Source organism: Heptranchias perlo, chromosome 22 (genome assembly GCF_035084215.1).
Source record: "Heptranchias perlo isolate sHepPer1 chromosome 22, sHepPer1.hap1, whole genome shotgun sequence".
Classification (NCBI taxonomy): Eukaryota; Metazoa; Chordata; class Chondrichthyes; order Hexanchiformes; family Hexanchidae; genus Heptranchias; species Heptranchias perlo.
In genome coordinates, this window is record NC_090346.1 from 29,793,324 (window position 1) to 29,865,412 (window position 72,089).

General features: G+C 44.4%; 2 protein-coding genes across 2 annotated transcripts in view; one reads left to right on the top strand and one right to left on the bottom strand.

The window, feature by feature from the left end:
• Nucleotides 1-9,470: 9,470 nt before the first annotated feature.
• Nucleotides 9,471-46,092, top strand: dnase1 (deoxyribonuclease I). The gene is made up of 9 exons (XM_068003714.1): nt 9,471-9,491; nt 26,161-26,308; nt 31,258-31,346; nt 37,166-37,249; nt 37,359-37,474; nt 37,958-38,070; nt 38,166-38,323; nt 45,154-45,250; nt 45,968-46,092. Exons 2-9 carry the CDS (start codon nt 26,171-26,173, stop codon nt 46,019-46,021), a joined length of 849 nt encoding a protein of 282 aa, XP_067859815.1. The 5' UTR covers nt 9,471-9,491; nt 26,161-26,170; the 3' UTR covers nt 46,022-46,092.
• Nucleotides 46,093-58,562: 12,470 nt separating this feature from the next.
• Nucleotides 58,563-72,089, bottom strand: part of eci1 (enoyl-CoA delta isomerase 1) — a 21,581-nt gene continuing 8,054 nt past the window's right edge. The window contains exons 4-7 of the mRNA XM_068003178.1: nt 70,636-70,782; nt 62,791-62,912; nt 60,541-60,719; nt 58,563-59,070 (exon numbers count right to left, since the gene is read on the bottom strand). Coding sequence (XP_067859279.1) covers nt 58,904-59,070; nt 60,541-60,719; nt 62,791-62,912; nt 70,636-70,782 — 615 coding nt within the window. The 3' untranslated portion in view covers nt 58,563-58,903. The remainder of the gene's footprint in view (nt 59,071-60,540; nt 60,720-62,790; nt 62,913-70,635; nt 70,783-72,089) is intronic.

A 72,089-nucleotide genomic window follows, 5' to 3' on the forward strand; every position in this document is an offset into this window, starting at 1 on the left:
CTCCCACGTCTCACCTGTTGCCCCCCCCACCCTCCCCGCCCCAACATGCTGCCTCCTCTCCCAATGGCCGTGTCTGTCCCTGCACAAATGGAGCAGTCTTTGTGGGACCCTCACGGGCTCCAACACCCAGAGGCTGTTGGCTGCGAGCATCTCAACAGTCAGGGCAGGGATCAGAGCAGCCTGCCTCTACCTCTGCTGAAGCCACAGGGGTTGCACCATGTAGGAGCGGTAGGCAAAGGAAGAGAAAAGCTTTGTAGTTCACTGAGGGCATGCACATGGGTGTTTGTGAAAATGATGTGTTAGTAAGTTTCAATTATTTATTTATTCACATAAAATTAATTAATTTGCACCACTTTCCCGTGTTCACCATTCTTGCAACCGGAGTGGCAACTCAGGTTTTCAGTTGCTTGGTGATGAATGTGAGGACATGAATTGACGGAACCAATTCGTGCATGTGCAATGGGTGATTGGACAGTTTCGTGTCAGTGGGCGTGGGAGGGGGAGGGGGCGGGGTGTGTGACGGTTACTTTGGTCCAGTCTGAATGACTAATTGAACCTTCGAGCTATTAGGGCATCCCTGGCATCCCGAGCAGCAATGTGTGCAGCTGGTCTGGTGTTGGGTACCATCTTCATCTTCCTCCTCTTCTCCTCCTCCTCTCCATTAGAATCCTCATCAGATGAAGAGTGCTGGGCAGCTTGTTCCTCCTCCACCTCTAACCCTCGCTGCTGCACAATGTTGTGCAGAACGCAGCACACGACGATCATCCTAGAGACCCTCACTGGCGAGTAATGAAGGGCATCTCCAGACCTGTCCAGGCATCTGAAGCGCATCTTGAGCATGCCAATGGCTAGCTCGATGACACATCTGGTTGACATATGGCTGTCCTTGTAGCGCTCTTGGGGTTCATTGGTGGGATTCCTCAGAGATGTCACCAGCCAGATTTGAAGGGGGTAACCTCTGTCGCCGAGCAGCCACCCATTAAGGCTAGTTCCAAATATAAACAGGTCGGGGATGCCGCAGGATGAAAGCATTGTGGCAGCTCCCAGGGAATCTGGCGCAGACCTACATGAACCTTTTCATGTGGTTGCACACCAGTTGAACATTGGTGGAGTGAAATCCCTTGCGGTTGACGAATACTCCAGGTTGATCTGGTGGTGCTCGAATTACCGGATGTGTGCAGTCGATGGCACCCTATACTTGTGGGAAGACAGCCACCGACGCAAATCTGAGTGTCCACTCATTATGGCTATTGTCATCATAGGCAAAGTTTACATACCTCCCAGCCCTGGCAAACAATCCATCAGTCTTATGCATTTATGTGCAGTTGACTGGGAGATCCTTGATATGTCTCCAGTAGTGCCCTGGAAGGAACGAGAGGCAAAAAATTGAGGGCAGTGGTGACTTTCACAACAGCTGGTAATGCATGGCCACCAGGTCCAGCAAGTAGCAGGTCTTCTTCTAGGAGACTGCAGACATCTGCGACCACCTGACATGACAATCTCAGCCTTCGGAAGCATTGTTCCTCCAACAGGTCAAGGAAGCTGAGCCTCTGTCTGTAGACCCTGATTGGTGGGTAGTGCCTCCTGCGACCTCGACCCCTCTGTTGCTCTCTTCTCTGTTGTCCACCTACAGCTCCCTCCACAGCACAACCTTGCCGCTGCTGATGCTCATTTTCTTCCTCATCCGAAGCCCAATCGAAAGCAGCCATGATGCCACCTATCCTGATGTTCTCTGTATCAACATCTCTAACAAGTACTCTCACCCAACCGTTTCCCAGAGGGGACTGAGAAAGCAGCTGTGAACATTGATCCTTTATTCATATCGGGATTTCTGACCCTTAACCATCCCCATGAAATGCCGCTCAATCTTGGTTCCGTTTTACTGCCGAGTTTCCCATGGAAACCCGTGCAGGAGGTGATAATTTCAAATCGCTGCCAAAATCTCTAGAAAGGCTCCTCATTTAAATATTATAATGACGGGCTCGCCTCTCCAGAGCGGGTTACTCAGATGCACCCAAACCCGCCGTGGTTAAACCGGTAGTAGGCATGGTCGGATTTTACATTTTTAACAATTTAGCCACCCCCCCGACCCTCTCCCATGAATCATGGGGGGAGGGGGTTAAAATTCCCCCCACCCCTTGTCTTTTCTTCCCAGTCTTCAGCTGCCCATATTCTATTCCCCAATAAGTCTCACTCACCAATTATTGTTATCCTCTCTGATCGACAATGGCTCCCTGTCCCCCATTATATCTAAATTAAAATTTTTTTCCTCATGTACAAATTCCTTCATCACATGTCCCACCCTATCTCTACAACCTCTTACAGCCTTATGTCCCTCCTGCATTCTTCAGCCATCTAGCTCTGGCCTTTTGTGAACCCCCCTCCCTTTTCCCATTGTCTTCATCTGCCTCGGCCCTACTCTCCGGATTCGTCTCCCTAAACCCCTTCCACCTCTCTCTCCACCTTTAAAAACCTTCTTAAAAACTATGTTTATCAAGCTTTGATCACCTCTCCTTAGCCTTGCACAATGGCTCGGTGTCCATTACTTTATTCCACTTGCTGTATCTTTTTTTCTCTTTTAGTTTAGTGCCTGGGGAGATTTTATATGTTAAAAGTATTTTATAAATGTAAGATATTATTGTCATTTTATGGCAGCCTTGTCACAATTTTATGTCAGCCTTATCATAATTTTCGGAGATACTTTCTGCACATTCCTGCATCTGTTGTGGGTTTTAACATTTTGTTCACTATCTTTCTGCAATTTTAGCATTGGCATTTTACTTCCACGAGTTTGGTGTTATCAGTCTAGAATTCCCTTTTCCCTTTATTCTGTTTATAAGTACTTTCACTGAAGTATGAAGTTCAGGCTCTTTGGGATGTGGATTATACCTCAGCATGGTTTTACACAACATTCTTAGGTAGTGCCAGCAGAAAATAATTAATTGACGAAGGTCAAATGGGTCATTCATAGTTGTCAAATGTTAAATTTGGATAATTACACTTTATAGGTCATAGGATTGCTTAACTTGTCATCAGCACCACAGTGGCCTTCAAAGAGATATTTCGGGTACAGACTAGACACATTCCCACGAGGGGGAAAGGAAGGGCATCCAAACCTACAGCTCACTGGATGACTAAAGATATAGAGATTAAAATGAAACAGAAAAAGGAAGCTTATGATAAATGTTGGGTTCATAATTCAGTGGAGAACGAAGCTGAATACAAAAAGTACAGGGGAGAACTGAAAAAGGAAATAAGAGGGACAAAGAGAGTGTATGAGAATAGATTAGTGGGTAACATAAAAGGGAACACAAAAGTCTTTTATAAACATGTAAATAGTAAAAGGGTAGTCAAAGGAAGGGTGGGGCTAAGGATGGGCTAAAAAATTAATAAAGTGGAGGTACTAGAAAGGCTGGCTGTCCTTAAAGTAGATAAATCACCCAGTCCAGGATGGGATGCATCCTAGATTGAAGGAACTAAGGGTAGAAATTGTAGAGATGCTGGCCATAATCTTCCAATCCTCCTTAGATTATGAGGTGGTGCCAGAGGACTGGAGAATTGCAAATGTTATACCCTTGTTCAAAAAAGGGTGTAAGGATAAACCCAGCAACTACAGGCCAGTCAGTTTAACCTCATTGGTGGGGAAGCTTTTAGAAACAATAGTCCAGGACAAAATTAATAGTCACTTGGACAAGTATGGATTAATAAAGGAAAGCCAGCACAGATTTGTTAAAGGTATATTGTGTTTAACTAACTTGATTGAGTTTTTTGATGATGTAACAGAGAGGGTCAATGAGGGCAATGTGGTTGATATTGTGTGTCTGGACTTTCAAAAGGCATTTGATAAAGTGCTTGCCAGCAAAATTGAAGCCCATGGAGTAAAAGGGATGGTAGCAGCATGGATACGAAATTGGCTAACTGACATGAAAAAGAGAGTATTGGTGAATGGTTGTTTTTTGGACTGGAGGAAGGTGTACATTGGTGTTCCCCAGGGGTTGGTACTAGGACCACTGCTTTTTTTGATATATATTAATGACTTGGACTTGGGTGTACAGGGCACAATTTCAAAATTTGCAGATGACACAAAACTTGGAAGTGTAGTAAATAGTGAGGAGGATAGTGATAGACTTCAAGAGGACATAGACAGGTTGGTGGACTGGGTGGACACATGGCAGGTGAAATTTAACGCAGAGAAGTGCAAAATGATACATTTTGGCAGGAAGAACGAGGAGAGGCAATATAAATTAAATGGTACAATTCTAAAGCGGGTGCAGGAACAGAACGGCCTGGGGGGATATGTGCACAAATCTTTGAAAGTGGCAGGACAGGTTGAGAAAATGGTTTAAAAAGCATACAGGATCCTGGGCTTTATAAATAGAGGCATAGAGTAAAAAAGCAAGGAAGTTATGTTGAACCTTTATAAAACACTGGTTCAACCACAACTGGAGTATTGTGTCCAATTCTGGGCACCACACTTTAGGAAGGATGTGAAGGCCTCAGGGTGCAGAAAAAAATTACTAGAATGGTTCCAGGGATGAGGGACTTCAGTTACGTGGATAGACTGAAAGAACTGAGGTTGTTCTCCTTAGAGCAGAGAAGGTTGAGAGGAGATTTGATAGAAGTGTTCAAAATCAGGAAGGGTTTAGATAAAGTAAATTAACAGAAACTGTTCCCATTGGCGGAAGGGACAAGAACCAGAGAACACAGATTTAAGGTGATTGGCAAAAGAACCAAAGGCAACATGAGGAAAAGCTTTCTTATGCAGCAAATAGTTATGATCTGGAATGCACTGCCTGAAAGGGTGGTGGAAGCAGATTCAATTGTGGCTTTCAAAAAGGAATTGGATAAATACTTGAAGGGAAAGAATTTGCAGGGCGACGGGGAAAGAGCGGAGGAATGGGACTAATTGGATTGCTCTCACAAGGAGCTGGCACGGGCTCAATGGGCCGAATGGCCTCCTTCTGTGGTGTAACCATTCTATGATTCTATGATTAGGATTAAAAAAGGAGATCTTCTTGTGGAGGCAGAGAGCATGGCTGAGGTACTAAATGAATACATTGCATCTGTCTTCACTAAAGAAGAGGATGTTGCCAATGTCACAGTAAAGGAAGAGGTAGTAGAGAAATTGGATAGAATAAAAATAGATGAAGAGGAGGTACTAAAAAGATTGGCAGCGCTCCAAGTAGAAAGTTCACCCGGTCCGAATGGGATGCATCCTAGATTGCTAAGGGAAGGAAGGGTGGAAATTGCGGAGGCTCTAGGCACAAACTTCTGATCCTCCCTAGATATGGGGATGGTGCTGGAGGACTGGAGGATTGCAAATGTTACACCCATGTTCAAAAAAGGGGAGAGGGATAAACCCGGCAACTACAGGCCAGTCAGCCTAATGCCGGTGATGGGGAAACTTTAAGAGACATTAACCCGGGACAAAATGAATTGGCACTTGCAAAAGTATGGACTAATAAATGAAAGTCAGCATGGATTTGTTAAAGGAAAATTGGGTTTGACTAACTTGATTGAGTTCTTTACTGAAGTATCGGAGAAATTTGATGAGGGTAGTGTGGTTGATGTTGTGTATATGGACTTTCAAAAGGTATTTAATGAAGTACCACATAATAGATTTATAAGCAAAATGAAAGCTCACGGGTTAAGGAGACAGTGGCAGCGTGAATACAAAATTGGCTAAGGGGCAGAAAGCAGAGCATAGTGGTGAACAGTTGTTTTTCAGACTGGAGGGAAGTATACAGAGGTGTTCCCCAGGGATCGGTATTAGGACAATTGCTCTTTTTGATATATATTAATGATCTGGACTTGGGTATAGAGGGTATAATTTCAAAGTTTGCAGTTGACATGAAATTCGGAAATGTAAACAATGCGGAGGATTGTAACAGACTTCAAGAGGACATAGGCAGACTGGTGAAATGGGCAGGCACATGGCAGATAAATTTAATGTAAAGAAGTGCAAAGTAATTCATTTTGGTAGGAAGAATCAGAAGAGACAATATAAAATAAATGGTACAATTTTGATGGGGGTGCAGGAACAGAGAGACCTGGGGGTATATGTACACAAGACTTTGAAGGTAGCAAGACAAGTTGAGAAGGCTGCTAAAAAAGCTTACGGAAGCCTTGGCTTTATAAATAGAGGCATAAAGTACAGGCAAAGAAGTTATGGTAAACCTTTATAAAACACTGGTTAAGCCCCAGCTGGAGTATTGTGTCCAATTCTGGGCACCACACTTTAGGAAGGATGTCAAGGCCTTAGAGAGGGTGCAGAGGAGATTTACTAGAATGGTACCAGGGATGAAAGACTTCAGTTATGTGGAGAGACTAGAGAATCTGGGGTTGTTCTCTTTAGAGCAGAGAAGGTTAAGGGATGATTTGATAGAGGTGTTCAAAATCATAAAGGGTTTTGATAGAATAAGTAAGCAGAAACAGTTTCCTGTGGAAGAAGGGTCGGTAACCAGAGGACACAGATTTAAGGTAATTGGCAAAAGAGCCAGAGGCGACATGAGGAAGAAATTTTTTACGCAGCGAGTTGTTATGATCTGGAAAGCACTGCCTGAATGGGTGGTGGAAGCAGATTCAATAATTATTTTCAAAAGGGAATTGGATAAATATTTGAAGTGGGCTATGGGGAAAGAGCACAGAAGTGGGACTAATTGGAAAGCTCTTTCAAAGAGCAGGCACAGGCACGATGATTCCGAATGGCCTCCTCTGTGCTGTATCATTCTATGATTCTATGATTCTAGGTGAAAAAGCAGAAAATGTAATTCTTACAGTTTGGGCAGTAAATATACGTAATTACTTACAGTTTACCAATCAAATACCATCAACATCAGTATGCAGGACAATTCCAGGCCTTTTAAACATTCAACTATCTAAGTTATGTTATTTGTAAATATATTATGTGAAGACAATTGTCTCTGTATTCATAAGAGATCAAAAAAATGTAGTCCGTCACTCACTGGGGGACAGTGTCCTCCATGTTTTATGTCTAATGATATCCTAATCCCATTCTTTTTAAATCTTTCCCCAAACAGAGACTAACAAAATTTATTGGTTGTTATCATATACTCTTGGCAATGTTTTTCAAAAAGAATTATCTCCACTTTCTAAATGATTTTCTTCACTTTATTAGGATTCCCTTCCTCATGGCATATTCCAATCCATGACCAAGAATGCTGGTGTGTAACCAGGCTCTTGCTCAGTCTCAGGCTACAAAGGCGCATGGAAGGGTTACTTCTCCTTATATTTTGCATCCCTTGCTCAGGAAAGGTGCTGCTACAGCTGTGCTCTGTGCCTCCTCTGATAACCTAACTGAGTTTAGAAACATGGAATCATAGAAAATTTACAGCACAGAAGGAGGCCATTCGGCCCATCGTGTCCACGCTGGTTGAAAAAGGGCTACCCAGCCTAATCCCACTTTCCAGCACTTGGTCCGTAGCCTTCTAGGTTACGGCACTTCAGGTGCATATCCAAGTACTTTTTAAATGTGATGAGGGTTTCTGCCTTCACCACCCTTTAAGGTGGCGAGTTCCAGACCGCTACCACCCTCTGGGCGAAAAAAAATTTCTTCTGCTCCCCTCCCCTCTAATCCTTCGACCAATTACTTTAAATCTATGCCCCCTGGTTATTGACCTCTCCGCTAAGGGAAATAGGTTCTTCCTGTCCACTCTATCTAGGCCCCTCATAATTTTATACACCTCAATTAAATCACTCCTCAGCCTCCTCTGTTCCAAAGAAAACAACCCCAGCCTATCCAATCTTTCCTCATAGCTAAAATTCTCCAGTAATGGCAACGTCCTCGTAAATCTTCTCTGTACCCTCTATAGTGCAATCACATCTTTCCTGTGATGTGGTGACCAGAACTGTATGCAGTACTCAAGCTGCGGCCTAACTAGTGTTTTATACAGTTCTAGCATAACCTCCCTGCTCTTATATTTTATGCCTCGGCTAATAAAGGAAAGTATACCGTATGCCTTCTTAACCACCTTGTTTACTGGTCCTGCTACCTTCAGGGATCTGTGGACATGCACTCCAAGGTTCCTCTGTTCCTCTACAACTCTCAATATCCTCCCATTTAGCGTGTATTCCCTTGCCTTGTTTGCCCTCCCCAAATGCATTATCTCACACTTCTCCGGATTGAATTCTATTTGCCACTTTTCTGCCCACCTGACCGGTCCTTTGATCTTTCCTGCAGTCTACAGCTTTCCTCCTCACGATCAACCACATGGCCAATTTTTGTATCATCTGCAAACTTCTTAATCATGTCCCCTACATTTAACTCTAAATCATTAATATATCCCATCCAATATTTCACACTCCTCTTCCTTAACTGCAATCTCTGCATCGTCCTCCTCTTTTGTGAAGACAGGCGCAAAGTATTCATTAAGAACCATACCCACATTTTCTGCCTCCACACATAGGTTACCTTTTTGGTCTCTAATAGACCCTACTCTTTCCTTGCTCTTTATGTATTTATAAAACATTTCCGGGTTTTCCTTAATTTTACTTGCCAGTATTTTTTCATGCCCTCTCTTTGCTTTTCTAATTTCCTTTTTAATTTCACCCCTGCACTTTCTATACTCCTCTAGGCTTTCTGCAGCATTGAGCTCTTGGTGTCTGACATAAGCTTCCCTTTTTTGCCTTATCTTACTCTGCATGCTCCTTGTCATCCAGGGGGCTCTAGATTTGTCAGTCCCACCCTTTTTCTTTGTGGGAACATGTTCACTCTGAACCCCTTGAATCTCCCCCTTGAATGCCTCCCACTGCCCTGACACTGATTTACCTTCAAGTAGTTGTTTCCAGTCCACTTTTTGCTAAATCACTTCTCAGCTTGGTAAAATTGGCCTTTCCCCAATTTAGAACTTTTACTCCTGTTCTAAATTTGTCCTTTTCCATGACTATGCTAAATCTAACCGAATTATGATCACTACCACCAAAATGCTCTCCCACTGCTACTCCTTCCACCTGCCCAGCTTCGTTCCCTAAATCTAAATCCAGACTTGCCCCCTCCCTTGTTGGGCTTGCTACGTAATGGCTAAAAAAGTTCTCCTGAATGTAATTCAGAAAATTATTTTAGAAGTTCATGGTGTGTGAAATTACAGGAGTGAAGCCAGGTCCTATCATTCTGTGACCAATATGTTGTAGCCTCCAAAAACAGACTTTGAAAACCATATACACTGTCACAAAATCCATTTGAGTGGGAAATACATAAATAGTGATAACTGCATGGATAAGGAAATAAATATCCAATATTAAAACAGATGATAAACAAAATCAATGCCATGTTAAACTTTTGTTGGCGCCTGTCACAGCTTTGTTTATATCACGTGTTGAGGTGGTTACTCCTGACTGGCCCTGCCCATTACCCAGTTCCACTTTTTCCAAACCTCGGACAAATACAGATCTCATCATCTCTTTGCTGTGGAGTTCCACACACCTGAGTTTTACAGAAAGAAAATCCTTCAACTTCTTTATAGCTGCCAATGGTAATGTACTAACATTCCCTGCATTGATGTACAGCTAATTTTCCATTTTATCTTTATACAACTGAGACTAATACATTCTGAATAAATTATGTTTAAGTAATTGTTGTCTGGTTAAGCAGAAAATAGTGCTCAGCAAAAATGTTGACAATCTTTTTGTGATTTCTTTACAATAGGCCTCTGTTTAATCTTAGCTTGGTAGAGAGCAAAGACAGATTGTAATCATGAAATATTTGGTGTACATCCTAATTATTACTTCCCTTTGCAATTTCAATTATTTTTTCTAGTTTTGTTTCCTGTTTGGATGAATGCCTGGTTGGGTTTTTTTCTTTTCCAGAGGTTTTTTATTTTTTGCTGCTAAGTTTTTGGTTTCTCTCTGGTTATATTTTGACTGTGGTAACAAATTATAATGTGGAGAGATGGTCTGAGGAACTAAAGAAGTGTAAAGATATGGTAGGTATGTTTAAAGAATATGGTGCAAAGGTAATGGCATCTGGATTGTTTCCAGTACAATCTGTGGGAATGGAATGAGCAGGATTCATGATGAACCTTTATAAGACACTGGTTCGACCACAACTGGAGTATTGTGTCCAGTTCTGGGCACCGCACTTTAGGAAAGATGTGAAGGCCTTAGAGAGGGTGCATAAAAGATTTACGAGAATAATTCCAGGGATGAGGGACTTTAGTTACATGGATAGACTAGAGAAGCTGGGGTTGTTCTCCTTGGAACAGAGAAGGTTGAGAGGAGATTTGATAGAGGTATTTAACGTTATGAAGGGTCTAGACAGAATAGATAGAGAGAAACTGTTCCCATTGGCAGAAGGGTCAAGAACCAGAGAACACAGATTTAAGGTGACTGGCAAAAGAACCAAAGGCGACATGAGGAAAAACTTTTTTATGCAGCGAGTGGTTTGGATCTGGAATGCACTGCCAGGGGAGGGTGGTGGAGGCAGATTCAGTCATGGCTTTCAAAAGGGAACTGGATAAGTACTTGAAAGGAAAGAACTTGCAGGGCCACGGGGATTGGGCAGGGGAGTGGGACCAGGTGGATTGCACTTGCATGGAGCTGGCATGGATTCGATGAGCCAACTGGCCTCCTTCTGTGCTGTAACCTTTCTATCATTCTATGATAATTGACTTTAATGAGTAGTTTTTAAACTGTGTACTGGAGACAATTTGACTTTGGGAGTCTTTCCCAGGTAGAATGAAATTATGCAGGAAAATGGTCTTAATATAACCAGATAGGGATCTAAGATGTGCAAAACACAAACGCATAACTGGGATTCACTTAAACTAGGTTTGGAAAGGGAGGGGCTAATACTGTGATAAACATGATGAGCAAGATATAGTTGGAAATAGTATTGTTAGAGGTAAAAAAAAATGTTCAAAATTGGAATAGGAAGGTGTTGAGAGATAAAATATTCTATTATGCTATATGGAATATGCTAATACAAGTTCGATTCTATATGTTTATTCATGGAAAATTGATATGACTGAATCATTACTAGAAGTAATATTGTGTCATAATTAATTATTCTACTTTTTCTCTGAAGAAAACAACCTTCAATTGATACAGTAAAATTTCACACCAGCTGTCATTAGCAAAAATATGGATGAATGACAGCTTTTGTTTTTAAAATACGGTAACTTAGATGTCAAAAAGGTCATTTTAATAAAGTAGAGTACAAGCCAGCCTCGTTGTAAGAGCTTCAGTTGTATACTATCTGGTATAAGACTTGTAAACAATTTTACAACACCAAGTTATAGTCCAGCAATTTTATTTTAAATTCACAAGCTTTCGGAGATTTTCTCCTTCCTCAGGCAAATGTTTCAAGGCTCTTGAAACATTTGCCTGAGGAAGGAGAAAATCTCCGAAAGCTTGTGAATTTAAAATAAAATTGCTGGACTATAACTTGGTGTTGTAAAATTGTTTACAATTGTCAACCCCAGTCCATCACCGGCATCTCCACACAATGGTATAAGACTGGTAGTCATGATGTGGAGATGCCGGTGATGGACTGGGGTTGACAATTGTAAACAATTTTACAACACAATGTTATAGTCCAGCAATTTTATTTTAAATTCACAAGCTTTCGGAGGCTTCCTCCTTCCTCAGGTGAGGTTTCCAACAACATTCACCTGAGGAAGGAGGAAGCCTCCGAAAGCTTGTGAATTTAAAATAAAATTGCTGGACTATAACTTGGTGTTGTAAAATTGTTTACAATGGTATAAGACTGGTGGACCTTCTCAACTGTCCCATGTTACATGTTTTGCAACTTTATAGGGCATTTACTGCAATACATGAATTGCTTTTGTGCCAAGGACTGTTACAGTGATGTATACTCTCAATTAGCGGAAGGAATACACATATTTGAAAGGAAAGACAAGGGTTTAAATTTTTGAATTCTGTGCTCTTGTTAGGAGCACATATTGGGAATTTGGCCAGAACCCCCGCCCCTGTGAATTTCCACCCATTAAAATCAAACCTTGCAGATTCGGAAATTTCTTGTGCATCTGTCCCATGATCTGTAAACAGTGAAGGAGTATTGATCCTTTTTGCCATCTGCATCAACATCACTTTCTCGACTTTGCTATCTCATGTAGCCTCTCCACTCTCATCGTCTCAATCACAGACTAGGTCATCTCTGATCGCTTCCTTATATCCCTCAACACTCACGCCTCACCCCCTTGCAACAACCACTTCCTTCTGCGTCCGTACTTCAAAAAACAGTACCCCAAGTCACTTACAACTGCACTTTCAAACACCGAACTGTCCAATCTTTGGCTCTCCGTTTGCCACAATACTTCTGCAGCTTTCGATCTGCTCAGTCACTCCCTCACCTCTGCCTTTGATGCCCAGTAAAACACTTACTCTCTCCCACCCTGGTCATTCCCTCTGATATGATCACGACTTTCACTCCCTCAAGCCCAAGGGGTGTAGACTTGAACGTATATGAAGCACAAATGATTTAGACATCTATTGCCAGATCTGGATGGACCAAATCAAGCATTATCGGGTCATGCTCTGCTCTGCCAAAACTGCTCACTACTCCAAGATTATCCCGGAATGCAAAGATAACCTCTGGCTTACATTCTTTACAACGAACCATCTCCTTAATCCACCATCTCCTACCCTCCACCCTCACCTCCAACAACATGTGAGGACCTCATGGACTTCTTTTTCACTAAGATTGAGACCATGGGGGTCATTTTAACCCCCAAGGATGGGTGGGTTGGGGGCAGGTGGGAAGGTAAAACTCGCCTCCAACTCGCCCACTTCTGGTTGTAACGGAGGCGGGTCGAGGTGTGGGTGACCAACCCGCTCTCAGGAGGTGGGTTGGTCAGTAAAATCTTTTAAGGAGGCTGTGGGCCTCCATTTTAATAGGTTTTTTATTTTTAACTCCTGGAGGCTGGAATTCCTGGGCCTTCTGATTCACGCCACGTAAGAGTAGGCGAGAAGGGCCGGATCAGCAGGTAAGTGCCTTTACTGAACGACTTGTGGGACCAGAGGAGCAGGAGTGTTTCTGCCAGGCCCAACAGGCCTACCTGGCATGATCCCAAACATGCGATCAGCATCCACCCATGTCCGATCCCCCCTTGCCCAACCCCTCCGCCACGATCTCCGACCCCCCATGATCTCTGACCCCCCCCCACGATCTCCAACCTCCCCCATGTCCAACCCCCCACGATCTCCAACCCCTCCCCCATGTCCGAACCCCCCCCCACGATCTCCGATCCCCCCAACGATCTCCGATCCCCCCCACAATCTCCAACCCCCCCCGCACAATCTCCAACACCCCCATGACCTCTGATCCCCCCCCACCAATGACCGACCCTCGTACCCCCCCACCAGCACAATGTCCCACTTACCTGACATCCACTCCCCGGCTGCTTTCCCATCTAAACAGGCAGCCAGCTTGTCATAGAAACATAGAAAATAGGAGCAGGAGTAGGCCATTCGGCCCTTTGAGCCTGCTCCGCCATTCAATATGATCATGGCTGATCCTCTATCTCAATACCATATTCCCGCTCTCTCCCCAAACCCTTTGATGCCTTTTGTGTCTAGAAATCTATCTAGCTCCTTCTTAAATATATTCAGTGACTTGGCCTACACAGCCTTCTGTGATAGACAATTCCACAGGTTCACCACCCTCTGAGTGAAGAAATTTCTCCTCATCTCAGTCCTAAATGTCCTACCCTGTATTCTGAGACTGTGGCCCCTCATTCTGGACCCCCCACAGCCAGGGGAAACATCCTCCTTGCATCCAGTCTGTCTAGCCTTGTCAGAATTTTATATGTTTCAATGAGATCCCCTCTCATTCTTCTAAACTCGAGTGAATACAGGCCGAGTCAACCCAATCTCTCCTCATACGACAGTCCTGCCATCCCAGGAATCAGTCTGGTGAACCTTCGCTGCACTCCCTGTATGGCAATTATATCCTTTCTTAGGTAAGGAGACCAAAACTGCACACAATACTCCAGGTGTGGTCTCACCAAGGCTCTGTATAACTGCAGTAAGACATCCTTGCTCCTGTACTCAAATCCTCTTGCAATGAAGGCCAACATAACATTTGCCTTCCTAACTGCTTGCTGCACCTGCATGTTTGCTTTCAGTGACTGGGGTACAAGGACACCCAGGTCCCTTTGTACATCAACATTTCCCAATCTATCACCATTTAAATAATACTCTGCCTTTTTGTTTTTCCTTCCGAAGTGGATAACTTCACATTTATCCACATTATACTGCATCTGCCATGTATTTGCCCACTCACTCAACTTGTCTAAATCGCCTTAAAGCTTCTTTGCATCCTCCTCACAACTCACGATCCCACCTAGTTTTGTGTCGTCAGCAAACTTGGAAATATTACATTTGGTTCCCTCATCCAAATCATTGATATATATTGTGAAGAGCTGGGGCCCAAGCACTGATCCCTGTGGTACCCCACTAGTCATTGCCTGCCACCCCAAAAAAGACCCATTTATTCCTACTCTCTGTTTCCTATCTGTTAACCAATTTTCAATCCATGCCAGTATATTACCACCAATCCCTATCAAAGGCCTTCTGAAAATCCAAATAAATCATATCCACTGGTTCTCCCTGATCTATTCTACCAGTTACATCCTCAAAAAACTCCAGTAGGTTTGTCAAACACGATTTCCCTTTCATAAATCCATGTTGACTTTGTCTAATCCCGTTGATATTTTCTAAGTGTCCTGTTATCACATCCATTATAATAAACTCTTGCATTTTCCCTACTACTGATGTTAGGCTAACTGGTCTGTAGTTCCCTGTTTTCTCTCTCCCTCCTTTTTAAAATAGATTATCAGGCCCTGGGGATTTATCGGCTTTCAGTCCCATTAATTTCTCCAGCACTACTTTTTTTTACTGATACTAATTTCCTTCAATTCTTCCTTCTCGCTAGTCCCTTGGTTCCCTCACATTTCTGGGAAGTTATTTGTGTCCTCTTCCATGAAGACAGAACCAAAGTATTTGTTTAATTGCTCTGCCATTTCCTTGTTCCCCATTATAAATTCTCCCATTTCTGACTGTAAGGGACCTACATTTGTCTTCACTAATCTTTTTCTTTTTACATACTTGTAGAAGCTTTTACAGTCCACTTTCATGTTCCTTGCAAGTTTACTCTCATACTCTATTTTTCCCGTCTTAGTCAACCTCTTGGTCCTTTTTTGCTGAATTCTAAACTGCTCCCAATCGTCAGACTTGCTACTTTTTCTGGCAACTTTATATGACTCCTCTTTGGATCTAATACTATCCTTAATTTCTTTTGTTAGCCATGGTTGGGCTGCTTTTCCTTTTGTGTTTTTGAGCCAGAAAGGAATGTATAATTGTTGCAATTCATGCATTCGCTCCTTAAATGTTAACCATTGCCTATCCACCGTCATGCCTTTTAATGAAGCTTCCCAATCTATCATAGCCTACTCACTCCTCATACCTTCGTAGTTTCCTTTGTTTAGATTTAGGACCCTAGTTTCGGATTGGACTACTTCACTTTCCATCTTAATGAAGAATTCTATCATGTTATGGTCACTCTTCCCTAAAGGACCCTGCACAACAAGATTATTAATTAACCCCTTCTCATTGCACAATACCCAATCTAGAATAGCCTGTTCCCTGGTTGGCTCCTCAATGTACTGGTCTAAAAAACCATCTAGTACACACTCCAGGAATTCATCCTCCACAGTATTATTGCTAATTTGGTTTGGCCAGTCTGTATGTAAATTAAAGTCACCCATGATTACTGTAGTACCCTTATTACATGCATCTCTAATTTCCTGCTTGATGCCATCCCCTACATTACCATTACTGTTTGGAGGCCTATAGACAACTCCCACCAGTGTTTTCTGCCCCTTGGTGCTTCTAACTCCACCTAGACTGATTCTACATCTTGATTTTCTGAGCCAAGATCCTATCTCACTATTGCTCCAATTTCATCCTTTATTAACAACGCCATCCTTTTCCTTTTTGCCTGACCTTCCTAAATATCGAATACCCTTGGATATTCAGCTCCCAACCTTGGTTACCCTGCAGCCATGTCTCTGTAATTGCAATTATATCATATCCATTTACATCTATTTGCGCTGTTAATTCGTCTACCTTATTATGAATGCTTCATGCAATCAGATACAGTGCCATTAGATTTGTCTTTTTAACATTTTTAGACATCTTAACATTTTTTTGTACCATGGCCCTATTTGTCTTATCACCATTTTTTCTTACCTGGACCTATTTGTTAGTGCACTCTTTTGTTTGTACACTCTGAACCTTCCTGACACAATCTGGTTATCCTTACCCCAATTACCTTCCTGCACTGCTTCTTTGTCTTTTCTCTTTAGCATTCTAGATTTCTCTCCACTGGGACCCTCCCACCCCCTTTATTTAGTTTAAAGCCCTATCTACCTCCCTAGTTATTCGATTCGCTAGAACTCTAGTCCCAGCATGGTTCAGGTGTAGTCCGTCCCAACGGAACAGCTCTCTCTTTCCCCAATACTGGTGCCAGTGCCCCACGAATCAAAACCCACTTCTCCCATATCAATCTTTGAGCCAAGCATTCAGCTCTCTGATCTTATTGACCCTATGCCAATTTGCTTGTGGCTTAGGTAATAATCCAGAGATCATTACCTTTGTGGTTCTGCTTTTTAATTTAGTCCCTAGCTGCTCAAACTCTCTCAGAAGAACCTTTTTTTCAGTCCTACCTATGTCGTTGGTACCTACGTGGACCACAACAACTGGATCCTCCCCCTCCCACTCCAAGTTCTTCTCCAGCCCAGAGGAAATGTTCTTAACCCTGGCACCGGGTAGGCAACATTGCCTTCAGGACTCATGCTCCTGGCTGCAGAGAACAGTGTCTATCCCAGTAACTATACTGTCGCCTACTACAACCACCTTCCTTTTTACTCCCCCCACTTGAATGGCTTCCTGTACCACGGTGCCGTGGTCAGTTTGCTCGTCCTCCCCGCAGTCCCCGCACTTGTCCACAAGGGTTGCAAGTACCTCAAATATATTGGACAAGCGCAGGGACTGAGGCTCCTGCAATACTACCTCACTCGCACTCACACCCTCCTGTCCCTGACCGTGTGCCAATTCTAAAGTATTTAATCTAAGGGGTGTGGCTGCCTCCTGGAGCAAAAGGTTCAGGTAGCTTTTTCCCTCGCTGATGTCTCGCAATGTCTGCAACTCAGACTCCAGCTCCTCAACTCGGGGTTCCTCGAGCCGCAGACACTTACTGCAGCAACGCATCTCCTGTTCTCCCATTATTTTGTTTACTTAATTAATTAATTTAGTGTTAATCAAATTATTTACCTCATTTAATTTATTAGATTAATTAAATTAAGTTTAGTTTTTAAAATTTAGTTATATGCTATATGTTAACTTAAAACTTAGCCCACAGTCACTACCAATCACTTACCTGATTCACCTGTGAAGTCACACTGCAGTTTTCTCTTGTTGCAGTCTGTGACTGCTTTTATCTCCGTTCTCGGTCCGCCGCCCCCTGTGGAAAAAGTTAGGAAAAGCAAGGCAAAGCAGCACCTCCTTCCCCCACGTCACCAAACTCCCACACTTACCAAGCTCTGAAGTCGCTCACTCTGTGCCCGCTGCACTCAGTGCCGGTTGCACTCACAGGCCCCTGTGTTTCTACTGTTTGTGACTCAGATGAGTCAGCCCTGCTCTGCTACTGTTTCAGGAACCAGTTTAATCTAGCTAACCAATTAATTAACTACAGCAGCTCTCCAGTAGGAGAGCTTGTTTGTCTCTGCTTCAGCCTGACAGAAACATAAAAATTTAAAGTTTAAAATTGAACTTAAACAGTTGATTTTACTTAAAAGTTAATAGCAATTAACACTAGATTTTAAGAGAGTCTGGGCGCTAAATTGGGCCGTGTAGTGTCCGTTGTTTTGGCGCTACACGGCCTCTCCAACATCCAAGATGGCGTCTTGGATGCACACGCACGTGCGTGACGTGTGCCAGACGCCATCTTGGTATAGGAGTTAGGGCATGTGCAAATACAGGATGCTGGAAGCATGTAAAGTAGGGAGAAAATGCATGCAATCAGTGTGCAACGCTGATTTAAAGTGATACACACCATTTTCGACCTTAACGCTCAACTCAACGCACAGTTTTATCCCCGAACATTTAAACATGTCTTACAGTGCCTGAAGGACCCTCCCCACCAGCGCTATTTAAAGGGGCCCTGCAGGTGTTGCAGGTTAGTTGCTGGATTATTGCTTCTGGCTGCTGGAGGAGTCAGAAGTGTTTTTTGAAGCTCCCTATTCTTATTGAGAGTTCCTACACTACTTTTGAGAATGCTTTGGCAGGTACTGCCTTACGGGTCGGAAAGTTACAACCCTGGTGGAACAACATTCCTGCCAACCTTGGGCGGTCTGCTAGGGCTCCCGCTGGGCATTGAGCATGACTGGGAGCATGCAGAGAGGCCACGCCCAGCAGGTCAAGCTGCGAGGAGACAGAGGATGAGGAGGTGCAGGGCACTGAGCAGGAGGCCCTACCCAATGTGGGCCTTCCGGGATCAAGTCTCTTACCTCAACATGACTGAGGAGGATTGCATCCAACGCCTGAGGTTCACCAAGGAAGCCGTCACCGAGGTCTGTCAACTGGTGCAGCCACAACTGCAGCCTCAGAGCAGGGCAAGGACAGCATTGCCTGTGGCTGAGAGGTCACCTTGGCGCTGAATTTCTATGGCTCAGGAGCATTTCGGGCCTCTGCTGGCGACATGTGCAACATCTCACAGTATGCAGTGCACTGCTGCATAAGGGAGGTCACAGACATACTGTACCACATGAGGAACAGGTTCATCACCTTCCCTCTCAATAGAGACAAGCACAACGAGCGAGCACGGTGGTTCGTCCGCATTGCTGGCTTCTCCATGGTGCAGGGTGCCATTGATTGCACACATATTGCCCTGCGTGCCCCACACATCAACTCGGCTGTCTTCGTCAACCGAAAGAGCTTCCACTCCCTCAACGTGCAGCTGGTGTGCAACCACATGCATCGCATCAAGGAGGTTGATGCCCGCTACCCTAGGAGTAGTCATGATGCCTTCGTCATGCGGCAGTCCAACATGCCAGCTATCTTTCACCCGACTCGGCAAGTCAAAGGCTGGCTACTGGGTGACAAGGGCTATCCCCTCACAACGTGGCTCATGACACCGGCCTGGAACCCACGCACACGTGCACAGCAGGCCTATAATGAGAGCCATGCTGCCACACGCAACATCGTGGAGCACACCATAGGCCTCCTCAAACAACGCTTCCGCTGCCGAGACCAGTCTGGAGGAGCCCACCAGTACTCCTCTGAGCAGGTGGGCAGATTTGTGGTGGTCTACTGCATGCTGCACAACCTCGTCATCATGAAGGACCAGCTTTTGTCACCAATGATTGCAGAAGACCTGAGCCAGAGGTGGAGTAGGAGGAGGCTGAGGAGGAAGAGATGGAGGAGCAGGAGGAGGAAGCGGGGGGGGGGGTGGGGTGGGGGTGGAGCCGGAAGAGGAAGTGGAGGAAGACGCGAGGGTGCAACAGGAACCACACGCCTTGTCTGCAAGGGCTCTGCGTGCTCGCCTGATCCGTGCCCGCTATCAATAATTTGAACTACATCCCCCAACTCACCAACAGTCCTACACTCCCCACCTTTCCGCTCCCACAAGACAATCAAATCGCCCTCCATCTGATTACACATTGGTTTCCCTCTCAGCTCATTGCATAAATGAAAACCACCACCAAATGCAAAATCAAACTCTCATTTATCGATGAATAAATGAAATTATGCAAACATAACAGAACTATTCACCCTTGTGCATTTCCTTAATGCCTATTGTTCATGTGCCTTTATCTATACTAGTGCTCCTACAAGGTGCTTCCCCAGTGGCTGGAGCATGGGTGGTGGAAGGCTGCTGGCCTTCAATGGAGGAGCGTGCAGATGGCCTTGGAGGATGACCTCGAGCAGCTCTGGGCCTGGAGGTGCCCGGCTTCAGACTGCACCATCTCAGAATGGGCTGCAGCAGTCTGGCCTGGCTGGCCGAGAGGCAACAACAGGGGCACTGGCGGAGTGGCAGGGGTAGGGGCAGGAATGCTGTCGTCCTGAGAGGACAGCAGGTCTGACTGCCATGGCGCAACTGCCACTATCCCGGGGCGGCGCCTCAGCAATCCTGGCGATCAGCTGGAGAACGGATTGCTGGAGTGCTGTGACGACCTGGAAGTCCGGTTCCACAGTGGTCCCCAGAGCCCTGATAGCAGCAGTCTGAGCTTCCATTGCAGCAGTCTGAGCTCCAAATGCATCAATCAGACCTTGGATGGCAGATGTTTGTGCTGCAATGGATGCTGTGACATCAGTCATCAGACGCTGCATCATGGTGGGTTCCACAGGTGCGCTGATGGAGGTGACCACCCGTTCCATGTTGGAAAGGATGGGCTCCAAGCTCTGCGTAAAGCCCTGCGCCAAGTTGGAGCTGGACTCCTCCATGCCCCTTCTCGCTGTGCGCAGGCTTTCTGGCAGGCTTTCCAGTGCCCCAAGCATTTGTTGGTGTACGCCCATCAGCCATCTTCTGTAGCCTGGCCCATCAAAGTCCTCATCTGACTCCTCTGCAGCAGAACTAGTGAGCGACCTCACCCTCCAGCGAGCTGGCACCTGTGGTATCCGTTCACTCCGCCCCGGCTCCTGCGCATTTGTGCTCAGTGTCTCACCACTTGCAGATCCTTCCTCTAACCTAGCCTCCAAAGGACATGCCATGTCACTCTCTGAGCTGGTGGAGGCAAGTGTCAGATCGAGTGAAGGTGTGGCTTCAGTGTCCTCCTCCTCCTTCTCCTCGGAGGGTGCCGTCACGTGTTCTTGGGTATCTGCAATGACAAAGGGAAACATTGACCATGCAGCACATGAGTCAGAAAAGATTATGGGAGGAGGGAGATGTGGAAAAGTAAAAGGAGCATTAGATATGCAGAGACCCCCCCCCGCTTGACCGGGACCTTGTGTTGTGACGGCTGCAGCGACGACCCACCCAATAATCCGCAGCACCATCTCCTCTAGGGGGGTTAGGACGTGCAAACGTGCCCGTCCAGCCTCAGGTCCCTCCTGCTGGTGGGTGTTATACGCCACGTTCTCCTGCAAGACAGGACAATGTGTCAGTGAGTGTCCTGCAAGGTGTGTTGGTGATGTGCCTGTCATCGTCGAATAGCTACCAGTTTGTGTGACTTGTGAATGGTGGTTGTGTGGCCTGCAAGTGTGGTACTATGTACGGGTGAGATGCAGCATTGCGTATGGATGGGCAGTGTTTGTTGGTGGGTGGGTGGGTGATGGGAGGTGTCGTGCATGGAGCAGTGGTGCAGTTGGTAGGATGTACCACTTGACACTTGTATTCATTCACCTTGACCACTCGTGTCAAATCATTAAACTTCTTCCGTGCGTGGTGCAATGTTCCTAGCATTCATTTCCTGCGCCACAGCCTGCCAATGCCTGTGCAGCTGTAGTCTGGAGGGTCTCCGGCCAATCTGTGGGTACATGCTGACCCTCCTTTGGTCCACACCTTCCACCAGGGCCTCGAGAGCATCATCGGAGAAGCGTGGAGTCCTTTCTCTTGCTGGTGCAGCTAATCTCATGGCCATTTTCCCTTCTCCTAGTAAGCTGTGTACCTGTCATTTGAAATGTGCCTGCACCTTTATGTAGTGCAGGCTGCTGATGACGTGCGCTGAGCACGCCCCATTTCCAACTTCCTCATTCTCTGTGCAGCCTCTCAGCAGCGAGGGCTGCGCTGGCTGCACGGAGATTTCATGGTATGTAGCAGGCAGCACGAAGATCACGTTCTGCCTGCATAGGGTCCATCAGGCGCGAGGTGGTACCACCGCCCAGAACGGACCCTTATCCAATTTTTCCCCCATTAACCCTTAAACTCCCACACTTACCAAACTCTCAAGTTGTTCACTCTGTCCCCGCTGCACTCTGGTTGCCTGTCGGGTGGGAGACTGCTGAAAAAATGTAAAAGTCGTCCTGACGTCAAAATTGTCAATCAAAATCCTGATGAGTTTCCTGTCCAAAAATCCTCTCCCCGGCTCTCTTCACGGCCCCGAGTATATATTGGGGCCCATCTGTTCAGCTGCCTCTGCTGCATCCCCCCCCCACCATTTTCCTTGCCCACCAAACAAGGTTCCAGCCTGCTCCAGCCCTGAACTCTTCCTCTAGCTTCTCTCCTATCTACATTCATGCCCTCTCCAAGATCATCTTGTCCCTGAGACCGACCTCTTGCTCTCTCAAAACTGCTGACCACCCAATTTCCTTTTCTGGTCCCCATGCTCGCCAGTTTCCTCTCCTCAGGTTCTCTCCTCTCCCCTTCAAAACTGCTGTCATCAACTCCCTCCTCCCAGCCTTGACTGCACTGTCCATGCAAACTACCACACCCCATCTCCAACATCCCTTTCCTCTCCAAGGTCCTTGAACATGTTGTCGCCTCCCAATCTGTGCCCATTTTTCCTGCAATTCCATGTTTGAATCTCTCCAATCAGGTTTCTGCTCCTGCAATGAAATGGCCCTAATCAAAAAGATAAATGATATACTCTATGACTGTGGCCATGGTGCACTATCCTTCCTCATCCTTTTCAATCTTTCTGCAGCCTTTAAGAAGGTGGACCACAACATCCTCCTCCAATGCCTTTCCTCTGTTGTCCAGCTAAGTGGGACTCCCCTTGCTTGGTTCCATGCTTACCTATCCAATTGCAGCCAGAGGACCTCTAGCAATGGCATCTCTTCCTGCCTTTGCACCGTTACCTGTGTGGAGACCCCCAAGGATCTGTCCATGGCTTGCTCTTCTTCCTCATCTACATGCTGTCCCTTGGAGACATCATCCAGAAACATGGCACCAGGTTCCACATGTACACTGACGACACCCAGCTCTATCTCTCCAGCACCTCTCTCAACCCCTCCGCTGCCTCTTACCTGACATCCAAACCTGGATGAGCTGCAATTTCCTCCAGTTAAACATTGGGAAGACTGAAACCATTGTCTCAGCCCCCGTCACAAACTCCGTACCCTTGCCTCTGATTCCATCCCCCTCTCTGGCCACTGTCTCTGGTTGAAGCTGACTATTCGTAACCTCAGCATCCTATTTAAATTCAATCCTTTCCTCCTTTGGTGTTTTTAGTCAGGCTTACCAATCCTCGCTGAGAAAAGAAAAATAAATTTAAAACCGTACTATGAGTAAACACCGATCCCAACTGAACTAAAATATAGCTGCTCTTTCAATCATATTTCTTATTTTCAAAGACCTTCGAGGAATGGCATGATTGCTGGAGCAAAAACATGCTTTGAAATTAGAATGTTGAAAACAAAGATAAGCCTGTCAGGCCCTGTACTGTTATTTATAGACTACAGAACTAATTATTAACAGCTGTTTCTTGGCATCATCACAAATATTGATCTTTGAAACTTTAAAAGAAAGAACAAATGGTCATAGCAGTCAAATGATTACAGAAGCATTGTTATGAGCATGGCAAATACCCCAAAAGAACTTGTTCTTTTGAGTATACATCTTCTATAAACTGCAGTAACCGAATTAGGCATAACAGTGTCTCATGCATTTTTAATTCAAGTTCTTAAATCTAAACTTACCATTTTATCACTGAGATAGAAAGCTTTTCCAAAATTATAAATAGAAGCTGATCCATCAATTACAGTTTTTTTCTCATTTCTGAGCCAACAGCAATGATTCTGGAGGAGGGGGGGGGGGAAATACATCCATTACATTGGGGAAATAAATATCACAAAATGTACTTAATATGCCTGGCCTATTATTGTCGAGAGTTCAAATGAAGCTTTGTTCTACATATTTTAACTGGGTTCTCTATTTCATGCATCTTTTTGCAGAGCTAAATGTGAGTGTGATATGACACTTTGAAAGAAAGAACTTGCATTTATATAGCTCCTTTCATGACCTCAGGAATTAAGTACTTTTGAAGTGTAGTCACTGTTGTAATGTAGAGAAATGAGTCAGCTAATTTGTTCAGAGCAAGGACTCACAAACAACATAACCAGATAATTCACTTCTAAAAAGATACCTATGGCAAAAATTGTCTGACCCTGTAATTTAACAATTTTAGTTGAAGGATAAATATTAGCCGGGACACCGAGAGAACTCCCCTGCTCTTCTTTGAATAGTACAATGGGATCTTTTACGCCCATTTGAGGAGGCAGATAAGTTTAATGTTCACAAACTTCAGCATACAGATGCACAAATCACTAAAAGTAGTGACACAGGTTAATAAGACCATTTTAAAAAAGCAACAAAGCACTAGGGTTCATTTCTGGAGGGATAGAATTGAAAAGCAGAGGAGTTATGTTAAACTTGTATAGAACCTTTGTTAGATCACACTTGGAGTACTGTGCACAGTATTGTGCAATTTCTGGCCCAAGATGTTTTCATGTTACATTTTATTCTTTGTTCCAGGACATAGATGACAGTTCTGGCATCACTACAACAAAATGTTTACTTCTCAACTACCATATTATAATATAGGACACATAGTGTATTTGCATTGTGATTGAATTTGGACACATATGTTTAATTTACACTCTTGTCTATATCCAGATATTGCTCTTTATTTACTCTACTTTTTAAATTTTCCAAAACAAAAAATTGATATTTTATAAGTTTTCTAAATACATACTGGGACATTTGAAAGACAAGGGTCACAATAAAAGGTAGTACATCTGCAGCACTGCAAGCACTATTTTGTTAATGCTACACAGACCTGAAGCTACAGTCAGGTAGATATAAGTTATTTTGAATATTTTACACACAACAACTTGCATTTATATAGCACCTTTAATGTAGTAAAACGTCCTAAGGCGTTTCACAGGAGCACATCAAACAAAATTTGACACCGAGCCACATAAGGCGATATTAGGACAGGTGACCAAAAGCTTAGTCAAAGAGGTAGGTTTTAAGGAGCACCTTAAAGGAGGGGAGAGAGGTACAGAGGCAGAGAGGTTTAGGAAGGGGATTCTGAAGCTTAGGACCTAGGTAGCTGAAGATATGGCCGTCAATGGTGAAACAATGAAAATTGGGGATGCACAAGAGGCCTTGGAAGGTTGTAGGGCTGGAGGAGATTACAGAAATAGGGAGGGACGAGACCAGAGGGATTTGAAAACAAGGATGAGAATTTTAAAATGGGAGAATGGGACTTGGTGCGAGTTATGATGCAGGCAGTAGAGTTTTGGATGAGCTCAAGTTTATGGAGGGTGGAAGATGGGAGGCCAGCCAGGAGAGCGTTGGAATAGTCAAGTCTAGAGGTAACAAAGGCATGGATGAGGGTTTCAGCAGCAGGTGAGCTGAGGCAGGGGCAGAGATGGCGATGTTACGGAGGTGGAAGTAGACGATCTTGGTGACGGAGCGGAAATGTGGTTGGAAGCTCATTTCAGGATCAAAAAGGACGCCAAGGTTGCGAATGGTCTGGCTCAGCCTCAGAAGTAGCCAGGGAGAGGGAAGGAGTTGGTGGCTAGGGAACGGAGCAATTCACATAATAATGAACACAAAGACAAGTTGTGAGAAAATTATACTTATCTCTTCAGATTTGATGCACTGTGGTCAGGCTATAGGTTTCAATAGACTTCAAAAACACATCTGGAATTTTTATGTGATAAAGTTTAAATCCTGTGTCAATCTAATTCATTTTTATTATATAGCAGTATATTACAGGCAGAATGTTTGATATTGTGTCATGTCCACCTATTTACTATTCAAACACAATGACTGGGAACTGGAACAATCAGAGAAAAGGGAAAAAAACAAGAATAGAGGATAATTACACAAGTTGAACAGCTAAAAAACAACAAAGTTGCTAAGTTTGACTAAAAGCAATACTAGCTTCTTTTCTAGTCTGAGATGGCAGTACCTGTAGTTTGTGAGGTACTGTGAAAGAACATTGTCTTTCTAATGTGGTAAAGTAAATGAACCGAATGTGATGTTCTCATGAATTCCTTCTTGTACATCAAAAATGTCAGCAAGTTGGTTTCAATAATTATCATTCTTGTGTAAAGAGTGTTAGTTAAGTGTTAACTGATAGGTCAACAACTAACTACTTTGTGGACAGAGGGTTTAGTGTTTTATGTTGCATGTAAATTGTGCTGAATTTAATTTACAAATCTCTTTCTATGCAGCTTAGCAGCTATGTATCGGTTAATCACTGTATTAACCCTGGCCTGTGTGCTGAATGCAGTCAGCTCAATCCAAATTTGTGCTTTTAACATTAAAACCTTTGGAGACAGCAAAATGTCAAATGCTACCATTGCTAACATCATTGTTAACGTAAGTATCACATTACTAATTTAAAATATTTCAGTGTGGATATCATTGAATATTTAGATCACAGTTAATACCACTGAATACTATTGAAACCCTGTAATAAAGGTTTACAATCTAACTCCCTCACTAGTTGGTCATTGTTAATAGCATTTGAGGAAAAAGTGACAATGGCCTCCACAACGGTCATTTTCCTTTCATGTCAATTCCCTTAGCAATTCTAAACTCTCCGTAAAGCTTAAGTGTGTTTAAGATTTGAATATTGGGCCAGAAATCGCTCAGAGCAGCGAGGCAAAGGTCACCATCGCTCCTGCGAATTAAATTAACAAAATTACTTACTGCAGGCTCTGTGGCGTCAAATTGCTTGAATTCGAACTTTTAAAAAACTGTGCGCTATCAACCCAGCCTCTGAGCAGTGTGAGTTGCTGAGGCTGGAAAAGTCTGTGAGAGGAGAAGACACGCCCACAAAATCTATCAGGAACAGACGTCACGCCCACAGATTCAGCCTGCATTGCTCAAGCAGGCAAGCAGACTTCATTCATTGAAAGTTAGTATTCTGTATGTAATTATTTAAAAAAATTAAATTTTTATTTACAATTGAATTAAATAAAAGAGACAAAAGGAAAAAGTAAAAAAAAGTTTTTAATTTTTTAATTAAAAAAAAATGTTAATGACCAAAAAAATTTTTTTTAATGACCTTAAAATAAGGAGTAATATGAAATTCCACATTTTTAAAAGTTAAATTTTAGTTGTTTGGCAATCATTAAGACTAAACTTAGTTTAGGCCTGTATTTTTAAGCATACCTGTTAGGTGGCATAATTAGTTACTTTCCAGCTAGGCAGATAAGCAAGTTGGCACTTTTTCATTGATTTCTCTGATTGCAGCGTGCGATGTCCCTTTAATTTGAAGCTGTCATATCACCGGCGAACCACTTGGAGCGAGTTCCGGATTTCCACGTTTCACTGCGCATGTGCGAACACTGGAACTTGCTCCTTCAATTCGCCACTAATAATGGAGAGCGCTGTTGAGCTCCTCCGTTATTTCGAGAATGATTTTTGCCCCATTGTTCCCATATCTGGGGAGGCTTTCCTAGCACTGAAACTTCTGGACAGGATAAAAGAAAAAGGTTAATGTCTAAGAGGTGATTCCTCTCTCACCTCTACTTTTCAATCTCCATCACAGCCGTTCTAGTTTTTCTCTATTTTATTGATACTGTTTTGGATCACTGTTCCACTGAACTTCATTCTATTGTTTCTTCCAAGCTCCAATTACGCTGCCTTACATGTTCACTATGTTAAAATCAAGACCTCCAGTTACTATTCTAAATCATTCTTTTCAGTGTCTTCAAAACTGTGGAATTCCTTGCCTCCCTCAATGTTTACTTCGTCCCACAACCTTCACACTTGTAAATCTCAAGCTTGGCATCATTTCTTCCTGACTTACTTTAGCTTCTATTTTATTATTTTGAGCCTTGGTAGTGCCCTGCACTGTGGACTTTGAGATTTTACCTTAATTTCTCAATAAAAACAAAACTGTATGAAGTAACACGCTTTTTCATGTGCTGGGTTGATCAATCCCTTTCCTCTTTACCCATCCCTGATTAGTGAGTGCAAGATAAAAATGTTTAAAGGTGGAACCATTGCGTCTTATGGAGGGAAAGATTCCATTAGAACCACATATTGTTTTCATCGTGAAGGTATGACACATATACATGACAATTTCCACTGTAATTATATCACAATGCACCTTTACAAAAAGTGGGAAAAGGCTTTTCAACTAATTTTGCAGGAATGATAAAACCTCTTCTATAGGCAAAGCTAATATAAAAAATTGAGAGAAATTGATTAGAAGAAAACAAAGTCAAAGCAATTAAAAAGAAAAATTAAACAATTTGCAAACATTGTTACATTTAGTGTACTAGTGAATGCAATGCCAACTGCACTATTTTCACTGCTTAACAGTTTATCAAATCTTTCTTCAGTAATGACATTTTATGCTGAATTCAAAATATGGCTCTCACTTCAACTATTTACATTCTAGCCATTCTTATAAGTCCGTCTATCATTTATACTATACAATTGGATTTTTTTTTCACCTCTCACAAACATTAGTTTCTCATCTACTTATGATGTTTATGCTCATGACTTTTTAGGTAGATGTACAACCTATTTTTCATGATTGTTTTTTGTCTGTGACTGTTGGGCATTTGGCCTGAGCTTCTTGTAGTTCTGAGGATTGTCCTGGCCTCACTAGGATGCTTCTTACTCAACTATGTGATGCCTATTCCTTGATGAGCTTTAATAGTAATTAATTTTCTGCAATGTGCTTCTGAGATCTCTAGTTCTGAGTTTTACTCTATTCCCACTTTGGAATTTCCCAGCATACTGTTATTTTAGTTTGGCATATAATTTGATTGCTTCTGTATTCTACTCACTGTAATTTTGTAAAAAAAAAGATACTGTACAACAGAAATATCTTAATAGCAACACCTTAACGGCAAATGAAATCATCCCCCAAGTCAATTATTGTTATCGATAATGTATAGCTTTAATTAGATCTGAATAGACACCTACTGTATATTTTCACTCGTGATTTGAAAGTTAACAGCTTCATTATGGAAAGAAAGAATTTGCATTTATATAGTGCTTTTCACATCCTCAGGACGTCCCAAAGTGCTTCACAGGCAATGGGCACTTTTGAACTGTAGTCATTGCTGTATTTTACATGGCAGCCAATTTTCACACAGTAAGGTTCCACAACTGGCAATGAAATAATGAGCAGATCATCTATTTTGGTATTGTTGTTTGAGGGATAAATATTGGCCAGGTCAACTTCACTGCTCTTCTTCAAATAGTGCCATAGGATTTTTTACATCCACCTGATGACAGGCCCTCAGTTTAATGTCTCATCTGACAGTGCAGCACTCTCTCATACTGCACTGAAGTGTCAGCCTAGATTATGTGCTCAAGTTTCTGGAGTGGGGCTTGAATCCATGACCTTCTGACTCAGAGACAAGAGTATTGCTACTAAGCCAAGGCTGAAGAGTCATCTCTAAAATGAATATTTGTCTAAATTGCCACATAATTGTGAATGTTAATCTTTTGCTTCAAGTAACAGATGAGAAAAATCCACTCCATCTTTCTTCACAATGCACCACAAAATTGGCAAATAATGGTTAAAAAAAGGTTTAGCTACAAGTATCTGTAACTTAGGGAACATAATCCACCCACGTCTTTAAAAATCCTGACAAATATGTAAACAAATTGTTTAACTTGAACTATGAGCAACAAATTAAAAGATACAAGTACAAAATTAACGAGCCTCAGGTGTCACTGGAGATTAGAAGAATATTTTTCTCATGGACTGATGAATGTGTAGAACAGATTCTCAATAAAATCAGCTAATGCTGTGCTGATGAATTTGGATAAGTAAAGAGTTAAAAAGGGAATTGAAGGTTACAGAGATAAATATAAACATATATGATCAAATACCCAATGAATTCCGGCTATTTTCTGCTTTTAGATACCAGGGTGTTAGTCTCACCATTTTTTGTTTTATTTTAATGACATCAAACAGAAATGCTAATTACTTCAGTCTTAGTTTGTTCTACAGAATTTTTTTTAGCCTTACTGGCAGAATCATAGGCAATCAGGGCTTGTCTGCAATAATGCTCATGCCAAACTTCTGAAGTGGTTTAATAGTCATTTAACTAGTCAAGTAATGGCCAGGGAAGTGCAGCCAGCCCTGGAGAGTGAGAGGCTGTAGGAAATTAAGCAGAGCAACAAACTTAATCATCCCAATTCAATGACATGGTCATTCCCAAATTTTGAATGACCGATTCATAGCATTAAAAACAAATATTATCTTTGACGTGTGCAATCAACTTCAGAGTTTTGAAACCAGAATCAAAGAGGACACCTAATCCTCTTAATTCAAAGTCACTTAATTCAAACTACTGGATAATTCCATTTTTTGTGGAAAATTGACTTTGAATTATCAGTAGACTGTAAACTACAATCCAAGTTTCAAAAAAATGTCTACATCATCTGCTTGTGTAGTTTGTATTGAAAATTAAATATTTACATTCATTTCTTGGTTAGTTCAGGTCTTCTTTATACTTCCATTGATTTTCAATTTTTCATGAAGGAGAATGAAAAGTAGAGCTCAGCAGCAGATCAGGACTTTTCACCGATATTGCCCATTTTATTAAAAGTGTTCCTTGGTCAAACATTGTTCAGCTGCTTCAACACCAGGGAATGCATCACAGTAATATTAGTAGAATGGTATTTATTCTCAAGTGTTCCCTGGCAGCCTCCTTCCCCCAATAGCAATACTGAACCAATTAATGTAACAAGTGCAGGAAAATCCATTTTGAACAGATATTCTGCCAGAGTTTAGCTGCTCCATCTTTAAATCAACTCAGTTCAGCAGATGAGTTCATTCTTACCTGATCATTTTAATTCCCCCGTGAAAAAACTGCCTCATCTTTCTCTGAAAGTTTATTAACAAGATCTTAACAAACAGCAGCAGACTTTTTAAAAACTCTTTTTTTTTTGTTGATGAGGAATGTAAGTAGCTCAGAAAAGACAAAAACTGGTGGTTTCAGCTTATCTCCAGATCTTCTGCCAGTTTTAATCCTCATCTCTACGATCATAAGACAATGAAAAACAATTCTCATGATTGTTTCTGTGGTGTAGGGAACAAACAGCAATTTTGTAGAACTTTCCCTCAGATGATAAAATGATGAGGCAGAGAGGGGTAGAATCCATTAAAGGTCAAAGTTTGAAGATCAAAATCACTATTTCTCATTCTATTATTATTATATTATGCTCTATGTAAAAAATACAGAGGAAATAGGTTTCATACTTCTTTAAAAATATGTCTCAATCATACAATACAATTCTTCTTGCTGCATGATGAATAAATTAAAATTCTATATTTTATTTCTTTGTAGATTGTTCGAAGGTATGACATTATCCTAATACAAGAAGTCCGTGATGCTGACTTGAGTGCTGTAAAGGTCCTAATGAATAAGCTCAATAGGTATCGTCATCTATTAGTTAGATACATTTGTGAATGTTTTTAGTTATATTGTACGATTGATTCTAAATAGAGTTGGTACAAGCAAATATTGAATAATTATCACTATAGAATCATAGAAGTTTGCAGCACAGAAGGAAGCCATTTGCTCCATCCTGTCTATGCTGGCTCTTTGCTAGAGCAACCCTATTTAATCCCACTGCCTTGTCCTCTCCACATAATCCTCTTCTGCTTCTAATAGTTATCTATATTTCCCTTAAAAGATGTAATGGTCTCTGCCTCAACTACTCCCTATAGCAGGAATTCTATGCTCCAACAACTCTCTGCATAGAGAAGTTTTCCTAGCCTCTCCTCACTTTCTTAGTAACAACTTTGAATTGATGAAGTCTCATCACTGACTCCCCAACCAGAGGAAATAGTCTTTCCCTATTCACTATCAAAACCCTTGATAAATTTTAAAACCCCTTTCAAATATCCTCTTAGCCTTCTCTACTCCAGTGGAAATAAACTTAAGTTTTTTTTTAACTATGGTTTCCCATCCCTGTTATCATCCTGGTGAATCTATGTTGTATTCTCATATTCACATCATAACAGTAAAGCCTTGTATCATCCACAAACCAAAGGCAAGTAGCGAGGATCAATCAGTTATAATAGAAATGTACATTTGCAAGCACTTTGTGTCATGTGACTGTCACACTTCGTGTCACACCTTACTGATTGTCCAAAAAATATTATCTTGGTATTTCAAGATATCCCCCAAATTTTATTACCACTTCTGATATGTGTATTTCATAAACAATGATCAACTTTATGGTTTTAGCAGCAACAAAGCGACTTAATAATAATTTGTGGCAGCTGGTAAGTTCCTGTTAAACCTTAAGCAGTAATTTTTTTTTCTGGAATTATACAACACTTACAGGCAGTGTGTTGTAGATTCTGTCATAGGAACATATGAACTGGAATAGGCCATTCAGCCCTTCGAGCCTATTCCTACATTCTATCAGATCATGGCTAATCTGTACCTCAACTCCATTCACCTGTCTTTGCTCCATATCCCTTGATATCCTTACCCAACAAAAATATATTGATCTCAGTCTTTGAAAATTTCAATTGTCCCAGCACTCTCAGCCTTTTGGGGGACAGAGTTCCCAATTTCCACTACCCTTTGTGTGAAAAAGGGCTTCCTGATTTCACTCATAAATGTCCTAGCTCTTATTTTAAGATCATGCCCTCTTGTTCTGGATTCTCCCACCAGGCACAATAGTTTCTCTGTATCTATTCTATCGAATCCCTTTATCATTTTAAATTCCTCAATTAGATCATCCCTCAAACTTGTAAACTGAAGGGAATACAAGCCAAGTTTATGCAACCTGTCCTCGTAATTTAACCCTCTATGCCCTAATATAATTCTGGTGAATCTGCGCTGTATCCTCACCAAGGCCAATATATCTATACTGAGGTTTGGTGCCCAAAGCCAGATGGGGTCTGACCAAGGCTCTGTACCACTGAATCATCACTTCCTCACTTTTGTATTCCAACCCCCTTGAGATAAAGGCTAACAGTCCATTAGCCTTTTTGATTACTTTTTGTACCTGTGCATTAGCCTTTAATGATTTCTATACATGGAAACCCTTTGCTTCTCCACAGCTCCTAGTCTCTCACCATTAAGAACATGTTCCAAATTGTCTATTTCAGATCTAAAGTGGATGTCCTCACACTTCACATTGAACTCCATCTGCCATAGTTTTGCTCATTCACTGTCAGCCTATGTCCCTTTGTTACTCCCTGCTCCCATATACACAACTTATTGTGCCTCCTAACAGTGTCATCTTAAAACTCTCTATTCCTTCATCCAAGTCATCAATATATATGGTGAAAAGCTGAGATCCCAGTATAGGTCCCTGAGGAACATTACTTGTCACATCCCACCAATCAGAGAACAAACCCTTTATCCCTATTTGGTCTCCGACCTCCCAACCAATTACCGACCCATCACAAGGTTACTACCAATTCAGTGCGCTGTCACTTTTGCCACTAATCTCTTGTGCAAAACTTTATCAAATTCCTTTTGCAAATCCATTGACACTCCTCTATCCATCATGCTAGTAATCACCTCAATTTTTTTAACTATATTAGGCAAATATGACCCACCCTTCACAAATTCATGCTGATTCTCTTTGATCAGTTGATACTTGTCCAAGTGTTCAGCCACTGATGATAGATTCCAATAACTTTCCCACAAGTGATGTTAAACTGACAGATCTGTAGTTACCTGGTTTCTCCCTCCCTTCTTAAATAATAGTGACATTTGCAATTTTCCAATCGAAACGCACAATTCCTGAATCTAGAGAGCTTTGGAAAATTACAACTAACAAATCTGTGGTTTCCTCACCTATTTCTTTTAACACCCTGGGGTGGAAACCATTAGGTCCTGGAGATTTGTCTAAGTTCTATTATTTTTCCCATTAGTATTTTCTTTTACTTATATTAAATCCAATTAAGTCTCCCCCCCTTGACTTATTTTTAGGTTCCCTTGTACCACTGATATTTTGTCTTCTTCCACTGTGAAAATGGAAACAAAGTACTCGCTCAATAATTCTACCATTTACTTATTATTCATTATATTCTCACCTGCATCAATCTTTAATGGGTCCACATTCCCCATTACCACACTTTCTTTTAATATATTAATAACGTTTTTTACTCTGAAATCCCTTCTTTCTACTGCTGTAATTGTATCTTTTATCAATATTGCTACACCACCTCCTTTCCCAATTACCCTGTCCTTTCTCAAGATCCTATAGCCTGGAATATTTAACATTCAATTATCAGATAGTCAGGTCTTTGTAAAGACTACTACATTATACCCTTTCAGCTGCATTTGTGCTTCTTACTTGTTTTGTTTCTTATACTACGTGGATTCGGGTACAAAACTCTTATTTGGGTAAATGTCCCCACCCTGCCCATATGTTCTGCTGGTCTTTTTCTCACACTTTTTGACTTACAGTGTGGATTTGTTCCCTCCCACCCCCCTAGCTAGTTTAACTCTTTTCCCACTGTCCTATATACCCTTTCCAGAAGGACATGCGTTTAGGTGAAGGCCATCCCGTCTGTCCAACCTTCCCTGGCCCAAAAAGTAGTCCCATTATTCTGAAACGCTCCCTTCTACACCATCCTTCTAGGCACGCGTTGACAGTCCTAAACATTCTCCCCTGTCTGGCCAATGTGTGGTGCTGGGAGTAATCCAGAGATTACTACCCTGGAGATTCTGCTCCTTAAACTAGAATTAGGCTCCTCGAAATCCCTTTGCAGAAACTCAAACCTACTCCTCTCTATGTCATTGCTTCCCACATGAACCATGACCTCTGGCTCCTTGCCCTCACATTCCAGAACCTTTTTATATTCGCTCCATGATGTCCCGAACCCTGGCATCTGGGAAGCAACATACCATTTGGGACTCTGGATCATGCCTACAACACAATCTACTCCCTAACTATGGAATCCCCCACAATGACCACTCGCCTATTCTTGCTGCCTGTACTATTTCCACATGGGTAGCCACTTGCTCCTCAGTACCCTCCTGTGTCACCCTTTTTGTCCACAGCACTGGTACCTAAACAGGTATACATACCTATTGGACAAATCCAGTTACACAGATGATCCCCTTTCTACCCTCACCTGTCGCTTCCTGCCCTGTGTCCCATACCAACTGCTCTACTCCTAGCAACCTGTGGGGTGACCACTCTCTGTAACGTCTGCTCCAGAAAATGTTCTCCCTCCTGAATGTTGTGGAGTGTGTCCAGTTGACTGTCAAGCTGGGCAACTTTCTAGTCGAGGAATGCAACTTTTGAATACTGCATGGTATATAAGTCCAGGCAGGTTCACATCATGCACAAATGATTGCAGACTCTGATCCTGCCATATATATTTTATGTTTAACCCAACAGATATTTAACCCAACAAATCTTCTTTAAGTTGTTTACTGAACTATTTCTATTTACTCATTCTAATTTATTATTTTACTTTGTTTTGAAAGTCTCGTTCTTTCCTATCCCCTGAAGCGATTATATAGTAAAAACTGTAAATTAGAGTTCAGATGAATAATTACTTAAAAAAATTTTCGCTCTTTCAGGCCACTACCACTCATAGATTGTTTTTTTTTTGGTGGGTGGGAAAAACAATCCAGTAATGGATTGTTGCGGCTTTTACTTTGAAAAAGGTGGCCAACTCACCTGGTAACATTTGTAAGTGGTGGTGACACCGGATGCAAATACCTGGTCTACGATTCGGTGAGTCTCGCTAATCCTAATCAGCAAATTCAAGTGTTAGAGAAAAATCCTGGCATTCATCCACTCTGTCACTTTTATTTTGTTCCTCTTCTTAATAAAGCTGGTACGGTAGCATAGTGGTTCTGTTACTAGACTAGTAATCTGGGATTATGTAGTTCAAATCCCGCCACAGTGGCTGAAGAATTTAAGTTTAATTAATTAAATAAAATCTAGAATTTTTAAAAATAGTATCAGTAATGGTGGCCATGAAACTACCAGATTGTCATTAAAACCCATCTAGTTCACCAATGTCCTTTAGGGAAGGAAACCTGCTGTCCTTACCCAATCTGGCCTATATGTGACTCCAGACCCACAGCAATGTGGTTGATTCTTAATCGCCCTCTGAAATGGCCTAGCAAGCCACTCAGTTGTCACCACCACCTTCTCAAGGGCAATAGGGATGGGCAATAAATGGTGGCCTTGCTAGCGACGTCCACATCCCATGAACGAATGAAAAAAAGACACGGGGTTGCCCCAGTGTCATCAGCCCAAAAGTGCCCCCTCTTTAGAGATGCACAAACAATAAACAACCAAATCGTACCACCGGAAAAGGAAATTTATCAAATTAAATCATAATGTTGTTACTGATGTCAATTATGCCCTGCGGTGCCCACCAGTCGCGGAAGGCCTCAAGCGTACCTGCGGACACCGCATGCTCCTTCTTCAAGGCCACCCGGGCAAGACCGTGGAAGAGAGGCAGGCAGCCAGTGCAACCACCACCACAGGCCGCGTCCAACCTGGACCTGTGAATCGCCACCTTGGCCAGGCCCAGGAAAAGACCCATGAGGTGGTCCTCCAACTTGCCCGCCCCTCTCCGCACTGGGTGGCCAAAGATCAGGAGCATGGGACTGAAATGCAGCCAGAAGTTGAGGAGCAGCCCCTTCAAATAATGAAACAGGGGCTACAATCTCTCACGCTCTATGTATATATGAAACACGGACTCAACCAGGCCACAGAGGTCACAATGGTGAAGGGGAGGACTCCTGCATAGAGAGCCCTCCATTAGGGTCCCCCTGCCAGACGACAAGATGGAGTGTCCGAACGGAAAACGAGGGCGAGGATGTGGAGAGTGTGCAAGAGCAGCCCATACAGTAAATCGCTCCGCGCAGAGTGAAATGGCACGGAGGTAATTTCCGAGAGATGGCTCAAGTTGTGAGACGCAGGCTCCTAAAGGAGGTTTTGGGGTCGCGCACCAATGAGAAATTACGTCCGAAAGGGGGTCAATTTGGACGGGATCACTCCACTTGCTTGAGCCTCCTCGACACACCTAGTGGAGTCAAGGCTGAGTGTGACTTTTAGTGCCTCGATGGCTTTGGCCGTGGGCCGGACGTAGCGCCAGGGAAGGAACCAGGCATTGCAAGTCTTGATTTCTTTCAGAAGTTTAGATCTTTGAATTATATCTATTGAATCCATCATGAAGAGCCCAGAGATGTAAATTAAACAGTCTACACGTGCTTACTTTGAGCATATCACTAACTTTTGTCATTTCTCCAGTCCCTTTGTACATTCCTACTCATACATCACCAGTAATCCACTTGGGCGCAACTCCTACAAAGAGAGATACCTCTTTATTTACAGGTACACTCATGACTACGTTTAAGCAGAAAGTTATTTTGAAACAATTTTCATTGGAGTGTAGAAGCTCCTTCCTGTGCCTTTGCAATGACAATTGTTCTCATCTGAACAGAAACTCAATGGTGTCTGTAGTCAACAGTTATCTCTACGATGATGGTTCTGAGAATACTGCTCAAGACATTTTCAATCGTGAACCATTTGTTGTGAAATTTTCTTCACCTTATTCAGGTAAAATATTTCTGTTCCACAATACAAAAATAGGAAAAAAGTACTTCAATGTGAAGTTTCTTGGTAGTTTTGTTTTCAGACTTCACCAATTAAAAGTGAGGTCTTTAGCTGAGGTTGAGGAATGGGAAATTAGTAGGGATATCACCTCGAACCATACTTCAGCAAGCTCCTGTTGGCTGGGATAGATAGATGATGTCTAGGAAACACCAGTCAGCAGCCTTCCAGTGAGTTAGATGGGGTTAAAATTATTTTTCAAACCATTGCTTAAAATTATATTTTCAGAAGTTTATTTTAAACACAGAAATAGGAAACCAGAAGTGTCAATTTCTTCATTGTTTCTGTCACTATTTCTGAAGAATGTGGTGATATTTTCTTTCATTTGTGTAAGTGACTAAGATTAGATGCTCATCCTTATGAGTAATTGATTTACATCATATTTCCCTTTTATAAATTGAAATTATTTTATCTTTTTCCCTTCTTTAGCCATTCATGACTTTGTTATCGTGCCACAGCACACATCACCATCATCAGCAATAAGGGAAATTGATGCCCTATATGATGTCTTTCTTGATGTTAGAAGGAAGTTGGGAACTGATGTAAGCAATAAAATCTAGAAATATTAATAACCAAAGATCTATTCTGTTAATATTCATGAGTTAAAGTAATTTGTCTTCATTTATGGCCCACACAGAACATGCTGATCATGGGTGATCTTAATGCAGATTGTTCTTATGTCAAACCAACTGATTGGGCTCAAATTCGCCTGCGCGAGGATAAACGATTCCAATGGCTTATCCCGGACTCTGCAGATACTACTACTACCATCACGACAAAATGTGCTTATGATAGGTAAGAGATAACTCTAAAAATAATGTTTTATTACAACATTATTAAATATACCATATGACATGGCAATGGAATTATTGCACTGAACATCCTGTCGTCCGAATCACTAATTAGTAGCACAGTTTCAGTCATATGTCATTCATTCATAGTTAGTGCCAATGATTTAGTATGATTTGCTTGTAATATCACCTCATGTTCGCCTTCCTTCACTTTGAACACTATTATTTCACTCAACATTATGAAACACCAGGCCTTGACACAGCAGAGGAATTCTTTCTTAGAAAACTACGGGGAGGATTTTAACTCTCCCCATGGGAGGAATGGTGCCGGTGAGCAGTTAAAATGGAGCAGCTCCATTCCCTGCTCCGTTCCACTGATCTCCAATTTTAATGCCGCTGGTTTTAACAGCGGATGAAACACCCGCCGGATTCAGGTGGGAACCTCATGCATATACTAATCGGGGTCTTGTGACGTCAACTGAAGTATCTCTTCCTCCACGTTGTATTCCAGCTTGTAATGGAATTCAAATAATAGTCTCTGTAATGGCTACTACATCATATCCTTTAAGCTGAATTTGGGTTTCTAATTTATTTGTTTTATTTCTTATGCTACAGCATTTATGTACAGAACTCTTACTTGGGTAACTGTACACTGATAGTGCATTTCACACACTTTTGGCCTATCACACTGATGCTGATGCTCTGTATATTGCTATACAGGTAATTTAATGTTATTATTTTTCATCATTCCTGCTTTATTTTTAATAGGTAGTTTATTATTACTTCCATTAACCTTTTACGTTCCTGAAGTATTTATATTATCTGTCACTTTTTGTACTCTGACCTGTGCTCATCCCCTCTTTTTCTATTATTATATGCAAATATATTACTATTACTTCCATCCAGACCCTCCCCCCCCCCACTTCTTTTATTGATTTAAGTCCTTTCTGCAGTCCTATTTATCCTTCCGCTAGGACCTTCGTTCCAACCTGGTTCAGGCGGAGCCTGTCCCACTGGTACAGCTCCTTCCTGTCATAATACTGGTGCCAGTGTCCCATGAAATGGAATCCCTTCTTTCCACATCAGTCTATCAGCCACATATTTACTTTCCTGATCTGTTTATCCCTATGCCAATTACCACATGGCTCAGGTAGTAATCTGGAGATTATCTCCCCCCACCCCACTTTGAGGTCCTGCTTTTTAATTTAGCGCCTAGCTCCTAATACTTCCTTGGCTGGACATCTTCCCTGTTCTGACCTATGTCATTGGTTCTGACATGGATCACGACAACTGTTTTTTCAGACTGGAAGGAAGTATACAGTGGTGTTCCCCAAGGGTCAGTATTGGGACCACTGCTCTTTTTGATATATATTAATGACCTGGACTTTAGTATACATGGTATAATTTCATAGTTTGCAGATGACACGAAACTCGAAAATGTAGTAAACAATGTGGAGGATAGTAACAGACTTCAGGAGGACAAAGACAGACTGGTGAGATGGGTAGACACATGACAGATGAAATTTAAAGCAGAGAAGTGTGAAGTGATGCATTTTGGTAGGAAGAATGAGGAGAGGCAATATAAACTAAATGGTACAATTTTAAAGGAGTTGCAGGAACAGAGGGACCCGGGGGCGCGCACACACAAATCTTTGAAGGTGGCCGGACAAGTTGAGAAGGCTGTTGAAAGAGCATGTGGGATCCTGGGCTATATTAATAGAGGCATAGAGTACAAAAGTAAGGAAGTTATGCTAAACCTTTAAAAAGCACTGCTTGGGCCTCAGCTGGAGTATTGTGTTCAATTTTGGGCACCATACTTTAGGAAGGATGTCAAGGCCTTATATTGGGTACAGAAGAGATTTACTAGAATGGTACCAGGGATGAGGGACTTCAGTTATGTGGAGAGACTGGAGAAGCTGGGATTACATAAGAACATAAGAACATAAGAAATTGGAGCAGGAGTAGGCCAATCGGCCCCTCGAGCCTGCTCCGCCATTCAATAAGATCATGGCTGATCTGATCCCAACCACAAATCTAAAGAACACAAGAAGTAGGAGCAGGACCCGGCCACACAGCCCCTGGGCCCTCTGCGCCACCCACAGGGCATTGACCGATCCGAACTCAGCTTCATGTCCAATTTCCTGCCCGCTCCCCATAACCCCTAATTCCCTTTACTTCAAGAAAACTGTCTATTTCTGTTTTAAATTTATCTAATGATGTAGCTTCCACAGACCTACCACCCTCTGAGTGAAGAAGTTTCTCCTCATCTCAGTTTTGAAAGAGCAGCCCCTTATTCTAAGATTATGCCCCCTAGTTCTAGTTTCACCCATCTTTGGGAACATCCTTACTGCATCCACCCGATCAAGCCCCTTCACAATCTTATATGTTTCAATAAGATCGCCTCTCATTCTTCTGAACTCCAATGAGTAGAGTCCCAATCTACTCAACCTCTCCTCATATGTCCGCCCCCTCATCCCCGGGATTAACTGAGTGAACCTTCTTTGTACTGCCTCGAGAGCAAGTATGTCTTTTCTTAAGTATGGAGACCAAAACTGTATGCAGTATTCCAGGTGCGGTCTCACCAATACCCTATATAACTGCAGCAATACCTCCCTGTTTTTATATTCTATCCCCCTAGCAATAAAAGCCAACATTCCATTGGCTTTCTTGATCACCTGCTGCACCTGCATACCAACTTTTTGATTTTCTTGCACTCGGACCCCCAGATCCCTTTGTACTGCAGTACTTTCCAGTCTCTCGCCATTAAGAAAATAACTTGCTCTCTGATTTTTCCTGCCAAAGTGCATAACCTCACATTTTCCAATATTATATTGCATCTGCCAAATCTCCGCCCACTCACCCAGCCTGTCTATATCCCCTTGTAGGTTTTTTATGTCCTCCTCACTCTCTACTTTCCCTCCCATCTTTGTATCATCTGCAAATTTTGATATGTTGCACTCGGTCCCCTCCTCCAAATCGTTAATATAGATTGGAAAGAGTTGGGGACCCAGCACCGACCCCTGTGGAACACCACTGGTTACTGGTTGCCAGTCCGAAAATGAACCATTTATCCCAACTCTCTGCTTCCTGTTCGATAACCAATCCTCCACCCATGCCAGAATATTACCCCCAATCCCGTGATTTTTTATCTTAAGTAATAATCTTTTATGTGGCACCTTGTCGAATGCCTTCTGGAAGTCTAAATACACTATGTCCACTGGTTCCCCTTTATCCACCCTGTACGTTATATCCTCGAAGAACTCAAGCAAATTTGTCAGACATGACTTCCCCTTCATAAAGCCATGCTGACTTTGTCCTATTAAATTATGCTTATCTAAATGTTCCGTTACTGTCTCCTTAATAATAGACTCCAAAATTTTACCCACCACAGATGTTAAGCTAACTGGCCTATAATTTCCAGCCTTCTGCCTACTACCCTTTTTAAATAACGGTGTTACATTAGCAGTTTTCCAATCTGCCGGGACCTCTCCTGAGTCCAGGGAATTTTGGAAAACTATCGCCAAAGCATCCACAATCCCTACTGCCACTTCCCTCAAGACCCTAGGATGGAAGCCATCAGGTCCAGGGGATTTATCCGCTTTGAGTCCCATTATTTTACTGAGTACCATCTCCTGAGTGATTTTAATCGTATTTAGCTCCTCCCCCCGTAGAGTCCCCTGTTTGTCCAGTGTTGGGATATTCTTAGTGTCCTCTACTGTAAAGACTGAAACAAAATATTTGTTCAGCATTTTTGCCATCTCCATGTTTCCCACCATTAATTTCCCGGTCTCATCCTCTAAGGGACCTACGTTTGCCTTAGCCACCCTTTTTCTTTTTATATAACTATAGAAACTCTTGCTATCTGTTTTTATATTTTTTGCTAATTTCTTTTCATAATCTAACTTCCCTTTCTTAATCAATCCTTTAGTTACTTTTTGCTGTCTTTTGAAGAATTCCCAATCTTCTATCCTCCCACTAAGTTTGGCTACCTTATATGTCCTTGTTTTTAGTCGGATACTATCCTTGATTTCTTTACTTAGCCACGGGTGGCTGTCATTCCTTTTACACCCTTTTTTCCTCAGTGGAATATATTTATTTTGAAAGTTGTAAAATAACTCCCTAAATGAACACCACTGCTCATGTACCGTCTTACCCTTTAATCTATTTTCCCAGTCCACTTTAATCAATTCCGCTCTCATACCATCATAGTCTCCTTTATTCAAGCTCAGTACGCTTGTTTGAGAATCAACCTTCTCACCCTCTAATTGGATATGGAATTCAACCATGTTGTGGTCGCTCGTTCCAAGGGGATCCTTAACTAGGACATTATTAATTAATCCTGACTCATTACACAGGACCAGGTCCAAGGTTGCCTGCCCCCTTGTAGGATCAGTTACATACTGCTCAAGAAATCCATCCCTGATGCACTCAATGAACTCGTCCTCAAGGCTGCTCTGCCCAATTTGATTTGTCCAGTTAATATGATAATTAAAATCCCCCATAATTATGGCTGTTCCCTTATTACATGCCCCGACTATCTCCTGATTAATACTTCTTCCAGCAGAGTTGCAACTATTAGGAGGCCTATATACTACGCCCACTAATGTTTTTTTTCCCTTATTATTCCTTATCTCCACCCAAACTGTTTCATTATCTTGATGCTTTGTCCCAAATTGTTCTCCTTAGAACAGAGGTTACGGGGAGATTTGATAGAGGTGTTCAAAATCATGAAAGGTTTTGACAGAGTAAATAAGAAGAAATGACAGACGGGTTGGTAACCAGAGGACACACACTTAAGGTGATCGGAAAAGAGCCTGAGGCGACATGATGAAACATTCTTTTACGCAGTGAGTTGTTATGATCTGGAATGCACTGCCAGAAAGGGTGGTGGAAGCAGATTCAATAGTAACTCTCAAAAGGGAATTGTGGATAAATACTTGAAGGGAAAAAATTTACAGGGTTATGGGGAAAGAGTCGGGGAATTGGACTAATTGGATAACTCTTTTAAAGAGCCGGCACAGGCACCATGAGCCGAATGACCTCCTCCTTTGCTGTATCTACTATGATACTATGAACTGGTTCTTCCCTCTCCTTTTCCAAGTTCTTTTCCAGCTGCTTTGAGATATCCCTTTTCCTTCTAGTTAGGTTTTTGCCCTTGCCTCTTATTTATTTATTAATTAATTTATTAATTTCTATTTTTGATTTGTTTCATAGCCCCATAATCTACCATATAATAGCAACAAAGTATGAACAAATAAATGAACACTTAGCTTTTGTTCATCGGTTAATTTACTTAGCACCTCCTTCTTCCTCTGCACTGAATTCCCACTCTCACCAATTTCCTCTTTTAGAAGTCCTCAGTCTGTTCCTAGCTCACTCTCAAAGCAGTTTACAATTTGAACCAAACTTCTAGTGTTAACTCGGTCCACTTTCGGAGAGATTGAAGAGATATATTTAAGAAGGAAATGAGTATCTGGTCGAGATCGGAAGTGATTGCTATTGTTGCATCCTTGGGTCATGTTATCGTGTAAGTCGATAAAGTGCTGTGTCACCTCAACTGCCATAAAAATAAGATGCTCAGACTGCTTAAGGGAGCGACTGATGTTATTGAACCTGAGAAGGTAGCTACAGCAGATTCGAATTCGTAACATGATTGACACATTACTTTGGTTTGGAAAGTACATTTCGAATACACTTTGGCTGCTTGTAGCAGAGGTTTTCACTGATGAACTGAACCATACATTTAAAAGTTAGTTGAACTTTAAGATGTGACCCATGAAAGTCACTGAGGTTTCATTAACACTGATCTGTGATCCTCAGGAACAGGTAGGAACTGAATGAGGACCAAGTTAAAGTTAGATCTTTACTGGAGGGAAACTTGAACATTTTGATTCGACATGACACAATTGTTTTATTTCAAATTTTGTTTCCAATATTTTGCTTGTAACTTACTTTATATAAAATATTCTCTCCTCTGCCTCATAGTCAGGTCTCTGTAACATGCTCCATTCGAGAGTATGGGCAAGAAACTTGAGTTGTAACCAACTGCTAGGCTGTGCGCAAGAGCTCAGATTTCCCCTCACCCTGAAAGAAAACGCCTGGCCTTTTTTCTAAACCTCTACTTGATGGCACAGCTATAACTGACAGCTCACTGTTTGTGAATCACAAGCATGTCCTCACATCCTATCACACCACTGTATAGCACTTTAGCTCTAGGTGTGAACCTTGGTTCAGTGGTAGCATTCTCATCTGAGTCAGAAGGTCTTGGATTCAGACTCCACTCCAAAGACTTGAGCACATAATCTAGGCTGGCACTTCAGTGCAGTACTGAAGGAGTGCTACACTGTTGGAGGTGCTGTCTTTTGGATGAAATGTTAAACCGAGCCCACTTCTGCCCTCTCAAGACGCAAGAAAATTCTATGGCAATATTCGAAGAAGAGCACGGGATTTCTCCTGGTGTTCTGGTCAACATTCATCCCTCAACCAATAACCTGGTCACTTATTTCATTGCTGTTTGTGGGACCTTGCTATGTGCAAATTGGCTGTCACATTTCCCTACATTACAACAGTGACTACAGTTCAAAAGTACTTCATTGGCCATAAAGTACTTTGGGACATCCCGAGGTTGTGAAAGGCACTATATAAAAGCAAGTTCTTTCTTTCAATGTTCCACATCACCAGCTCTTTAAAAAGATGCATGAAATAGAAAACCCAGTTAAAATATGTAGAACAAAGCTTCATTTGAACTCTCAATGTTAATAAGCCAGGCATATTAAGTACATTTTGTAACATTTATTTCCCTTATATAATGGATGTACTTCCCCCCCTCTCCAGAATCATAGCTGTTGGCTCAGAAATGAAAAAAGCTATAATTGATGGATCAGCTGCTATTTATAATTTTGGAAAAGCTTTCTATCTCAGTGATAAAATGGTAAGTTTAGATTTAAGAACTTGAATTAAAAATGCATCAGAAACTGTTATGCTTAATTCAGACACAGCAGTTTATAGAAGATTTATACTCTACAGAACAAGTTCTTTTGGGGTATTTGCCATGCTTATGACAATGCTTCTATAGTTATTTGACTGCTATGACCATTTGTTGCAAATGCTTTATAGACTGGTCAGTGTGTTAAACATTTTCCAAATGATTTTGCAACATTTAGTGAAATGTTTCGAAACTATTGTTTCTACAGATGAAGCTTGCTTATTAGAATATTTGTGAACATAAAATCACCCATTTGCTCGATTGCCTAATAGAAACAAAAACATAACAAACAGCTTTAATACTTTGGGATATATTGGTACCTTAGAAAATATCCTTTCCATTAACCATGACCTCATTACCTAGAGTCTGGGGAGATCTGGTATTTTTACTGAGATTTGGCCTTCGTTATCCTCTAAAGCAAGCTTCACCATTTCTTGTCTAAGTTATTAAATGAAAAGTTCTGTGATGGTACAGTGAAGTGTTCTATCTCAAGGCAAGGGAACAGCAGTATCAGGGAAATCTGAAAAGGTAGTACAAAGTGACCACAGTTAAACAGAAATTTGCAGCACTGCCAAATCTGCCTCCCAAGTGAAGGGGGCAATGTGGATACAGACAGCTGAAAGAGAGCAGAAACCAAATCTAAAATTTGTTCTTTCTTTACAGATCCTTGCAGTTAGCGACCATTATCCAGTAGAAGTAAGTCTTCGCCCTGCTTAAAGAAGTCACTGACAATGCAAATATATGACCTCAGCAATTAGTAAAACCAACTTAATTTGGCTTGACACTTTATAACATAAAGTCAATTTACCACATAAGCTACAGTGTGTTTTCTGCCTACTTCACAATGCACCATCTATAATCGTTTCCTTACGTACTGCCATTTTATAACTTCTGCCATCATTTTTTTTATTATTAGGTGATGCACTGCCACTTGGAATTTGCCAGTGAAATCCTTCGAGAAATGGCAGATTATAGAAAGTCATAGCCATAATCGTGCTTAGAATAAGAATTCCCCCAGAATTGGACATTGTCCCAAGTGTGCTGTCTTGATTTAGTCAAAAAAGTGAAGCACACTATTAACAATGCATTTCAAGCCCATTTCTTCCGCAGACTACATATAGATCATCCTATCATGGACACGAACCCATCCATTTAATCTCCTGAAAAGTTCTCTAATAATCCTTTGATCCCACCAGATAATCAAGCAAAGCCCCACAATATTCATCCATCCCCACTTCTGATAATCAAGCTTCACTCCTGCTTTACTGCAAAGACATTCACCTCAACTCCAACAGCACATGAACCACTGTGTTCCATTAAATATATCATCTCAGTTTATAATTATCACTATATCTTTTGATCCTATTCTCCAAAAAGTATTATTCAGCTGCTTTTTGAAGAAGTTCATTGATATAGTAAAAACAATTACTACCAATGTGTTTTACACATCGAATGCTCTGTGAAGAAATTTTTTTTCTAGTATCTGAACTTTTTTGATAATCTAAAATCTGTCCCCTCTAATTCTGGACTCACACTTCAAGTCAAATAGCCTGCTTCCATCTACAACATCAAGACCTGAATCCTATCATTCTTTGCTCAAATGTAAACAAGATCAGCCCTGCAAGTCTTGTGTCACAGCTTATAGCTTAAATTTACAGAATCATCCATGTTGCCCAATTCTGATGCCCCTCAGTCTTTTGAAAGCACAGTCATCAAAACTGCACGATATTCTCACTGTTGTCTCTCCAGTAGTCTATGCAAGGTGAGGTGCCTCAAAGGTCACTGAGATGTATTCAATTGTTGAATTAGCTTTGTTGAAACTCTCAGCAAGCAACTGTGCCTAAAATACTTAGCGTCGTGGACTCTGTGCTTGTGCACTGTGGGTAAAGCTCCCAGCATGCATCAGTATAATTCCCTAGAGGTAACCTGTATGGTACGGAAAGCCTCTCATTCCCCAGGTTATAAGTTTCTTTGTCCTAAAGACTTTAAAACAAAGTTAAGCATGAACCTTGAAATTTTTTTTGAGGTAAATTTTGAAAGTAAAACTATCTCCCAGGGCTTACTGTTTGAAAGAGGGAGACAGACAGTGTGTGAATGGATGAGTGAAAGAGAAACAGACACACAGAGGGCGAGGGAAGGAGAGGGCAGACACACACTGTGTGACTGAAGGAGAAAGAGACACAGCATGTGAGTGAGGCAGAGAAACATACAAGAGAGTGCGCAAACATATAGATGACCAGATATAATGAAAGACATATATACAGACAGAAAAGAGAACAGGATAGAAACTATGTAAGAGACATACAAAAGAGGGAAGACAATTAAGGAGAGACATAAAAAGGGAGAGAGTGAGGAAGTTGGAGATAAACCAATTTTAATCATTGGCATGTTTTAAGAGGCCCATGTTCTGCCTCTCCTAGCCCAATTAATACTGAAGTAGATTTCCAGCTTGTTACTAGAATGGCTAACCACATAGTAGGCAAGTTCTCTGCTCACTGGCACTGTTTCAAATTAGAGTTTGGGTCACATTGATGGTAAGTGGAGTACATGCCAACTGTACAAGCAGCTGTTATATTAACCAACTGGAAACCCCCTCCACTCTTGGGCAGATAAACAGAGACAGGACACCAACACTTTAAAAAATAACACTGATTCAAATTGATGTTTCATGGTATAATGCTCCCATCATATGATGTATTATCCTGACCCTGACTCTGAGCAATGCTGCGGGAGATCTATCCATATTAGATGTCCTGTGTATAAGTGTGAGGACTTTCAACTGGGAATTTGGTGAGTGTCAGAGGTGCCGTCTTTTGGATTAGACATTAAACTGGGGTCTGCTCTTTCAGTTGCCTGTAAAAGTTCTCGGCACTATTCAAAGAAAAGCAGGGGAGTTCTACTCGTATCCTGGCCAACATTTAATCCTCAATCATCACAACATTTATCAAAGAGATAGGTAAAAGGGTACAGGGAATGGTGTTTTTACAATGTGTGCAGAACTCCTTTCTTACCCAGTACGTGAAAAGCCCAACAAGAGAGGAAACACTGCTGGATATAGTAATGGAAAATGAACCAGAACAGATAAGAGAAGTAAGTGCAGAGGAACATCTAGGCAATAGCAATCACAACATAAAGATTGAGAAGGACATAAGTAAGACAAAGGCCAAAGTAATAAATTGGAAAAAAATGATTTAAAAGGGATGAGAATGGAACTTGGGATAATAAACTGGAAAAATTTGCTGACAAAGAAATAGAATACCAGTGGGAAACATTTAAAATGCTGATCAAGAGAATCCAGGAGAAATATATCCCACTAAAAAACAAAAACAAACTAGCCAGTCATGACACACCATGGATGAATGAAGAAATAAGGACAAAATTCAAACTGAAGAAAAAGGCATACACTAAGTACATAGGTAACAAAGGAGAGGATGACAAAAGGGAATACAAAAAGATTAGGAAAGAAGTCAGAAAAACAATTAGGAAGGCAAAGAGAAACTACAAAACTAAATTATCAAGGAATATAAAAAGAAATAGCAAAGTATTCCGCAGACACATAAATAACAAAAGAAAAATCAGGATAGAGATAGGGCCACTAAGGGATACACACAATAAACTCACAGGTAATGACAGCAAAATCATTAGCTTGCCTCAGTATTTACCAACATGGTGGACTAACATGGTGGCTATGATATTAGAAGAAGAAATCAAAAAAGATGTAAAGACATTTAAGATAGAAAGGGTGGAGATAATTGATAAACTAATCATACTTCTATGATTCTATAGGCAATTGGGACTAGCTTAGTGGTATAAACTGGGCGACATGGACATGTTGGGCCGAAGGGCCTGTTTCCATGTTGTAAACTTCTATGATTCTATGATAAAATGCCTGGTCCAGATGGATTGCATCCATGCATATTAAAAGAAGTTAGGGCAGAAATAGCTGAGGCACTATTACATATATATAAAAATTCATTAGAAAAGGGAATAGTGCCAGAGGACTAATGTCGTTCCTATATTTAAAAAGTTAGATAGAACAAGTCCAGGGAATTATAGACCAATTAGCTGAATGTCGGTGGTAGGAAAGAAAATATTTACACAGTTTTTATTGAAGTGAACAGCCTAAATAAGAATTTTAATATATTACAAGAAATATTATAGTTAAAGATATAAAAACCATGGAAGGCTCAGCAAGAAAAACATCTAGAACACAAATATAATAAAGAATAGTCAGCACAGCTTGACCAACCTTATTGAATTCTTTGAAGAAGTAACAGAAAGGGTAGGCAAGGGTAATGCAGTAGATGTAATACATTTGGATTTTCAAAAGGCCTTCGATAAGGTACCTTATGGTAGACTCATGACTAAGGTCAGAGCATGTGGAGTCAGGGGACAAGCAAAAAAATGGATAGCAAGCTGGCTACAAAACAGAAAAGAGAGTAGGGGTGAAAGGTAGTTACTCAGATTGGCAAAAGGTGGGAAGTGGTGTTCCACAAGGATCAGTGCTAGAACCACTGTTCACTATTTACATAAACGATTTGGACTCGGGAATCAGAAGTACAATTTCAAAATTTGCAGATGACACCAAATTAGGGGGTAAAGTTACTACTGAGGAAGACTGCGACAAAATACAGGAAGATATTAATAAACTTGCAGAATGGGTGTGTAATTGTCAAATGAGTTTCAATATAGGTAAGTGTGAGGTGGTGCATTTTGGTAGGAATAATAAGGAGGCCACATATTCCTTGGAAAATAAGTCTAAATGGGGTAGAGGAGCAGAGGGATCTGGGGGTACAGATATACAAATCACTAAAAGTAATGACGCAGCTTAATAAGGCCATGAGAAAAGCAAACAAAGCACTAGGGTTAATTTCTAGAGGGATAGAATTAAAAAGCAGGGACATTATGTTAAACTTCTATAGAACCTTGGCTAGACCACACTTGGAGTACTGTGAACAGTTCTGCTCTTCATATTATAAAAAGGATATAGAGGAACTGGAGAAGGTGTAAAGAAGATTTACAAGGATGATACCAGAACTGAGAGGTTATACCTAGCAGGAAAGACGGAACAAGCTGGGGCTCTTTTCTGTGGAAAAAAGACTGAGGGGTGACCTGATAGAGGTCTTTAAGATTATGAAAGGGTTTGATAGGATAGACATAGATAAGACGTTTCCACTTGTGGGGGAGACCAGAACCAGGGGCCATAAATATAAGATAGTTACTAATAAATCCAATAGGGAATTCAGGAGAAACTTCTTTACCCAGAAAGTGGTTAAAATGTGGAACTCGCTACCACGAGGAGTAGTTGAGGCGACTAGCATAGATGCATTTAAAGGGAAGCTAGATAAACACATGAGGGAGAAAGGAATAGAAGAATATGTTGATGAGGTTAGAAGGGTGGGAGGAGGCTTGTGTGGAGCATAAACGCTGGCATGGACCTGTTGGGCCAAATGGCCTATTTTTGTGCAGTACATTCTATGTAAGAACTTCATGAGAGATGTCGATAGGTTACGGAGGACATGGGGACAAAAGTATAAGTTACGCAATCATAGAAGTAGGTTAGATGCTAGGAGGTACTTCTTTTTGCAGAGTTGTTGACCTCTAGGAAAATTTGCTGGCACATGCAGTGAATGTGGATTCACAGTAAGCCTTGAAAAGGGACCTGAATGCGTTCCTGAGAATGGTAAACATATCTAAATATAGACGGTAGGTGGGTGGTGGGGATTGTGTCACCCAGTCACTGTGGCCTCCGGGAGCTTACCTGATTACCTTAGAGGTTAGGAGAGGACTTTCCCCAGGGTTTTTTTTCCTAAATTGGCCTTAAGCCTTTTCGTTTTTTGTTTCTCCCAGGAGATTGGATGACTGCTCGAGGGTTGGATGGGGATGGTGCATCATGCCGGGATGGGATAGGCTCGATGAACCAGCTGGTCTTTTCCTGTTGTTTTTTGTATGCTATACTTTTTGTAAGAGGTGATCTCCACCCCAGCCAGAAACAGGTCCAGCTCTCGCTTGGAAGAATTCAGCAAATCAGCATTCACCGCATAAGCCAGCAGCCTATTCCACAGGCCCATAATTCTCTGGGAAAAGAACCACCTGCTAACATATAACATACATGACTTGAGATTGTGATCCCTGGACCTCCCTAACTTATTTAGTTGAAACAAACTGTCTACACAAACAGAATCCCTTCATCATCTTATAAACCTCGATCAAATCACCCCTAAGTCTATGCTGCTCTAAAGTGTGAAGCCCCAGCTCTTTGAGCCTATCTTGGTAACGAAGATGCTTTAAATTGGTAATTAATTTTGTGGCCTTCCCCTGCACCCTTTCCAAAGCCTCAATATCACCCACCATGTGAGGAGACCAAAAGGGGACCAGTTAGCCTGACATCAGTAGTCAGGAAAATGCTGGAATCTATTATTAAGGACGTGGTAACGGGGTACTAAGAAAATCATAATATGATTAGGTAGAGATAACATCGTTTATGAAAGAGAAATCATGTTTGAAAAATCTTAGAGTTTTTTGAGGGTGTAACTAGCAGGGTAGGTAAAGGGGAACTAGTGGATGTAGTATATTTGGATTTTCAAAAGGCATTCGATAAGGTGCCACACAAGAGGCTGTTACACAAGATAAGGGCTCATGGGGTTGGGAGTAATATATTCACATGGATAGAGGATTGGTTAACAGTCAGAAAACAGAGAGTAGGAATGAACGGGTCATTTTCAGGTTGGCAGGCTGTAATTAGTGGGGTGCCGCAAGGATCGGTGCTTGGGCCTCAGCTATTTACAATCTATATTAATGACTTAGATTAAGGGACTGAGTGTAATGTATCCAAGTTTGCTGACGATACAAAGCTAGGTGGGAAAGTAAACTGTGAGGAGGACACAGAGTGCAAAGGGCTATAGACAGGTTAAGTGAATGGGGAAGAAGGTAGCAGATGGAGTATAATGTGGGGAAATGTGAGGTTATTCATTTTGGTAGGAAGAATAGAAAAACAGAATATTTTTTAAATGGTAAGAAACTATTAAATATTGGTGTTCAGAGGGATTTGGGTGCCCTTGTAAACTAAACACAAAGTTAACACGTAGATACAGTAAGCAATTAGAAAGGCAAATGGTATGACCTCTATTGCAAGGGGGTTGGAGTACAAGTGCAAGGAAGTCTTGCTGCAACCGTACAGGGCTTTGGTGAGATCACATCTGGAGTACTGTGTACAGTTTTGACCTCCTTACCCAAGGAAGGATGTACTTGCCTTAGAGGCGGTGCAATGAAGGTTCACTAGATTGATTCCTGGGATGTCCTGTGAGGACAGGTTGAGTAGAATGGGCCTATACTCTCTGGAGTTTAGAAGAATGAGGGGTGATCTCATTGAAACACATAAGAGGACCTGACAGGGTAGATGTTATGAGGCTGTTTCCCCTGGCTGGAGAGTCTAGAACTAGGGGGGGACAGAGACTCAGGATAAGGGGTTGGCCATTTAGGACTGAGATGAGGAGAAATTTCTTCACTCAGAGGGTTGTGAATCTTTGGAATACTCTACCCCAGAGGGCTGTGGATGCTCAGTCATTGAGTACATTCAAGACTGAGATCGATAAATTTTTGGACTCCAAGGGAATCAAGGGATATGGGATCAGGTGGGAAAGTGGTGTTGAGGTCGAAGATCAGCCATGATCTTACTGAATGGAGGAGCCGTATGGCCTACTCCTGTTCCTATTTCTTATGTTGACCAGAAACTTAACTGGACCAGTCACATAAATACTGTGGCTACAAGAGCAGGACAGAGGCTGGGTATTCTGCGGCAAGTGACTCACTTCCTGACTCTCCAAAGCCTTTCTATCATCTACAAGGCACAAATCAGGAGTGTGATGGAATACTCTCCACTTGCCTGGATGAGTGCAGCTCCAACAACACTCAAGAAGCTCGACACCATCCAGGACAAAGCAGCCCGTTTGATTGGCACCCCACCCACCACCTTGAACATTCACTCCCTCTACCACTGTGGCTGCAGTGTGTACCATCTACAAGATGTATTGCAGCAACTCGCCAAGGCTTCTTCGACAGCACCTCCCAAACCCGCGACCTCTACCACCTAGGACAAGGGCAGCAGGCACATGGGAACACCACCATCTGCACGTTTCCCTCCAAGTCACACACCATCCTGACTTGGAAATATATCACCGTTCCTTCATCGTTGCTGGGTCAAAATCCTGGAGCTCCCTACCTTACGGCACTGTGGGAGTACCTTCACCACACGAGCTGCAGCTGTTCAAGAAGGCAGCTCACCACCATCTTCTCAAGGGCAATTAGGGATGGGCAATAATGCTGGCCTTGCCAGTGATGCCCACATCCCATGAATGAATAAAAAAATGTTATGTTCTTAAAACTGGACACAATATTCTAACTGAGGCCTAACCAAGGTCTTGCACAAGGACAAAATAGTATGCTTTGTTTTATGGTGAATTGTCCTATAAATACAGCCTAGTACCCTATTCACTTTAGCTATTGCTTTAGCCATTGATCATGAACCTTTAGAGATCTATGCACTAGAATGTCCAGATCTCTTTCTTTCTCCACCAGCTTTAGTACTTTTCCCTGAAGGGTGTACGTATGTTCAGCATTCGTCCTGCCCACATGTATAACACTGCACTTTTTGAAGTTAAACATCATTTGCCTGTCACGAGTCCAATCCCGAAGCGCATCTAGATCTATATGTTGTAGTCGAGCATTGTCTACAGTCCTGACTCTCGCACATATCTTGGTATCATCTGCAAACTTGCAGATCATTCCCCCAACAACTTGCATTTATATAGTATCTTTAATGTAGTAAAACACCCAAGGCGCTTCTCAGCAGCATTATCAAACAAAATTTGACACCATGCCACATGAGATATTAGGACAAGTGACCAAAAGCTTAGTCAAAGAGGTAGGTTTTAAGGAGCGTCTTTAAAGGAGGAGACAGAGGTAGAGGTGGAGAGATTAAGGGAGGGAATTCCAGAGCTTAGGGCCTAGGCAGCTGAAGGCGATGAAAATTGGGGATGCTAACAATCTCGGAGAGTTATAGGGCTGAAGGAGGTTACAGAGATATGGAGGGACAAGGTCATGGAGGGATTTGAAAACAAGGATGAGAATTTTAAAATCGAGGCGTTGCCGGGCCAGGAGCCAATGTAGGTCAGCGAGCAAAGGGGAGAAAAGAACTTGTTGCGAGTTAGGATATGGGCAGCAGAGTTTTGGATGAGCTCTAGTTTACGGATGGTGCAAGGTAGCAGGCCGGCGAGGAGAGGATTGGAATAGTCGAGTCTAGAAGTAATAAAGGCATGGATGAGGGTTTCAGCAGCAGATGAGTGAGACAAGGGCGGAGACAGGCAATGTTATGGAGGTGGAAGTAGGTGGTCTTGCTGATGGAGAGGTTATGCGTTCGGAAGTTCAGCTCAGGTTCAAATAGGACGCCAAGGTTGCGAAAGGTCTGGTTCAGCCTCAGACAGTGGCCAGGGAGAGGGATGGAGTCGGTGGCTAGGGAATGGAGTTTGTGGCGGGGTCCAAAGACAATGGTTTTGGTCTTCCCAATATTTAGTTGGAGGAAACTTCTGCTCATCCAATACTGGATATCGGACAAGAAGCATGACAAATCAGAGGCAGCGGAGGGGTTGAGAGAGGTGGTGGTGAGGCAGAGCTGGGTGACATCAGCATACCTGTGGAACCTGACATTATGTTTTCGGATGATGTCGCCGAGGGGCAGCATCTATATGAGAAATAGGAGGGGGCCAAGGATAGATCCTTGGGGGACTCCAGAGGTAATGGTGCAGGAGTGGGAAGAAAAGCCATTGCAAGTGATTCTCAACACCTACATCTAGATCATTAATAAATATAGTAAACAGCAACAGTCTTAACATCGATCCCTATGGGACACCACACGTGACCGGTCTCCAAGCAGATCCAAATCCATCTATGACCACTTTCTGCCTACGGGCTTTCAGCCAGTTCTCAATCCAACACAGCAGACTGCCAGTAATACCTGAGGCTTCGATCTTGCATACTTGTTTAGGTCAGGTTTAATTTCCTTATTTAGCCACTGTGATTTAGATGTTGGTATATTTCTCGTAAGGTTATATTTTCCTTCCATACTGCTTAAAATTTCAAATTCTTCTGTTTTATTCTCTGTTACTGATTCTCAATTAATACTCCTTATAGCTCTTTGTTTTAAAGTTTTCTGCCCTAAAGTTATTATTTTTGGCCTTAATGCAAAATCACACCCAGACTCAACTGTCTACTGTTTCCAGGTTACTACTTAATCTAAGCTAATATAGTATCTACTTCACACATTGTCTATAGTAGCACTGACTTGCTCTATGAAACTTTTAAACTTTTACCTCATTCTTCTGATTGTCCGACTACTTTATCTTTGATTAGCACATTACAATTTCCTAAAGCCTCTTTGACTTGTTTAAACAGTTCATCTACCTACATAGCTTGGGCTGTTTAAATCCCTCCATGGCTTCACCCATCCCTATCTCCGTTATCTCCACCAGCCCTACAACCTTCCCCTTTCCCCTGCTGTACCCTGCATTCTTCTGACTCCGGCATCGTGCATCCTCTGTTCCTTTTGTCCCACCATGGACTGGTGCATTTTCAGCCACCTAGGGCTCGATTTTAGGGTCGGGTTTCCTGCGGGTTTCCAGCGGGGGGGCCCCGAAAATCCCGATATGCGGTCACGTGACCGGATCGCGCCGCGATCCCGACCACTTCCGGGTTCCCCGATGACGTGCGGGGCTGCGTGCGTGGCCCCCGCTGGTGGGAATCCCGCAGGCAATTAAAGCCAGCGGGGTTCCACTTGAGAGTACTTACCTTGCTTGTTGAGGTCAGTTAATGAGCTGAATCAGCTGTCAAAAGAGGAAGTGTGGGATTTTACCTGCATCGCAGAGTGTTTCACACACTGGGGGAAACAGTCTCTCTCCAACCAGGCGTGTTGCAGCCAGCAGCCTGTGGCAGGTGCCAAGGTGCACTCCACGGGGGAGAGCCCTCACCCACGCAGGAGGCCTCCGCGTCACATAGGGCAACCCCTGCCCCCCACCACCCCCCGCCAAGCCAGAGGACAGACCGACACGAAACCGCAGCCCCAGTCCGAGGAACCACCCACCTACCCTGCACAACCCCTCAGACCAACACCTGCCAGATGGGTGGTGCGTGGACACCCTCGGAGGACGAACAGCATGACCAGCCCCAGCAGCCTCGCAGTCCACGCCGTCCGCCGCAGAGACGTGGAGCCCCCCAACACGGTGTTGTTGCACGCCCACCTGCACAGCAGGAGGGAGGGCTACCGCAGAGAGAGACGCATCGCAGAGGGCACTACCCTCGCCACAGGGTCCACAGACCGAGGCGCAGCTCCCCGGACCTCTCCGAGCAGCAGTGCACACGGAGGCGCAGATTCGCTCGACATGTAGTCGTGGAGATCTGCAGGCTCTTTCATGCCGAGCTGCTCCTGGCTGGCCCCAGCACCAACTGCTTACCTGTCGCTGTCAAAGTCACCACTGCCCTCCACAACTTCTCCTCCGCATCCTTCCAGGGTGCAGCCGGCTACACCGCCGATGTCTCTCAGTCGTCTGCGCGGAAGAGCCCTGCAAATACACCTGCACCTACTCTGCAGTAACACGATGGGTGGCATCAGTGGTGGGTCCTCATAGTGATACCCAGGAGCGGGCATTATTGGACACAACAGACAGGATTCGCGGAGACATGGCAGTGGTGGTGCCAATATAATGTGTGCTGTTTGTTGCTCTGAAATTCAATATAGGTAACACCCATGGCAAACCCTCAGACACCCTTGTGCACCCCCTTCATGCTCACGAAACATTTGCCTCACGCTGCCTACTGCACATATGTGATGCATGCCCTGTGGCTGCAGCACAGGTGGTGGCAGGTTGAGTGAGGCTGGCCGTGAGGGAGATGCACGAAAGGGTGAGTATGGGATAGAGCCATGAGATTGTATGAGGATTGGGTCGCGTGTTAGTGGCAGGATGAGTACTGGTGAGGTGAGTAGGTGGAGGTAAGATGAGGATGGGGTTTGAGTGGGTATGAGGGGTGATGTGACAGAGTAGTGTTGGCGGTGCCGAAGGAGATGTGGGGTTGGGGCAGTGTTGTGGCAGATGGAGTGTAGGGGAAAGACTTCGTGTTCTCACTGTGGCTGACCTACTGAGGTCATTGCAGCGCCTCCTGCACTGTATGCAGGTGGGCGATATGTTGGTTGCGCAGGTGACCCCCTCTGCCACCTCGAGCCAGGCCTTCTTGGTGGCAGAGGCTGGCCGCTTCCTCCCACCTGCCGGGTGGAAGATCTCTGTCTTCGCCCTCCTCCTCACCCCATATGATGATACCTGGGGTGAGGCATCATTAAACTAGGAGCAGCCTTCCCCCTGGGCTGCTCCATGCTGTAATTTGTTCCATTGGTTGCAGCATCTGTCAGTGGAGGACTGCCCCTTTAAATAGTGCGCCTCCAGCTGACAGATCGTACTGCGCATGCGCAGCCCGCCCGACGCGCAGACCAGCAGCGCGGACCCCGGAGGAGCAGGTAATTGATTCCTATTAGTGTGTTGCCTGCTACGATCGCGCGGGCAACCCACTAATTTCACCGAGCGTGTTGACCACGCTCCCGAAACCCAACCCGCCGGAAACCCGCAGGCCTGGTAACATCGAGCCCCTAGAATCCATATTCTCAATTCTCGTCTTTAACGTCTCCAGCTCCCTGTCCTCCTAATAAGACTCTCCTTAAAACCCATCTATTTGACCAAGCTCGGTCACCCCTCCTAATCACTGCTTCTTTGTCTCGGTATCCATTTCTCTTTAATATCTGTGAATTAACTTGAGATGTTTTTCTATATTAAAGGTACAATATAAATGTGAGCTGGTGGTTGATAGAAATTAGTAAGAGGACAACAATTGTTATCTACCCCTTCTGTTGTTACATCCACCTTCTGAACAGCCTCTCACTAATCACTGCATTAACACAACTCAAAAAGATAAAGTTTATATAAAATTTTGAAGTACCTCATATTATAATTTATATTGTAGAATTGTTTCTGAATATAGGCCTAGATCACTGCAATTTTTTTCTAAAGGAATTCATTTGAAAGACACTTCGAAGAGGTCTCCATAAAACAGGAAGAAGTGGAAACAATGCTTAGCTTATCAACAAAAAATTAAATTGGTGAACACCCAAAGTGTATGAAACCCATTATCTGAAGATTCAACTAAATAAGTAAAAAGCACATTGTGGAAATATATGTTTAATTACTTCGTTTTTAAAATACCCAGGCAATCAACAAGCAATTTATTATGCTTGATTACATTATACCCATCAACCCTGTCAAGACATTGACAGCAGAATTAGGCACCTTCAGGTTTTATATCGCAAAGAATTAGGATGCAAATTGCATACGTTTTGCAAAGTCATTTTGGAAAGGATGAAAAAATTATATAAATAATATTCTAAAATCTTTTGCAATATTTAAACTGAAAGAAAAATAGGATTATGAATTGTCAGGAGAATCCCAGGAATTACTGTCCATCAAGTCATGTATACAAATACACCGTATTTAAGAACACAATTACTCAGCTTTTTCTTTGTCTCATCATCTCCATGTATAGCTGGAGTGACTTCTGAATGGAATCTTTGCTGATGAAATTAACAAAATTTTGTATATCTGATTCTCTGTGAGTCAAAAGTCGATCAAGTGTTGGCTTCCTCATCATGGACTTGGTGATTTGCCGAGCATGATCTGCAAAGTAAAGTAAATGATTAAAAAAGTATGGCAACAGATCTGCAAAGGAACTCGAAGACAAAACATAACTGCAATTAATATATTAATGTAAACAACATTTACATTTAACTAAAAAATGGGAATTGAAAAAAAGCATTTGTGATGCCAACTTGCTATGCCATGTCAAGTCAAATACTGAACCATGGTATTGTTCTTTTATAATTTTATTCAACTTGGGTACATTCAGTGAATTGACCCAGTTTTGAGCACACAGTAGATCCTAAGAACCTAATACTTTGCAACCATATAAACAGCAGGTTACAAAATTATATACAAAATAACTTAATACTCCAACAGTACACAGCTCATAAAGGACAGCCAAATTGTAAAAAAGATGCTGAAATACTGACTCATTGGAGTACCAATGCATGATGGCAATGAAATGACAAAACTTCAATCTCCCATGTTGGTGAATTGCTGATCTCAGCTGCACTAAGGAGGTGCCAAACAGAAGCCAGATGCCTCCCCATATAAACAGAATCGTGGAGAATTAGCCCCAGAGCTGTGGCTGGCACAGAATGCTAACTGCAGAGAACTTGGAAGCTTCTTGGCTGCAGGAAGCATGTGGCATGGAAAGAAAAAAAGGGTTTATAACCTTAGCAAAATTATGCAACTACAACAAGCACTCCACACCTATATTTGCTTTGGTCACAAACAGTAAGTCTGAATGACACTAATAAAAAGGATCACCTAAATATTTCCAAAGCACTAGTGATGTAGAAATTAACTCACATAGCACATGCAAATTTGCTATGACTTTGCATTTGTATACATTACATAAACAGTTGCCTGAGTAGACTAACAGGCTGCACCACGACTTTGGCCAATTTAGGAAATAGGGGATTGGATGCAGAAACACAGAAGGAAAGGTCAGAAAAAAGGAAATAATAATGACTAAATATTGTCTATTTTTAGTTTTCCTGATTAATTATATTCCAGCATTCAAACATTGCCTCCTCTTAGTGTACAATCTTGGAGTAAAAACATGGTCCCCTAGATGGTGTAGTAGTATTGCGCTCTGTTTGAACTTCAGATTTAAATAATTGGAAATATAAACAAGAAATGATCAGTTATTAATTTGGGCATGTAAAACATATTTTACACAAAAAGAACATGGAGCCTGAGTTATAAGGCTGTTATGACATAATGGACATTTTAAAATGTCAATGTTAAAATACAATGTGAAGAAGAGCCATTTATATGAATCCTGTAGCTAAATTTATAAAGAACTTCTTGTGTAATTCTATTTTACATAGTTACAATGCATTTTTAAGTACACTTAGCACATTTTCTGTTTCACTACAAGTTATTTTTATGTAAACATTTTAACTTTATTTTTATGCAGGAACAATAAAATAAGATTTTCCCCAAAAAGATTCATAAGAACCATCATATATTTTCCCACTTTCAGATTCAGAGTAGCCTTACCTGGAATTGTCAACCATTCTGACATTACACTCGAAGCAGTTGCCATAATTTTGTCTTGTGGTACCAGATGGTCAACCAGTCCAATTTTCAAGGCCTCTGGAGCACTGTACATGAGACCAAGCTGGAGAGAATGCTCTGTAGCCCTGGTTCCAATGACATTTATCATGGTGTCCGTGAACCTTTGATGATGGCATGAAAAAAAAAGCTACAACTTGAACCAAAAACCAGCATAAAGGTTCAGCTACTTCATTAAATGGCTATGGAAAAACAATTACAATGTTAGAATATGACACCAAGGTAACTAAAGCACAACTTATTTATTAGTACAATTTATCCAGAGGCCTACGTGCACTGGTGACAAACTCCATTCATTTTTATTACTTGCACAATTCAAATATCCACATTTTATAAAGTAGAATGCAAATTACCTGTTAGTAAAAAGTTTTGTATCTGTAATACTGTAAACCCCCCCTAGCACTGATCCATACTGAGTACCTGATTATGTAATCTCCACAGACCAGTCACATTCCAACACTCCACATAATCATACATTTATGATTTTTTTTTACTCTTCCCATACTTTGTAATTTTTTTTTAACCTGATTTCCTTTTTTATTTAAAATCATTTACTTCATTTTAGGCTTTTGTTTTTTTTTAAAAAAGTACGCTTCACTTTTAAAAATATATATTATTTTCTCTCCCACAATTAGCTCGCAGACCGCTCACCCTCTCTTTTCTCCCAGTCTTGACCTATTTCTCCTCCACTCCCCTCCCAATGGAGCCATGCAGCCATGAAGCCAGGGCTGAGAAATTAAACAAAGAGAATATTTAAATACCAGGTGAGTAGAAGTGGATTTAGAAAAAAAGAGACCAGAGGACCAAAAGAAGATCACAAAGAAAAATGTAAAGCAAATTCTAAAGTAGGGGAAAAAAAAGAATGACAGACTCAGGACCATAGGCAGTAAATATGACCATTTTTCTGAGGGGAACAATGCAATAGTGCATTCTGGTTCATGACATTTTTAATAGCTTCACAATTGATAGATTTTTATATTCTAAGAATAAATCATAGAAAAAGTGCTATTTGATTTATCCATATTCAACAGACCAACACTTCACAAAAGCTACCTCAACCATTATTCTTTCCCTTCAGAGGCACGCACCTGCCCTCTTCAGAGAGGCTCTCACTAACCCACATCCTCCCATTTCACAGGAACACTCTCATCCTCCAACTCTTCCCAGTTCACAGAGGTACTTTCCCCAGTTCAAACACTCTCCCGCTCCAACTGCCTCTCAGCTCACAGACACTGTCTCACTATTAACATCAGCCCTACTAGTTCAGAGACATTCCCTCCTCCAATTCAGACACTTTCCCTTCTAACTCTCTCCCAGTTCAGAGGCACTCTGCTCTTATAAATGCCCAATTCAGAGACACTTTTCTCCTCCAATTTCCCCAGTTTACAGATGCACTCGTTCCCAGCTTAGAGACACTTCCACTCCAACTCCTTTCAAAGGAACTCTCTCCCTTCTCTCTCACAGAGATGCACTCGCCTCTTTCAACACCTTCCTTCCAGTTTACAGTCAGTTTACCCATCACCCCCTGCCCCCTCCCCCCCACAGTTCACAGTAACACTCGACCTCCTTAATGTGCTCCTTACTGTCAGCCCTGGATGCAGCTCCTATCTGACTTTGCTACTTTGTTCTGAGATCAGATTCTGTACTGCAGGTGAGAATTCCCATTTGGAATAGAGTCCTGTCCCAGAACAAAACAGCAGTGTCAGATACAAGGTGCAGCTGGGACCAGCAGTAAGAACATCAGTGAATGGAGTGCAGCAATTTCCTGACCAGCTTGAACTGACACTGCAACAGCTAATTTTCTGCTCCAAGGATTAAAAGGTGTATGCCTTTACATGCATTGTGTATGCTTGGCAATGCCAGAAGGAAGAATGAAGTGTGTGGCAGACAGGGAAACATACATACATAAAGAAAGAGACAAGAGGAAGGGCAGAGACAGATACAGGAATACACAGAGAATTTGAAGCATGAGGACGAGGGATGGTGGAGGCGAAATCAAACTTAGAGTAAGGGAGATAGAGCAGGAAGACTCACAGACATCTAAAGATGACAGCAAGAGAAAGACAAATAGAATTTAAGAGTGAAAGACGAACAGATAAAAGTTTATTTTTCCCACAGCAAATCAACCAATACAATAGAAGTAAAATTCAACTTCTATAATTTGTGAGGCTGTACCAGAATGGTGCAACAATTCCAAGCTTGGTCTCATTTAGGCCGATTCCATACTTTGGATTATCTGCCATAATTCGGTAGTCACATGCCATAGCCAAGAGGCACCCTCCAGCAGGGCTGGCTCCCTAGAATAATAATGGAAATGGTAAATTTCAAAACATGGACAGGAATCAACCATGTGACTTCAACAGCAACATATTTAAACATGCTTTTCTTAAAAAAAAATTGGTTGATTTTCAGAATAAAATGCCCAATATACATACAATAAGTGGCTGTGAACAGGAGACACCGTGAAATGAATATATACACTGTTGAAACCAAGGGAATGACCTGTTGGGTAATGGTGTTAGTAGTTAAGCACAGTGCAGGTCATTTGTGTAAGGCTGTCTTTATTTTTCGTTTCAAAGAACAGGAAGCTTTGCCTAGATGAGATAAGAGCGAGTGAGCAATTTGCTCGAAATGTGCTATTTTTCACAGCATTCAAACCCAGGCTGTATATAATGGCAATACTTTTTGTCATCAGAGGGTCAAGACACACCATTGGGAGGCAGACCGGAAAAGTTTGATCAGTTGGCCTGCTCCGTGATCTGGAAAACAGATATGGTGAGGGAGTGCTTTCAATGGTAGACCAGGAGGCAATGGTAATACATTTGACATGTTTGCGTACAGGGATCCTATATAACAGCGATGGAATGGCGGACCTGCTGGATGGCGAGTAGCAAAAGTGCCTTGTTCCTTTCAACCTATTTTGTGCAAATTCATGAACTACAGCTGCGGTCTTCCTTCTTTTCTTGGTTGCTGCCATACTGATCGAGGTTTGTAGTGTGGGAAAACAGTGGTTACGGCACAACAGGGTTACAGATAGCTGTTGGTGCAGCTGCAACAAAGAACGAGGGCTCAATTTTGAAATGGTGGCGTGTTGGCGGGGGAGGGTGAAGGTGCGTGCGGCAAACCAGATTAAAAGATGGTGATTAAAGTTGTTTCTGGATTTCGTACCCAGCAGGAGCTGCAACGCCGGCGGGAGGGGGGGGGGGGGTGGGGGAGAAGGGAGAGGCGGAGATCGGGGTGCGGGGGGAGGAAGAGGCGGAGATCGGGGGGGGGAGGGAGGAAGAGGTGGAGATCGGGGGGGGGGAGGGAGGAAGAGGCGGAGATCGGGGGGGGAGGGAGGAAGAGGCGGAGATCGGGGGGGGGGAGGGAGGAAGAGGCGGAGATCGGGGGGGGGAGGGAGGAAGAGGCGGAGATCGGGGGGGGGAGGGAGGAAGAGGCGGAGATCGGGGGGGGAGGGAGGAAGAGGCGGAGATCGGGGGGGGAGGGAGGAAGAGGCGGAGATCGGGGGGGAGGAAGAGGCGGAGATCGGGGGGGGGAGGGAGGAAGAGGCGGAGATCGGGGGGGGGAGGGAGGAAGAGGCGGAGATCGGGGGGGGAGGAAGAGGCGGAGATCGGGGGGCGGGGGGGGAGAGGAAGAGGCGGAGATCGGGGGGGGAGGAAGAGGCGGAGATCGGGGGGGGAGGAAGAGGCGGAGATCGGGGGGGGAGGAAGAGGCGGAGATCGGGGGGGGAGGAAGAGGCGGAGATCGGGGGGGGAGGAAGAGGCGGAGATCGGGGGGGGAGGAAGAGGCGGAGATCGGGGGGGGGAGGAAGAGGCGGAGATCGGGGGGGGAGGAAGAGGCGGAGATCGGGGGGGAGGAAGAGGCGGAGATCGGGGGGGGAGGAAGAGGCGGAGATCGGGGGGGGAGGAAGAGGCGGAGATCGGGGGGGGAGGAAGAGGCGGAGATCGGGGGGGGAGGAAGAGGCGGAGATCGGGGGGGGAGGAAGAGGCGGAGATCGGGGGGGAGGAAGAGGCGGAGATCGGGGGGGGAGGAAGAGGCGGAGATCGGGGGGGGAGGAAGAGGCGGAGATCGGGGGGGGGAGGAAGAGGCGGAGATCGGGGGGGGAGGAAGAGGCGGAGATCGGGGGGGGAGGAAGAGGCGGAGATCTGGGGGGGAGGAAGAGGCGGAGATCGGGGGGGGAGGAAGAGGCGGAGATCGGGGGGGGAGGAAGAGGCGGAGATCGGGGGGGGAGGAAGAGGCGGAGATCGGGGGGGGAGGAAGAGGCGGAGATCGGGGGGGGAGGAAGAGGCGGAGATCGGGGGGGGAGGAAGAGGCGGAGATCTGGGGGGGGAGGAAGAGGCGGAGATCGGGGGGGGGAGGAAGAGGCGGAGATCGGGGGGGGGAGGAAGAGGCGGAGATCGGGGGGGGGAGGAAGAGGCGGAGATCGGGGGGGGAGGAAGAGGCGGAGATCGGGGGGGGAGGAAGAGGCGGAGATCGGGGGGGGAGGAAGAGGCCGAGATCGGGGGGGGAGGAAGAGGCGGAGATCGGGGGGGAGGAAGAGGCGGAGATCGGGGGGGGGGAGGAAGAGGCGGAGATCGGGGGGGGGAGGAAGAGGCGGAGATCGGGGGGGGGAGGAAGAGGCGGAGATCGGGGGGGGGAGGAAGAGGCGGAGATCGGGGGGGGGAGGAAGAGGCGGAGATCGGGGGGGGGAGGAAGAGGCGGAGATCGGGGGGGGGAGGAAGAGGCGGAGATCGGGGGGGGAGGAAGAGGCGGAGATCGGGGGGGGAGGAAGAGGCGGAGATCGGGGGGGGGAAGAGGCGGAGATCGGGGGGGGAGGAAGAGGCGGAGATCGGGGGGGGGGAGGAAGAGGCGGAGATCGGGGGGGGGAGGAAGAGGCGGAGATCGGGGGGGGGGGAGAGGAAGAGGCGGAGATCGGGAGGGGGGGGAGAGGAAGAGGCGGAGATCGGGGGGGGGGGAGGAAGAGGCGGAGATCGGGGGGGGGGAGGAAGAGGCGGAGATCGGGGTGGGGGGGAGGAAGAGGCGGAGATCGGGGGGGGGAGGAAGAGGCGGAGATCGGGGGGGGAGGAAGAGGCGGAGATCGGGGGGGGGGAGGGAGGAAGAGGCGGAGATCGGGGGGGGAGGGAGGAAGAGGCGGAGATCGGGGGGGGAGGGAGGAAGAGGCGGAGATCGGGGGGGGAGGGAGGAAGAGGCGGAGATCGGGGGGGGAGGGAGGAAGAGGCGGAGATCGGGGGGGGGGGAGGGAGGAAGAGGCGGAGATCGGGGGGGGGGAGGGAGGAAGAGGCGGAGATCGGGGGGGGAGGGAGGAAGAGGCGGAGATCGGGGGGGGAGGGAGGAAGAGGCGGAGATCGGGGGGGGAGGGAGGAAGAGGCGGAGATCGGGGGGGGGGGGGGGAGGAAGAGGCGGAGATCGGGGTGGGGGGGAGGAAGAGGCGGAGATCGGGGGGGGAGGAAGAGGCGGAGATCGGGGGGGGAGGAAGAGGCGGAGATCGGGGGGGGGGAGGGAGGAAGAGGCGGAGATCGGGGGGGGAGGGAGGAAGAGGCGGAGATCGGGGGGGGAGGGAGGAAGAGGCGGAGATCGGGGGGGGAGGGAGGAAGAGGCGGAGATCGGGGGGGGGGAGGGAGGAAGAGGCGGAGATCGGGGGGGGAGGAAGAGGCGGAGATCGGGGGTGGGGGGGAGGAAGAGGCGGAGATCGGGGGGGGAGGAAGAGGCGGAGATCGGGGGGGGGGGAGGAAGAGGCGGAGATCGGGGGGGGGAGGAAGAGGCGGAGATCGGGGGGGGGGAGGAAGAGGCGGAGATCGGGGGGGGGGGGGAGGAAGAGGCGGAGATCGGGGGGGGGGGGGAGGAAGAGGCGGAGATCGGGGGGGGGGGGGGAGGAAGAGGCGGAGATCGGGGGGGGGGGGAGGAAGAGGCGGAGATCGGGGGGGGGGAGGAAGAGGCGGAGATCGGGGGGGGAGGGAGGAAGAGGCGGAGATCGGGGGGGGAGGGAGGAAGAGGCGGAGATCGGGGGGGAGGGAGGAAGAGGCGGAGAACGGGGGGGAGGGAGGAAGAGGCGGAGAACGGGGGGGAGGGAGGAAGAGGCGGAGATCGGGGGGGGAGGGAGGAAGAGGCGGAGATCGGGGGGGGGAGGAAGAGGCGGAGATCGGGGGGGGAGGAAGAGGCGGAGATCGGGGGGGGGAGGAAGAGGCGGAGATCGGGGGGGGGGGGGGAGGAAGAGGCGGAGATCGGGGGGGGGGGGGGAGGAAGAGGCGGAGATCGGGGGGGGGGGGGAGGAAGAGGCGGAGATCGGGGGGGGGGGGAGGAAGAGGCGGAGATCGGGGGGGGGGAGGAAGAGGCGGAGATCGGGGGGGGGGGAGGAAGAGGCGGAGATCGGGGGGGGGGAGGAAGAGGCGGAGATCGGGGGGGGGGAGGAAGAGGCGGAGATCGGGGGGGGGAGGAAGAGGCGGAGATCGGGGGGGGGGAGGAAGAGGCGGAGATCGGGGGGGGGAGGAAGAGGCGGAGATCGGGGGGGAGGAAGAGGCGGAGATCGGGGGGGGAGGAAGAGGCGGAGATCGGGGGGGGAGGAAGAGGCGGAGATCGGGGGGGGAGGAAGAGGCGGAGATCGGGGGGGGAGGAAGAGGCGGAGATCGGGGGGGGAGGAAGAGGCGGAGATCGGGGGGGGGAGGAAGAGGCGGAGATCGGGGGGGGAGGAAGAGGCGGAGATCGGGGGGGGAGGAAGAGGCGGAGATCGGGGGGGGAGGAAGAGGCGGAGATCGGGGGGGGAGGAAGAGGCGGAGATCGGGGGGGGAGGAAGAGGCGGAGATCGGGGGGGGAGGAAGAGGCGGAGATCGGGGGGGGAGGAAGAGGCGGAGATCGGGGGGGGGAGGAAGAGGCGGAGATCGGGGGGGGAGGAAGAGGCGGAGATCGGGGGGGGGAGGAAGAGGCGGAGATCGGGGGGGGAGGAAGAGGCGGAGATCGGGGGGGGAGGAAGAGGCGGAGATCGGGGGGGGAGGAAGAGGCGGCGATCGGGGGGGGAGGAAGAGGCGGAGATCGGGGGGGGAGGAAGAGGCGGAGATCGGGGGGGGAGGAAGAGGCGGAGATCGGGGGGGGGGGAGGAAGAGGCGGAGATCGGGGGGGGAGGAAGAGGCGGAGATCGGGGGGGGAGGAAGAGGCGGAGATCGGGGGGGGAGGAAGAGGCGGAGATCGGGGGGGGAGGAAGAGGCGGAGATCGGGGGGGGGGAGGAAGAGGCGGAGATCGGGGGGGGGGGAGGAAGAGGCCGAGATCGGGGGGGGAGGAAGAGGCCGAGATCGGGGGGGGAGGAAGAGGCCGAGATCGGGGGGGGAGGAAGAGGCCGAGATCGGGGGGGGAGGAAGAGGCCGAGATCGGGGGGGGAGGAAGAGGCGGAGATCGGGGGGGAGGAAGAGGCGGAGATCGGGGGGGGAGGAAGAGGCGGAGATCGGGGGGGGAGGAAGAGGCGGAGATCGGGGGGGGAGGAAGAGGCGGAGATCGGGGGGGGGGGAGGAAGAGGCGGAGATCGGGGGGGAGGAAGAGGCGGAGATCGGGGGGGGAGGAAGAGGCGGAGATCGGGGGGGGGGAGGAAGAGGCGGAGATCGGGGGGGGGGAAGAGGCGGAGATCGGGGGGGGAGGAAGAGGCGGAGATCGGGGGGGGGGAGGAAGAGGCGGAGATCGGGGGGGGGAGGAAGAGGCGGAGATCGGGGGGGGGGAGGAAGAGGCGGAGATCGGGGGGGGGAGGAAGAGGCGGAGATCGGGGGGGGAGGAAGAGGCGGAGATCGGGGGGGGAGGAAGAGGCGGAGATCGGGGGGGAGGAAGAGGCGGAGATCGGGGGGGGAGGAAGAGGCGGAGATCGGGGGGGGAGGAAGAGGCGGAGATCGGGGGGGGAGGAAGAGGCGGAGATCGGGGGGGAGGAAGAGGCGGAGATCGGGGGGGGAGGAAGAGGCGGAGATCGGGGGGGGGAGGAAGAGGTGGAGATCGGGGGGGGAAGAAGAGGTGGAGATCGGGGGGGGAAGAAGAGGTGGAGATCGGGGGGGAGGAAGAGGCGGAGATCGGGGTGGGAAGAGGCGGAGATCGGGGTGGGGGGGGGGAAGAGGCGGAGATCGGGGGGGGGGGGAGAGGCGGTGATCGGGGGGGGAGGGAGAGGCGGAGATCGGGGGGAGGGAGAGGCGGAGATCGGGGGGAGGGAGAGGCGGAGATCGGGGGGAGGGAGAGGCGGAGATCGGGGGGAGGGAGGGGAGGAAAAAATCGGGGGGAGAGGAGGAGATCGGGTTTGGTTCTTTAACTAACATCCCGCCGGCTTTAATCGCCAGCAGGACCTCCGCATTCGGGAAGCGCGCGCACTCACAGGCACGTCTGTGGGAAACCCGGAAGTCGGCGGGTTGGAGCCAGCTTCCTCACCCGCTCGGAATTTCCCCGATTTTCGCAGCCCCCGCCCCCGCAATTTCCTTTGGAAATCGGGGCCCAATTATCTCTGGTGACTTTTTCTAGTGTAAACATTTTTCTGTTGTTTCTTTCCTCATCTATTTGTGTTTTGACTTCAAATATTTTGTTGCAACAGTGAATGATAATCACCACATCAAGGGCAGAAGGACTCCAGTGATGTTGCAGCTGAAATAACAATAACAACTTGCATTTATATAGCGCCTTTAACGTAGTAAAACATCCCAATGCGCTTCACAGGATTGTAATCAGACAAAATTTGACACCAAACCAAAGAAGGTATTTGGACAGGTGACTAAAAGATTGGTCTTAGAGTCAGGCTTTAAGGGGTGTCTTAAAGGAGGAGATAGAGGTGGGGAGGTAGAGTGGTTTAGGGAGGTAATTCCAGAGCTTAGGCCCTAGATGGCTGAAAGCACGGCTGCCAACGGTGGGACAAAAGATGTGGAGGATACACAAGAGGCCAGAGTTGGAGGAACGCAGAGTTCTCGGAGGGTTGTAGGGCTGGAGGAGGTTACGGAGATAGGGAGGGACGAGGCCATGCAGGGATTTGAACACTAGGATGAGAATTTTAAAATCGACACGTCGGTGGACCGGGAGCCAACGTAGGTCAGCGAGCATAGGTGTGATAGGTGAACGGAACTTTATGCGAGTTCGGATACAGGCAGCAGTTTTGGATGAGCTTAAATTTATGGAGGGTGGAAGATGGGAGGCTGGCTCGGAGAGCATTGGAATAGCAGAGTCTGGAGGTAACAAAAGCATGGATTCAGCAGCAGATGAACTGAAATGGGGTGGAGACAGGCAATATTTCAAAGGTGGAAGTAGGCAATCTTTGTGATGAAGAGAATATAGGCTCAGAAGTCTGGTTCAGCATGAGATAGTGATGAGGAGGGGGATGGAATTGATGGCTAGGGAACGGAGTTTGTGGTTTTGATCTTCCCAATATTTAATTGGAGGAAATTGTGGTTCATCCAGGACTGGATGTTGGACAAGTGGTCTGACAACATAGCAGCAGTGGAGGGATTGAGGGAAGTGGTGTTGAGATACAGCTGGGTGTTGTCAGCGTACATGTGGAATCTGACATGCTGTCTTCGAATGATGTTGCTGAGGGGCAGCACGTATATGAGAAATAACAGGGGGCCAAGGGTAGATCCTTGGGTGATTTCAGAGCTAACAGTGCAGGGGTGGTAAGAGAAGCCATTGCAGCGGATTCTCTTGCAACGACTGAATTAGTGGACGTTGTTCTCGCATTAGTACAACATTAGGGGATGTTCCCCCATCTTAGTACAGCATTATTGGATGTTCTTCCCACGTTAGTACAACATTGGTGGATGTGGCTCCCACAATTTTGGGTATTAATTATTACTTCACAATGTTGGAAGCATTGCTGGATTCACTCCTTCTTCAAAAATCTGTATGATTTTTTGAAGTGACGCTAAAAGTGAGACTCTTAAATGAATGTGAATGAGTATTTTTACATATTCTAGTTTACTGATGTTTTTAATACAGTTATTTATGTATACAACCTCAGTGCTAGGTAATAATCTGCACAAATGATTTGCAATTCTGGTAAAGACCATTGTGTCACTTACATTGATTGCAGCTATTGTCACCAGATTGGATCCATACAACTTCAGCCACATTTCTTGAACTGCTCTCCAGAACTCCCCAGTGTGCTCTGGTGTCTTCCCATACATCTCATTGATATCCAGGCCAGCAGAAAAGATCTTAGGGATTGACTAAAATTAAAGTATTATGATTAAATTTCTTTGTCCCAAAACACAAAACAATCCAAATACATTAGAAGCTAGTTATGGCCACCTTGTACTTTAGACTGCGATTTTAGTTTGTAGTCTTTTAAGATGAAATTCCCCACTCCTGTTCTTTGCTGCTGGGACTTCAATGCAGCTACCTAATGTTCACAGGGAGCACTGTTTTATTTAGTGTCCCAGTGACAGCAATCCAATTTTGTCAGCCATTTATGGGCAAAGCATAAACAGATATACAAAGACCTTTCTTTTTTGTTTGACAAAACCACAATATTTCACTTGTACTTTTTTCTCCATTTTTGATGAGGTGACAATTATTCTTCACAAATTGCCAAATTCCAACTATAGTCTAGGCTGCATTCAAATCTGCACTCCACTGCTAAAACTATCACAGTGCCCAGCCGAATTATTTATATTGAAATGTAATTTCACTGAAGTATTGTACATTATTTATTGTAATCCATTCTGCATTTTGGCTTTACATATATAATGCAGTGATTGCATACCTACATTGTAGAAACATTTAAGAATATATTTTATTTTAATTTAATACACTAATGTTGTGTGGTTGCTTTCTGTTCCTAAATAATGCTACTGCCACTTTGAATTTTCACATTCATATTGCAGCTCTACTAATATTTGTAAATGGTTGTAAGAGACAAAGACTCTTCTTCTACTGGGTAGTGAGTAACTGAGCTGTACAGACCAGGAAGGCCCTAGGTTTGATCCTCAGTATATGCTGAGTTAGATAAAGTCACCCAGAGTGATGGTAGAAGTGGCTACAATATTCCTCAATACCCCAGAGTTAGGCAGGGAGGGAAATCAATCAAGACTTCCAATCTTGAATGCCATCTAGTGGCAGTTTCTGGAAGTGTGTATGTGAGGCCAGCGTCGGCATTGGGCTCAGTTTTGACATCCTCCACACTCGAATAGCCTGCTGGCACTGTCTCAGTTCACTCATGAGCCAGTTACTTGGATGAGATATCAAAGGTTGCCTGGCACCCATGGAACCTTACACCGAAAAAACTCTATCTTGAGAGGAGAAAGAAATAAGAATGACCAAGGGTGTACACAATAACTGACTGAAGACAGAAGAATTAAGCAAGCAATGTAATAAATGGCTTCCTTTCTGTTGATTATAACATTTTAAATTACCTATAAATATCACAATAACTACTGAAGGAATCACTGGACACAGGTCTGGAAGCAAGCAAATGCAGAACCTTTACAATTGGGCAGACAAAACAAATTAAATTCAACACTGAGAAATGGAAAAT

Bases quoted from the DNA above. Each gene is read 5' to 3' on its own strand.
- dnase1 (XM_068003714.1), top strand. From the start codon at position 26,171: ATGTATCGGTTAATCACTGTATTAACCCTGGCCTGTGTGCTGAATGCA. The intron at 38,071-38,165 runs GTAAGCAATAAA...TGGCCCACACAG, and splicing joins GAAGGAAGTTGGGAACTGAT to AACATGCTGATCATGGGTGA. The intron at 38,324-45,153 runs GTAAGAGATAAC...CCCCCTCTCCAG, and splicing joins ACAAAATGTGCTTATGATAG to AATCATAGCTGTTGGCTCAG.